We start from the raw sequence: 70981 nt of genomic DNA on the forward strand, positions 1-70981 counted from the left end.
TACATATTTACCACACAAAGTAAATGTGTCTTCTTCTTCGTTAAATTTCTTTTTATAGCTCCGCGTTCTAAGACATCCTGATCTACCTTCAAAGAGTAGGGCACTGCCTCTTGAGTTATAAAACGCTTCCTTCCTGATCTGCTGTTTCCAGTATCGATATAGTTCTACACAATGCTTCTTTTCCATTGAATTTATCCAATTTCTACCTTCCGCATTTTTAACCTGTCGTTTAATGCCCTGTCCTTTTTCGTCCTCGTGTCTGGCGTACTTACTGGTTAGCTTCCTAGTTCTTTTCCGCCATTGTGAGTCAACGCTCTTTCTGTATAGGCATTTAAACACCTTAGCTGCCCACCTGTTATCATCCAATTTCCTCAGACGTTTTTCGTATAGGATTTTACTCTGAGCTTCCCGTGCTTCGAATGATGCCCAGCCCATATCTCCCTGTGTTTGTGGTTTTCCCGTGGGCACCTAGAGCTAACCTTCCCACAGCTCTCTGATTTACTTCTAGTCTCGACTGAACCTCTGCCCTTAAACACAGGACCGCATTCCCGAAAGTAAGCCCCGGCACCATTACTCCCTTCCAAATGCCTCTGAGTACCTCATACCTGTTGTAACCCCACAATGCCTTATGTTTCATTATCCCGGCATCTCTTCGCCCTTTTGCTATTAGAGACTATTCGTGCTTTTCCGTGTACATCTTCCCTTTGTTTATCCATACCCCGAGATACGTGTATTCAGCCACTCGGGGTATTTCGTGGCCTTGTATTGTAAGCTCCTGATCAGTTGTATCGTTGAAAAACATCCCACCGGACTTAGCTGCACTAAAACGGAAACATAAACTGTCTCCTTCGTCCCCACAGTAATTAACCAGAGTTTGCAAATCTTCCTGGCTATCTGCTAACAGTACAATATCGTCCGCATACATTAAACCCGGTAGTCGTTGCTCAACAACCTTTTCGCCTAATCTGTACGACAGATTATACCCTAGATTGCTTCGTTGTAACCTTCTTTCCATGCTTATCATATAAAGCATGAACAGCAGCGGTGATAGAGGACAACCTTGTCTTAATCCTTTGTGAACCTCGACAGTTGTCGTACTCTTGATTCCTTCCCATGTTATTTCAACATTATTTTCTCGATATAGTTCCGGTAGAAAATCAATTACCTCATTACCGATACCTTCAGCTTTTAATATGTTCCACAGGAGTTCTCAGTTCACATTGTCGTATGCACCACTTATGTCCAGGAAGGCTAAATACAGAGATCTATTTTCCGCCTTAGCTATTTCTATGCACTGGGTAAGCACGAACAGGCTATCATCTAAGCGCCTACCATTTCTGAACCCGTTCTGAAGTTCTCCAAGTATTCTATTACTTTCTACCCATGACTGCATTTTTAATTTCACCGCCTGCATCGCCAGCCTATATATAACTGATGTTATCGTAATTGGTCGGAAAGATTTTATGTTCTTCTTATCACCTTTCCCTTTATAAATCAAATTCATTTTACTCTGTTTCCAGCTGTGCGGAATTTGCTTATTTGTTATGACTGCCTCCAATGCTTTTATCAGCGTTTCCTTGCTTCTTGGGCCAAGTTCATTGAATAACTTGATTGGAATTTCGTCTATCCCCGCGGACGTGCATTTTGGAACATTTGCTTCCGCCTTTTTCCAGTTAAGATTGGTCAATTCTAAGCTGTTTTCTATTATGCTATTCTGTGTTGCTCCCTCACTTGGGGCGATTACCCTATCGTCTTTCCTAAATGACTCTGCTATAACTGAACCAATGTAGTTCACAGCGTCATCTCCCTCTAAACAATTTCCTTCGGCATCGTGAATCTGTTCCTCTTTTCTGTGATTAGCTTTACCCAGCCAGCTTATATGGTTCCAGAATTTTCTTGACCCCCCTTTAGTTGCATCGCGAACTTCAGCCAGCCAGCGATCAGAGGACTGCTTTATTTTAGCCTGGACGAGGACCTGCACTTGTTGTTTCTTTTGTGTATAATATTGTTACTTAGGAAGACGCAGACGACAAGCTATGTACAAATATATTTACAAGGAAAATACGCTGCGCTTAGCCAAGAGGCAACAGCCCGCGCTAGCTTCTAAATCGTCGTCGTCGTCTTCACACTGCTGGCCTTTCGTGATCGCACATATTGTGCCGTAGCACTACCCCCGGCTGCAAAAGCGCCGTCCCGGAGCGACTAAAGATCGGACTCGGAAGCAGTGTAGTAGGCCTTGAGCCTCCTGACGTGTACGACATCACTAGATGCCACAGGAGAGGACGAGCTTGAGCCCACAGGAGCAATTTCGTAAGTCACAGGCGTCACCTGGCGCAGCACGCGGTAGGGCCCTGTGTAGCGCGAAAGAAGCTTCTCGGAAAGTCCGACGTGACGAGAGGGCGACCACAGGAGCACGAGCGCACCAGGTGAAAACTGTACGTCACGATGGCGGGCGTTGTACTGACACTGCTGAGTGGTCTGTGAGGCCGTAAGTCGAGCACGGGCAAGCTGGCGTGCATGGTCGGCGAGGGCGATGGCGTCGCGCGCATACTCGCTTGTTGAGACCGCAGCAGGAGGAAGTGCCGTGTCTAGGGGCTAGGTAGGTTCGCGACCGTACAGTAGATAAAAGGGAGAAAATCCGGCGGTGTCGTGCCGGGAAGAATTGTACGCAAAAATTACGTAAGGGAGGGCAATGTCCCAGTCGTGGTGGTCCTTGGAAACGTACTTGGCCAGCATATCGGTAAGAGTACGGTTTAACCGCTCTGTCAGGCCATTGGTTTGAGGATGGTATGAAGTAGTCAGTTTGAGTTGAATGGAGCAGGAATGCACAATGTCAGCGATACCTTTCGAGAGGAAGTTTCGACCACGGTCAGTAAGCAGCTGTCGCGGGGCGCCATGAAGCAAGATAATGTCACGCAAGAGAAAGTCCGCGACGTCAGTGGCGCAGCTGGTAGGGAGAGCCCGAGTGATAGCGTATCGGGTGGCGTAATCAGTCGCGACGGCTACCCATTTGTTCCCAGAGGATGACGTGGGAAAGGGACCGAGCAGGTCTAATCCAACACGAAAGAACGGTTCCACAGGGACGGTGATCGGCTGGAGATGACCGGCAGGTAGCACCTGAGGTGTCTTCCGACGCTGGCAGGGATCACAGGCAGCAACATAGCGTCGAACGGAGCGAGCGAGACCAGACAATAGACGCGGCGGCGGACGCGGTCGTACGTGCGGGTTACCCCAAGATGTCCTGCAGTGGGTGCGTCATGCATCTCAAAGAGCACAGTCTGTCGTAGATGTTTTGGCACGACAAGAAGAAGATCAGCGCCATCAGGGAGGAAGCTCCTTCGGTACAGAATGCCGCCCTGGAGGACATATCGGCGAACGGATGCGTCGGCAGGTGTAGAGCGCAGACGCTCGATGAGTACTCGCAGCGATAGGTCTCGGTACTGCTCATCGGCGATGTTAGCGAAGGCAGACACAGAGAAAATGCCGTCGGCGGTACTACTGTCGGCGTCGTCAGGCTCGTCTACCGGGTAGCGAGACAGGCAGTCAGCGTCCTTGTGTAGTCGGCCAGATTTGTAGGTGACAGAGAACGAATATTCTTGGAGGCGTAAGGCCCAGTGACCAAGTCTTCCTGAAGGGTCTTTCAATGAGCATAACCAACAAAGCACGTGATGGTCTGTGATAACGGAAAAGGATCGGCCATATAAGTATGGGCGGAATTTCGCAACCGCCAAAACTAGGGCCAGACACTCACGCTCAGTGATGGAATAGTTGCGCTCCGCGGGTGAGAGGAGCCTGCTGGCGTAAGCGATAACACGGTCGTGGCCACGCTGGCGTTGCGCCAGTACTGCTCCAATTCCGTGACCGCTGGCATCAGTACGGACTTCGGTAGGCGCAGAAGGATCGAAATGGGCCAGAACGGGAGGCGTTGTGAGAATGTCGATTAGATGAAAGAATGCAGAGGCCTCGATATCGCCCCACTGGAAAGGAGCGTCTTTTTTCAAAAGGTCGGTTAGTGGTCGTGCTATGGCGGCGAAATTCCTCACGAAACGGCGGAAGTACGAACAAAGGCCGATGAAGCTGCGCACATCCTTGACACACTTCGGAACAGGGAAGTGCGTAACAGCATGGATCTTGCCTGGGTCCGGTTGCACTCCGTTCGCGTCAACGAGATGTCCAAGGACGGTAATCTGGCGACGGCCGAATTGGCACTTCGATGCGTTGAGTTGCAGACCGGCTCGCCGAAAAACGTCCAGGACTGCTGAGAGGCGCTCGAGGTGCGTAGCGAACGTTGGGGAGAATACGATAACGTCGTCCAAGTAGCACAAGCACGTGGACCATTTGAAACCGTGAAGAAGGGAGTCCATCATGCGTTCAAAAGTGGCAGGAGCGTTACATAGGCCGAACGGCATCACCTTGAATTGATAAAGACCGTCGGGTGTTACAAAGGCAGTCTTCTCGCGGTCGAGATCGTCCACGGCAATCTGCCAATAGCCGGAGCGAAGGTCAATAGAGGAGAAATAGCGAGCACCGTGGAGGCAGTCAAGGGCGTCATCAATCCGAGGTAGGGGATACACGTCCTTTCTGGTAACCCTGTTAAGGTGCCGATAATCCACGCAAAAGCGCCATGAGCCATCCTTCTTTTTTACCAGCACAACCGGTGACGCCCAAGGACTACATGACGGTTCAATAATGTTCTTGGCAAGCATTTTGCGAACTTCTGCGTGAATAACTTGACGCTCAGCTGGTGACACTCGATACGAGCGGCGATGAATAGGAGGGGCATCGCCGGTATTAATGCGATGTTTGACAGCTGTAGTTTGGGCTAAAGGACGATCGTTAAAGTCAAAAATATCGTAGTAGGAAAACAGAACGCGGTAGAGTTCACGAGCGTGCTCGGAGGGCAAGTCGGGGGCAATCATTTTCCGTAAGTCAGCGATGGTACAAGTTGTCAACCGCGATAGGAGAGGAGTATCGGATGAAGTGTCGTCTACTGCAATGGATGCTACTGAGTGATCCTCGAATGAACAAAGCTGGGCCAAAGACATTCCACGTGGCAGCACTTGTGTCGTCAAGCCAAAGTTGACCACTGGCAGGCAGACGCAATTCGCCGTAATAGATAAAACTGTATGGGGTACTGTGATCCCGTGTGTAAGGAGGACGTCTGGCATAGGAGCCGCGATGTAGTGACCGTCGGGGACTGGTGGGGATGACACTAGGTCAACGTAGGTCAGTGCCGAAGGTGGCAAGCGAACGAAGTCGGCGGAACTGAGGCGACTGGGGTGTGGTTCAGCAGGATCCAGAACAGGCAGGTCAAGGCGGAGAGTACTGGCGGAACAATCGATGAGAGCAGAATGTGCGGAGAGGAAGTCTAAGCCGAGGATAATGTCGTGGGGACAGTGGGCGATGACTGTGAATAGCACGATTGTTGAGCGATCGGCGAAGGAGACGCGGGCGGTACACGTACCAATGACGGGGGCTGTTCCGCCATCGGCGACATGGACAACAGGCGTCGTGGCGGGCGTGATAATTTTCCTGAGCCGGTTACGAAGGTCAGCGCTCATTAAGGACAAATGCGCCCCAGTGTCTATGAGAGCAGACACAGAAACACCGTCGACTTGCACGGCAAGAAGGTTCAGATGAGTGGGCAAAGTCAGTGGAGGATTTGGCGGCGTAGGGGGCAATGCAGCGTCACCTCGAGGCGCTGCATCTAGTTTTCCGGCTGGGAGCGGCGTCCGAAGGGAGTCGACGAATAGGAGCGACGGGGCTGGGGAGAGCGAGATTGTCGTCGTTGGGGCGAAGGCGAACGAGAATAGGGGCGGTTCGTTGCAGGAGAATCAGTGGCGGCATTATCGGAGCGTGCGGCATAGGGACGAGAAGGGCCACCTGAGGGGCGAGAGTAGGCAGTATAAGTAGACCGGATCGGGGAACTCCAGCGACTACGACAGTGCCGAGAAATGTGCCCGATGCGATGGCAGTGGAAACAAATAGGCTTGTCGTCAGCAGTGCGCCATTCAGATGGGTTGCGGAAACGTGGTGGGTAAGAAGATGCGGGACGGGGCGAAATCGAAGAAGCCGGGCGGGTATCAGGGCGATGGGCCGAGCAGACGGTGTGAAGACCCATGTTTTCAAACTCCTGGCGGACAACTGCCTGGATCAGTGAGACCGTGACTGCAGATGTGGTGGTGGGACTGGAGTCGAAGGCAGCCGGATAGGCGGCCTCGATCTCACGCCGGACGATCCTGGTAACATCGGCAGTGTTGTTGGGACGAGGAGCGTCGGCACGGGAAGATGTCGCTGGGGTGTTGGGCAGACGGGCAAACTGCTGGTCAATACGTCGGCTTTTGGCGAGTTCCAGGCGGCGGCACTCTTTTATAATAGCATCCACCGTGGCTACGTTGTTGCAAACGAGCAAGTAGAAGGCGTCATCGGCAATGCCTTTGAGGATGTGGGAAACCTTGTCTGACTCAGTCATGTGGGTGTCAACTTTGCGGCACAGAGCCAAGACGTCCTGAATGTACGTGACGTAGGGCTCCGTTGACGTCTGCACACGACCGGAAAGCGCCTTCTGCGCGGCAAGTTGGTGACCGTAGGGGTTGCCGAACAAGTCTCGAAGCTTTTGCTTAAGCGAATCCCAACTTGTCAGCTCATCTTCGTGCGTCCGATACCAAACTCGAGGTGTGCCACCGAGGTAAAAGACGACGTTGGCGAGCATGATAGTTGGGTCCCACCGGTTATTGCGGCTGACGTGTTCGTAAAGGCTGATCCAGTCCTCGACGTCTTCCCCATCTTTTGCCGAGAATACGCCAGGATCACGGGGAGCGGAGAGGGTGATGTAGGTCGTCGAAGTGGCAGCAGGTGTCGGAGCCGGTGGAGTCGGGTTGGCGTCGCCGGGAGCCATGAAGGTAGGCTCAACGTACCGTCCACTGCGGAGCTCCGTGACGAGGTACAGGGAACGTCCACCTCCACCAAATATGTTACGTAGGAAGACGCAGACGACAAGCTATGTACAAATATATTTACAAGGAAAATACGCTGCGTTTGGCCAAGAGGCAACAGCCTGCGCTAGCTTCTAAATCGTCGTCGTCGTCTTCACACTGCTGGCCTTTCGTGATCGCACATATTGTGCCGTAGCAATATTCCCATTTTTGGCATATTTCCTCTTCAGATAACTGCGCCCTCTTTGCTTCTCTGTGTTCCCGAGATGCTCACCGTCGTTGTTCGATGGCCTCTCTAATTTCCTTATTCCACCAACTTCGTGGCTTCCCCTTTACTCTCCAGCGGTTTACTCCTTTTACCTCTTTTATTTTTGTACTAATGAGTAGTTCTAACTGATTATAATCCCACCTTTCCATGGGATGTTTCTTTATTGCTTCCTCTATGCCAGCCGCTATTTGCGCTATTTGCGCGTCATTTAATTTTGCGTACTCTTTTTGGCTTCCCTGCATTTCTCTTTTGAGTAGGGCTCCCAACTGTAGACTAATGCGCTTATGATCGCTTCCGAGGCTGTACTTCCCCTCTTCGTCTATTTCCATTATTGCTAGCTTGCTATACAATCCCTGTGACATTAAACAGTAGTCAATGGTCGTTTGCCTGTTACGGAACTCCCACGTGATTTGTCCCTCACACTTAGCTTCTCTATTTACTATAACTAGGTTGCGTCGTTCACAGAGGTCTAGCATCAACTTCCCATTACAATCTGTGTATCCATCCAGATCCTCGATGTGGCCATTCATGTCACCCAGCAGACAAATATCGGCACCTTCTCCAAACTGCTTTATATCGTCATCGAGACACTTCACTAGATCTTTGTTCTCTTGCCTGTATTTGTCCCCTGTCCCTATATAAACTACTCCTAGCCATGCCTTTTTACTGGCAATTGTACCTGATACCCAGACATGTTCTTTGCAACTTAACTTTATTCTTTGCCAATTTGTTCCTTGGTGTATGAGCATACCTACTCCTCCTCCCTTCCTCTCCGTTGTTCTATTGCTCCCTTCCCAGACGTAGCCTTCAATAAGCGGTGGGTCTTCTAGATCCCTGAGGTGTGTTTCGCATAGCGCGTATAAACCTACTTCTTGGTCCTTTAACTGCTGTTCTATTTCTAACCACCTCGCTCTCTTTCTACCGCCTTGCATGTTTATGTACCTGATCCTGGTGCTAAATTTATTTGTAGTTTTCTTCCTGGACCTCCTAGTGGCCATTTTATTTGCGTCAGCCTCTATTGCTGCACTTTCTAAACTGTTTCTACCTACCCCTACGCCCTGAGGCGCAGTGGACCCCCTAAAAAAGCTACTGCCCGACCTGCCAGGCGCCAGCCGATCTCGGCTCCTAGCCTTCCATTAAAGTGGATGCCATCTCGTGTAAAGGCTCCGCCAAAGCCTGCTCCATGCACTTCTCTGTTTATGTCTGCCACTTCAAATCCTTTCTCCTGGCTTAGCTTTCTTATTTCACAATTTACAGCCACAACGTCCTTGGCAATTGCTCCGTTCCTTCCTTGCACCTCCGGCACCGTGCACACCACGATCTGGACTTGCTGTGCTATCGCCCTTAAATCGTCAACTCCCTCCGCTAATCTTTCCACTACTTTTGCAGCTTCACCATTCAACACCTCATTTAGCCCCGCCGCTACCACTACCAAATTGCGCTCTGCAACATTCTCAGAAAGCTCGCTTTTTGTTTCTCTCAGTACTGCGTCCATTGTCCTGCCTGGGAACGTCCCGACTGCTACCCGCTTATCACCCTTTGCACGCTCCATTATAGCTCTTTTGCACCTCCTCATATTTGAATCACCACCGATAAGTACTAGGGCACTCTTTCCTTCCCTCCTAACTTCCAGGTTGTGCTTATCATTGACTATGAGCTCATTCCTTGGGGTTAGCTTGTTCCCCTCCTCTCCTCGCGCTCGCTGGCGTCCCTGTGGCTGCAGCGTCGCCTCCCGCGGGGCGTGTTGCGCTGCTTCGCTTTAACTACGCCGATTCACCGGCGGCGAGCTGACTACCGCTTGCTCTGCCACCCTGCCCCCGACTTCGCATGTAGGGTCTACCCTACTTTCTGTGCTTTTGCCACCGGCTTGGTGTCCCGACCCATCATTCTCCGCTGCGCGCGTCTCAAGCGCATCGAGACGCCTATGCAGTTCTGCTCTCCTTTCCTTCTCTTCTCCAAGCTCGACCACGGTTCTTACTAATTGCGCGGCCTGCACCGCTTCCACCTTGACCAACTCGGCGACTTTCTCCTGCAAAGCTAACCGCCTCTCCCGCTCCTCCCTCAGGTCTGCTTTCAGCTCCTCGAAATTGGCTGTCCAATTTCCTTCCAGTTTTTGGACTGCTTCCCTGACCCCTTCGCACAGCCTGCACGCAAAGCTAGACTCCTCCGCGTCTGCTAAGCTCTGGAAACTGGTCTCGTCGAGGGAGCACCAGCGCAGGCACTCGTCGCAGTGCACTTGCTCCGCGTCCCCCGCGGCCTTCCCTTTCTTTGGTTTCATCGCTAGGCCTACGTCCTTAGGCTCAACAAGTACGTCCGCCAAATCACTTCGAAGAGCTAGCTGAGATAGTTAAATATGCCTATCAAATAGGTCCCGCCTAGCACCTAGGCCTAACGAGGGAAACCGCCAGACCTAGACAAAGCCGGTACGTTTACCACGCTTACCACGAATTGAAAATTTGCGCTCCTGCTCCATGCAAAATAAAACACTTCAAAAACAACAGCTAATAAGAAGAAAAAAGAGCACTTAGCTACGAACGAAGTCGCTGAAGCCTCGACACAGGAGCGTTCGCACGCCCAATTACTATTTAAATGCAAAAAAACAGCAAATAAAAACAGAAGCAAGCTCAAAGCATGCACAAAAACTTATCATTTCATCGTCGCCACGGAGCCCCGAAAAGCACGTCCATCCGCCACAAAATCCAAATCCAAACTATTAACTTCTATTAAAGTTGAACAGTGGCGCATCGCGGAAGTAACAGAAAAGCTCACAATGCAGTCTGAATTGCCAGTTGTATTGTTATGTACAACGGATGAAAAAAAGAAACAACACTATGAAGATGCCGAAACCCGGGATCGAACCAGGGACCTTTAGATCTTCAGTCTAACGCTCTCCCAGCTGAGCTATTTCGGCGGAACGAGTACAAAAATGATGAGACGCGCCGCGATGGCTGGGTTCCCGCAAACGGCCGTCTAACGTGTCCGCAGTAAGGAAACTTCTTTTAAAAAGATTCCCTCCACCATTTGCTGTACACTACACACGCTTCTATTAAAGTTGAACAGTGGCGCATCGCGGAACTAACAGAAAAGCTCACAATGCAGACTGAATTGCCAGTTGTGTTGTTATGTACAACGGATGAAAAAAAGAAACCACACTATGAAGATGCCGAAACCCGGGATCGAACCAGGGACCTTTAGATCTTCAGTCTAACGCTCTCCCAGCTGAGCTATTTCGGCGGAACGAGTACAGAAATGATGAGACGCTCCGCGATGGCTGGGTTCCCGCAAACGGCCGTCTAACGTATCCGCAGTAAGGAAACTTCTTTTAAAAAGATTCCCTCCACCATTTGCTGTACACTACACACGCTTCGATTAAAGTTGAACAGTGGCTTTTTTTTTCTTTATTACCGGTTTGGAACTTCCAAACACAGAACTCATAAATACAATTTTACAAGTACAATAAAAGACGCGTGAGCCTTTTCATGGCTGGAGTGTGAAGCTAAAATGGCTTCAGAGAAGCCAGCTTATCAAGCACAGGTATCCAATCCGGTGGGTTCCTCTGGATTTTGAGAATATCTCGTATGTACACACAGTTTTCACTGAAGTTTTGCATGGCCGATCTTGCGTCGACATCCGCATTTCTGACCGCCATCCTCGTTTTCCACACACTATGCAAACACAGTAACATGAACATGTCGCATGGCATTTCATCTGGATCTTCACATGGCAAGAATCGGATACCAAAGGGTGTTACTGGCAAATCTTTCTGAAATGTCCGTTTAAGGATGTCCCACAAGAAAACAGCATCGTGACAGTCCAAAAAGATGTGTTCTATCGTTTCCTCCTTTCGACATATCAGGCAGTGTAATCCCCATGGGACAAAGATGCCTTTGCTTTGAAGCCATGGTTTTACAGCGAGCGTGCCCGTGTGCAGTTGGAAAAAGAATGATTAAGATGACGCTCTTACTGGCATTTTTCGAACTCGTTTTAATACGTCTATTTCTGGTCCTAGTTGATAGATGGAGCGGTACAACGGTATTGGTAAAAACACATCAATTAGATCTTTGTACAATTGTTTACGTGCCACTGCGCTCAAATATTCTAAGGAAAACCGTGGCTTCAGTACTTGATATGCAGACACTATTTCGCGCCAAAAACTGCTCAGTGTTCCACGCGTATCTACATTTGATGAGACAATATAATCCGGGATATGATTACACAGCCTCATGTGTATAACAGTACGCAAGAAAACATCGCTTTGGTCTCTCAGAAAGAAAAACCTTGAAACTATTTGTTTCAAAAATAAATGACACAGACCAAGCCCTCCGTGTCGCACCGAAAGGAACAAGTTTAACCTGCTGGTGCGTTCCAAGGTAGAATTCCATATATAGGTGGCAAACACTCTGTGTAATTTTTGGACACAAGTTCTGCCCATACTGAACACTTGATGTACATAAAACACTTTTGCAACAAAAAACACATTACAGACTGTAGCGCGGCAAAACATAGAAAAGTTAGGCCCTCCCCATTTTTCAGACTGATCCTTGAGCCTTTCTGTCTCTCCTGCCCAGTATTCTGCAGTATTTCCATAATGTTGGAGAGGAACCCCCAAGTATCTAGCAGGAATAGTTGTCCATCTCATGTTTGCATACGCCTCCGGCGTTTGCCCCCAATTTCCATGCCAAATGCCCAGAGATTTATCCCAGCTAATAGCACTTCCTGTAGCACTACAGAATGATGTCGCTTCTTTAACAGCTTCTTTAATACTGTCTTTGTCTTTGCAGAATATGGCTATATCATCGGCATATGCCAGTATGTTTACTTCAGTAGCATAAAAGGAGTAACTATGCACCATTCTATTTATGCGAATTTTTAAACATAAGGGTTCCAAATAAAGTGCAAAAAGAAGAGACGAACACGCACACCCTTGTTTTATACCTGACAGTACTGGAATGTTTTCACTTACGGTGTTGTTAATTATAAGGTTTACTGCACACTCTTCATACACCATCTTTATGCCCTCCTTGATAACGCTACCTACATTACAATGTTCTAGTAATAACTGTAGTATGTCATGATTAACTCTATCAAATGCTTTCTGAAGATCCAGTTGTATCATGGCTATGTTATCTTGAGTCATGTCACAGCATTCTAGGATAGTTCTAGCGGTGTGTATATTTGTGTAGATTGTCCTTCCTTTGATGCCACATGTCTGGTGAGGTAATACGAGGTGTGTGATAACGCTCTGCATCCTCTTGGCTAGCACCTTCGTAAATATTTTGTAGTCTACATTCGTAAGACTAACATCCGATAGGTCGATAGGCCTCAACATCCAACAATTTCCTGGGATCATCCGATTTTGGAATGAGTACTACATGACATTTTCTAAAAGATAAAGGTGCTCTTTTTTGTACATAGCACTCATTTATCACGCGATGTAACACTTGTGCCAGTTCTTCCTTGAAGCATTTGTAAATGGCAGCCCCTAGTCCATCAGGCCCAGGTGCTTTGCCAGTGTTTAGTTCATCAATGGCCTGTTTTACTTCATTCAGACTAATTGGCCGTTCAAGCGTTTGTCTTACTTCATCGCCTAGCCTTGGCATGAGGGACAAAAATTCGTTTCGAAAGGCTTCGGTATCTTTTATTTTTGGGCTTAGCAGTTTTCGATAGCATTCAACAAACGCTTTCTCTATCAGTTCCTTGTCGCGCGTCACATCGTTTTTATATCTTATTTCTTTTATCTCTTTTTTTACTGCTTGCCTTTTTTCTTCCCCGAGTGCCCGCTTAGTAGGCGTTTCCCCTAGCCATAGTCTTTCAGCCCGTGCTCTGACGATCGCTCCACGATATTTCTTTTCATCTATCACTTCGAGCTTACTTTTAAGGTCACGTAGTTCCTTGCTAAAGTGTCCAGGGTTAGCACTCTCAACCGCAATCATATAATCTAGCGTGCTCCTAAGTTCTTTCTCTTGCTGTTTTTCAATGCTGCGCCGCACACAAGCTCGTTCAATCGCCGCAATCTTTACTTCATTTTTAAATTGCTCCCAAAGCGCTATGGAATTGGAAGATTCAACCGAACATAGTTCATCTATCCTTTCCTTTACTTTTTTAACAAAAATTTCATCATCCAACAGTGTATCGTTTAATTTCCACAAGTTCCAACTAAACTTTGACACTTTTGTATTGGTTCCTAGTGTCGCTATCACCAAGCAGTGATCACTAAATGTGACGTTCTTTACTTTGTATGCAGTAATGTGTGGTATCACAACTGCCGGAACATATATGCGATCTAGTCTAGCATGACTTACACCGTGGTAGTGCGTATACTGTACGTGCTCGCCGCCGTCAAAAATACAACCTACGTCGTCCAGCTCAAGCTCGTTTACAAGTGCGTTTAATAGTGTCGCACTTCTATCGCGGTAAGTCAATCTGTTGACTCTGTCTTGCGGCCTGCACACACAATTAAAGTCTCCAAATAAAATTATGTTCCTTTCGTACGTCATGCATGTTCTCAGGTTTTCTATGTATTCTACACGTTCGTTAATGTTATTCGGAGCATACACACATATTGCACGCCAAAGGAGTCCACAAATGCCAAAGTCGATGAATAGTAGCCTGCCATCATCACTGGATTTTACAGACTGCGCTACAATATCGGTGCATTTTCGAACGAGTATCATGCAACTCGCTGAAGTGCCTCTAGCATGAGACGCACATACATTATACCTATCCCTGAAAGGATCGACCATTCTGTGGGTTTGCTCTTCGCTTTCTACTTTCGTTTCCTGCACTGCCATTATGTCAATGTCATTTTCCAACAAGAGGCGGCTTAACTGGCACTGCCTCCTGCGGGATGCCAAACCCCTCACATTCAACGTAGCTACACAAAGGGGAAATGTCAGATTAACAGCCATTTTTTTGATTAGCAAACAGACGGAACGGTACTCACATCTGGACAGACAGTGATAGCAAAAACCAGCACAGGTCACATTCTACTTGTCCGCTATGTAACGTCTTATACTGAGGACAGGCTGGCTGAACACACTTCGTGCCCCTAAGTCGGGGTCAATGTTGAAGCCGTCCGCCTATCAGGCGGTATCTTCGGCTTCGGTTTGAGGCCCATTCGTCTCGTTATAGCGGTCTTCGGCGACGGCTCGCCGCTGCTCGATGGTTCGGGTGAGGCTTGAGATCCGTCAGTGGCCTCGCGAGGCCTCTTTGCAGCTGCTTTAGCGGCTGCTGTCATTTCAACATCCTCAATGCCTTCGGTCTCGTCTTTCGCGGTAGTCACTGATGCGCTTACTAAAATCGCGTCCTTTCTCTCATTGACGTTTTGGTCGTTAGTCGGCTTCCCAACCAGCACGCTCTTTGCCTCGCCAGATTGGCTGTCGCCGGGCCCAGTGGAGTTTTCCTGAAGTGGAGACGCGTCAGAGGGTGTGCTGTCTGCCGCCGGTTCTTCGGTCGTTGCTCGGGATGCTGCATCGGCATCAGCATGGTCCATTATGTGTTCAGCCATCTCGTCGCATTTAACTGGACTTGTTACCGCTGCATAGGATCGCACGCAGTCTTGTTCTTCGTGGCCGAATCGTCGGCAGAGTGCACAGCGTGGTATGCGACACTCGCGCCTGATATGTCCAGTTCCATTGCACCGGAGGCATAACGGGGGCCTTCCTGGTACATGCACGAGCGCTAAGTTTTCCGCGACGCGCACCTGATGAGGCAAGCCTTCAACTGTAATTCCAGGCTTTGGTAAGAGTGTCACCAAACGGGTGGTGGACCCTTTATCATTACATCCCTGTACTCGCCACTTTTCGCGGGCGATATCTGTAACCTTTCCGTAAGGGGCTAACGCTGCTCGAACCTCGTCGTCGTGAACGAAATGCAACAGCCAATAAAGCTTCAGTCTGATGTCTTGGCTGCAGGGATCATAAACGACACAGGGCTGGTCTTTCACGATGAATGTTTCTGCCGCAAGCATCGTTTTCTTGCAATCTTCATCACGGAGCGTCACCGCCCATACATGGTTCATTTGGAAGGCGCCAAGGGCCACCACTTCCGGCAGCAGTGCAAGACGCGCGAGCGCATCTCGAAAGTGCTCGACCCGATACGGCCTGGTTTTAACATCCGCGTGCAAAATACTGTATACAAAACTGATGTACCTGAAGGCAGATGAGGCAAAACAACTTGATAATCCGGGTAAGGCTTATCCGTACACCTGGTGCCACGGCCAAGGGCCGCTGTAACCGCCCCTACGGAGCAAGGCATCCCGCGTCCGTTCACTGCGGTGGCCAGAAATGGAATCCAAGTTGAACAGTGGCGCATCGCGGAAGTAACAGAAAAGCTCACAATGCAGTCTGAATTGCCAGTTGTATTATTATGTACAACGGATGAAAAAAAGAAACCACACTATGAAGATGCCGAAACCCGGGATCGAACCAGGGACCTTTAGATCTTCAGTCTAACGCTGTCCCAGCTGAGCTATTTCGGCTTTTTTTTTTCTTTATTGCCTGCTTAGACATTAACACACAAAAAAAATTCATATACACAGTGCACCCACATCAAATCAGGTGGGATGGTCGCTAAAATTTCTTGAGGCACACCAGCTCATCAAGGATGCTAACCCAGTCTGGGGTTTCGCCTTGTGCACGATACACTTCTCGTAATAGTGACATACTTTCAATGAAGTTCTCTCGCGCAGAGCACACATTCACATCAGCATGACGTACAGCCATTCTGGTTTTCCACAAACTGTGGAGGCCCAGCAACATGAACATGTCGAACGGTGGCCCGTCATCACTTTCAACTGGAAGGAACCGAATTCCATAGGGGTTTATGGGGAGTTCTTTTTTAAGAGTGCGCTGCAAGATGTCCCAGTGAAAGACAGCGTCCCAACACTCAATGAAGGCGTGTTCAATTGTTTCAGGCTTTTTACACAGCAGGCAATTGGTAGTCCAGGGTACGAATATTCCTCTCTGTTCTAGCCATACTTTAACGGGGAGGGTGTTCGTGTGTAGGTGGAAAAAGAAAGTTTTCGCAGCAGGTCTCACAGGCATCCTTTTGACTCGTTTCAGCACATCTTTTCCTGGGCCTCCACAGTGAACACTCCTATACAGTGGAATAGGTAACATGCTGTCAACTAAATCTGCGTATAGTTTCTTTTTTCTCACTGAACACAAATACTCCAGCGAAAAACGTGCGCAGAGTATTCTAAAAGATGCAACGACTTCACGATAGTAACCAGTCGCTCTTCTAGTGATAGCACTAGATGTGGACACAACAAATTCAGGCAGTTCTGTTGCCATTTTCGCCTGAATGACTGTACGGAGAAAAACATTTCTTTCATCTCGCAGGAAGAAGAACCGCGATACGATCTGTCTAATAAACAAGTGTGAGAGCCCAAGGCCCCCATTTCGAACTGTGCGAAAAAGATTTGTTCGACTGGATCGCTCCCAAGTGGAGTTCCAGATGAAGATAGCAAACACTCGATGCATTTTTTGAACGTTTACACGGGACGTGAACATTACTTGCAGTATGAACCAAACTTTGGCAATCAAAAAAACATTGCAAGCTGAAGCACGTGCAAACACTGACAATCCCCGGCCCTGCCATCCTTTTATCTTTTCTTTCATTGATTCTATTTGTCCGGTCCACAACTGTGTCGAGTCCCGATAGCACTCAAGGGGCACTCCTAGATGCAGTGAAGGCACTGTAGTCCACTGCATACCGGCGAATTTTGTGGGTGTCGCGTCCCAGCTTCCATGCCATATCCCAACACTTTTTTCGAAGTTTATCTGGGCACCAGTGTACCTACAAAAGGATCTTGCAAGGCGGACAGCCTCGACCACGCTTTCCCTGTCTTCACAAAAGACGGCGACGTCATCTGCATAAGCTAGCATTTTAACTTCTGCGGCGTGCAGCCTAAAACCACGAATGTTTTCATCCCGTATGACTGCCATACAAAAGGGTTCGAGGTACAGGGCAAAAAGCAAAGGAGACAAGGGACAGCCTTGCCGTACAGACGAGCGGAGTGGCACCCGCGAACTAAGACACTTATTAACTATAAGCTGCGTGTAACAGTCTTCATAAGCCATTTTAACGCCATCTACAATGACGCTCCCAACATTACAGTACTGCAGTATAGCGAAAAGCACCTCATGTGACACCCGGTCGAACGCCTTCGCAAGGTCTAGCTGCAACATGGCCACCCGACCCCCAATGGCATCACAACATTCGAGCACATTCCTTGCAACGTGGGTGTTCGTGAAAATGGTGCGGCCTTTAATGCCACACGTCTGGTGTGGCCCTACAAGCTGCTGAATCACGCTTTGAAATCGTCGAGCCAGTACTTTCATAAATATTTTGTAATCTGTGTTGGTCAGACTTATCGGTCTGTATGAACCTACTGAAAGGAGCTTTTCCCGGTCATCGGTTTTCGGAATTAATACTATGTGTGAAGTCCGGAATGAGGGTGGTACTTTTTTAAATTCATACGCCTCTGAGAGTAGTCGGTGCAATATACACGCAAACTCCTGACTGAATGCCTTGTAAAAAGCGGCGCCTAGGCCGTCCGGCCCTGGGGATTTGCCTGATGGCAGTTCTTCCATCGCCCTTTCGATCTCGGATACAGCTATTGGTCTCTCAAGACTTTCTCTAACGTCGTCATCCAACCTTGGCATCTCGCTCATGAATTCACTCTCGAAGACCAGTCCAGAACGCGTCACATTGCCGAACAATTCGCGATAGTGCTCCACAAAAGCTTTCTCAATCGACGAAGCGTCTGACGTCACCTCGTTTTGAAGACGTATCTGTTGGATCTCATTTCTTGACGCGTGACGCTTTTCATCGCTCATTGCCCGTTTGTTTGGTATCTCACCCATCCATAGGCGTTCGCTTCTAGCGCGTATAACTGCTGCTTTGTATCGCTCTTCGTCGATAACTTCAAGCTCGCGTCTTACTTTCTTTACGTTTTCAGCTAATAGATCGTGACCCGCATTTTCTGCGCTTGACAGATATTCTAGCTGTCTTTGCAGCTCTCTTTGTTTCTGTAATTTATCGTGCTGAAGGCTGCTTCCTCTTTCTATTGCAATGAACTTAACTTGAATCTTAAATTCCTCCCATGTGGCAGTAAAATATTCATCCTCATTTGTCATCAACTCTGTTATCTTTTCCTTAACTCTTCGCACAAATGGTTCATCATCAAGCAGCTTTTCGTTGAATTTCCACATGTTCCAGTTGAATCGTGTTCTTTTAACTTTTTCCCCAATCGAGAAGCTTACCAAGCTATGGTCCGTGAACGATTGCGGTGCGACGTTATAACTATTACAAAGGGTGATCAAGACGTCAGAAACATACACTCTGTCCAGCCTTGCTCGGCTATTTCGCTGAATGTGCGTGTACTGCGGAATGATACCATCAGTGAGGACTAGGCCCACATCTTCTAAGTTGTGGTTTTCAATTAGTCTGCTCAAAAGGAGAGCACTTTTATCCCGAACCCTTTCCCTTTTTAGTCGGTCTTCCGGAGAACACACACAGTTAAAGTCACCAAGAAATATGACGACGCGATCACATTTTAGATATTGCTCGATAGATTCAAAAAACAAAAATCGATCATTCACATTGTTTGGCGCATAAACGCATACCAGCCGCCACAAATCGTGAGAAAAAGAAAAATCTACAATAAGCAAGCGGCCAGTTTCAGAAACAGTTACACTTTCTTCAATGATACCAGCACTCTTCCGTATTAACAACGCACATCCGCCTGATGTGCCATTCGCATGGCACACGCACACATTGTAATGCGCCGTGAAAGGCGTCACCATGCGATCGGTCTGCTCTTGGGTTTCGACTTTAGTTTCTTGTAAGGCAACTACATCGAGTTCTTTCTCCATACACAAGCGGCTAAGTTGATATTGCCTCCTTCGCGCTCCAAGGCCACGAACATTTAACGTGGCAACTCTCAGTGCTCTCTCTAGTTTCGCCGCCATTTATCTGCAAAAGCAAGCCGATCGCACGGTGCCGCTAAAGAACAAGCGATCCGGACACACTGTAGAAAAAAAAATTGCATGGATAACTTTTGCACTGAAAACCGCTCGATCCACACGCGTACCTTTAGAGCGTACGCGAAGCCCGATTCCAAAAAGGACGCCATGTCTTCACGACGTTAGTCCGGGCGCCCCAGTAGGGGCCGGGTCCTACTTAGGCGGTTTTGCCGCCGGCCGTCTGTCCGGCGGGATGTTTGGCTTCGGGCGCACGGGCGCACGACGACCCGCCTGCGCTTTTGGCGGCGGCTCGTCTTTGGCCCCGTTGTCAAGGTTGCCGTCCAGGTTGCCGTCCAGGCTGCCGGTCGAGTCCCTCGCTCTTTTCATAGCCGCATTGCTTGCACTCGATTCTTCGACGTCCATCAGGGGAGTTGCCGGTCCGTGCTCCGTGGCGGCCTCCTCGGCAGTGGCGGATTTTGCGGCCGATTCTTCTTTGGCTCCTTCGTCGCATGCCCTTTGCACTGCATCTTTCGGGCCCGTAGGCAGCACATTTACCACCTTCGTGGATTTAGCCGCCGGCACAGAAGGTGTTGCAACTGTGTCCGCCGGTGGTACTAGCACGCGGGAAGCCTCATCAACGTCAGCCTCGTCCATTAACAGCTCAGCCACGTCCTCTCGAAGCGCAGGTCCTGCGACGGATGCGTAAGTCTTAACACATTCCGTATCCTGGTGGCCGTAGCGACGGCATACTGCACATCTCGGGACGCGGCAGTCACGTCGGACATGTCCGGTGTTTCGGCACTTCAGGCAAAGGGGTGCTCTGCCCGGTACCACAACTAGGGTCTGCTCACCAGCTACACGAAGTTGATGGGGCAGGTCTTCTATGGTCATACCCGTCTTCAGAACCAGGGACACCGCCCGTGTCGACGATGCTTTATCTTGAACTCCTTGAACACGCCACTTTTCATGGAAAACGTCCGTGACCTTTCCGAACGGTAACAGAGCTGTCCGTATATCCTCGTCCGACACGTTATGAAGCATCCAATGCAGCTTCAGCCGCACGGCATGATTGGCTGGATCAACGACAATGCACCGATGTTCATTCACCTTGAGGTTCTTGGCGCTTGAAAGCCTTTTCACGCCTTCGTCGCTCTTGAAAGTAACCGCCCAAACGTGGCTCATCTGATACGCCCCTAGGGCGATGACATCAGCAAGTAGGCCTAAGCTAGCCAACGCATCTCGGAAATGTTCCACACGATACGGCCTGGCACGCACATCCGCATGCAGAAAAACTGTATTTAAAACTATCCGACCTGTCGGCAATTGAGGCAGCAAAACTTGGTATTCCGGGTCTTCTGAGGCAAAAATCCTGGTACCGCGGCCCTGCTGGGCCGCTGAAGCCGCTCCTACGGAGCTCATGATCGGCACGTCCGCTCGCTAGCGCGGCAGAAAGCCGAATCAACTGAGCTATTTCGGCGGAACGAGTACAAAAATGATGAGACGCTCCGCGATGGCTGGGTTCCCACGGACGGCCGCCTAACGTATCCGCAGTAAGGAAACTTCGTTTAAAAAGATTCCCTCCACCATTTGCTGTACAACACACACGCTTCTATTAAAGTTGAACAGTGGCGCATCGCGGAAGTAACAGAAAAGCTCACAATGCAGACTGAATTGCCAGTTGTGTTGTTATGTACAACGGATGAAAAAAAGAAACCACACTATGAAGATGCCGAAACCCGGGATCGAACCAGGGACCTTTAGATCTTCAGTCTAACGCTCTCCCAGCTGAGCTATTTCGGCGGAACGAGTACAGAAATGATGAGACGCGCCGCGATGGCTGGGTTCCCGCAAACGGCCGTCTAACGTATCCGCAGTAAGGAAACTTCTTTTAAAAAGATTCCCTCCACTATTTGCTGTACACTACACACGCTTCCATTAAAGTTGAACAGTGGCGCATCGCGGAAGTAACAGAAAAGCTCACAATGCAGACTGAATTGCCAGTTGTATTGTTATGTACAACGGATGAAAAAAAGAAACCACACTATGAAGATGCCGAAACCCGGGATCGAACCAGGGACCTTTAGATCTTCAGTCTAACGCTCTCCCAACTGAGCTATTTCGGCGGAACGAGTACAGAAATGATGAGACGCTCCGCGATAACTGGGTTCCCGCAAACGGCCGTCTAACGTATCCGCAGTAAGGAAACTTCTTTTAAAAAGATTCCCTCCACTATTTGCTGAACACTACACACGCTTCCATTAAAGTTGAACAGTGGCGCATCGCGGAAGTAACAGAAAAGCTCACAATGCAGACTGAATTGCCAGTTGTGTTGTTATGTACAACGGATGAAAAAAAGAAACCACACTATGAAGATGCCGAAACCCGGGATCGAACCAGGGACCTTTAGATCTTCAGTCTAACGCTCTCCCAACTGAGCTATTTCGGCGGAACGAGTACAGAAATGATGAGACGCTCCGCGATAACTGGGTTCCCACGAACGGCCGCCTAACGTATCCGCAGTAAGGAAACTTTTTTTTCTTTATTTCCGAAGTTCACACGAGAAACAATAAAGTCACAAACAATAAAACACTTCAGCTACACTTGAGCTGAGGCGATCAATGTTAAAATTTCTTCAATCTCACTAAATCATCAAGAAGTGTTACCCACTGAGGTGGGTCTTGCTGCGCCCGGATACATTCCCGAAGGTAAGCAGCGCTTTCAATAAAGTTTTCACGTGCACTGCGCTTATTAATGTCTGGATGCCTTACTTGCCTTCGTGTTTTCCACAAGCTGTGGGGGCCAAGAAGCATGAACAAATCATAGGGTACATCTTTGTGATTAACCGGTAAAAACCTGATACCATAAGGGTCTAGTGGTAGCTCTTTCTTGATAGTTCTTTGTAGGACGTCCCAGTGGAATATCGCGTCCCAGCCGTCCAGAACAAACATGTTCGACTGTCTCTGGCTTGTTACATAACAGACAGTTCGTTGTCCAAGAGACAAACAATCCCTTTTCTTGAAGCCACGTTTTGACAGCTAGTCTATTAGAATGTAAGTTGAAAAAGAATGTTTTCACGCCTGGCCTAACTGTCGCCTTCTACACTCACTTTAAAATATTCTGCCCTGGGCTTCCACTGTAAGGCGCACGGTACAATGGCACCGGCAGCATCATGTCCACAAGATCTTTATACAGCTTTTTCTTGGGCACACTGTACAAGTAGACTGGGGAAAAAGGCACTTCTAACAACTTACAAGAAAGCACAACCTCGCGCGAAAATCCGGTTACAGCAAAGCACATGTTTTCACCAGAGTACACTATGCTTCTTGGGAGTAGCCTTTGCAATCGGACCTTTATAGCCGTTCTTAAGAAGGTGTCATTTTCATCACGAAAGAAAATAAAGCGTGATACCAGTTGACACAAAAACAAGTGGGCCAGTCCAAGGCCTCCTCTCTTAACTGAAAGAAACAGGTTTGTTCTTCACGTTTTTTTCCCAGGTGGAAGCCCAAAAAAAGACGGCAAATACACGATCCAACTTTTGAATCGAGGTCCACGAAGCACACAGCACATTCATGAGGTACCATATTTTAGAAATGAGAAAGACATTGCAGACAAAGGCACGTGAGAAAATTGACAGATTCCTTCCTTGCCACGCTCCCGCTTTCTCTCTCGCCCTTGACGTCTCTTCGTTCCAGAGTGGGCTGGGATCGCGATAACATTCCAGGGGCACACCAAGGTATCGCGTTGGCATGGGAGACCATTGCAGCCGTGCGAAAAATTCCGGTGTAATATCCCATTCACGGTGCCAAAAACCAGAGTTTTTTTCCCAGTTTACTTGAAATCCAGTCTGGTTACAAAACCTTTCCACATTGTTCATAACTTCACAAATGCTATTTCTGTTCGTGCAAAATACCGCTATGTCGTCCGCATACGCAAGAAGTTTCACCTGAGCAGATTGCAACTTGAAACCCGTGACGTAATAGATGTTGAGAATGGTCAGACATAAAGGCTCTAGATACGCTGCAAATAGCAGGGGAGAGAGCTGACAACCCTGCCACACCGAAGAACACAGTGTGAGGCCGACAGTAAGGTCACCATTACCTATAATACGCGTCATACAATTTCCACACGCCATTCTTACTCCTTCTACTATTATACTACCCAGGTTAGCATGCTCTATAGAATGGAGAAAAGAATGTCATATGAGACGCGGTGGAACGCTTTTGCCAAGTCCAGCTGTATCATAGCCACGTGAATTCAAAGTGCGTCAACACAGTCCAATACGGTTCTGGCCACATGTATATTTGTTGCAATGCTGCGACCTATGATGCCACAGGTTTGGTGCGGCCCTACTAATTTGTCGATTACGCTCTGAAGTCGTCTGGCTAGTACCTTCATGTACACCTTGTAGTCGACATTAGTGAGGCTGATAGGTCTATAGGAACCCACTAACTCGTTTCTCCGGTTCATCAGACTTGGGAATAAGTACAATGTGTGAAATACCAAAAGACAATGGTACCTTTTTACGTTCATAGGCTTCTGTTATCACTTGTAACAAGAACTGAGAAACATCTTGTTTAAATGTTTTATAGAAGGCAGCGTTCAGCCCATCTGGCCCCTGGGCTTTTCCAGAAGGCATATCATCTACCGCTTTTTCGATCTCTTCCAAAGTAATGGGCAATTCAAGACGTTCCCCTACATCATCATCGAGTGTTGGCATCAGTCGTAAAAAATTCCCTTCAAACCCTTCCGCATGTTCGCGCCTACTGCTAAAAAGTTCAGCAATGTGTTCCGTAAAAGCGCGCTGAATATAACTAGGGCCGCTTGTAATGTGCCCCTGGTATCTTATTTGCCTGATTTCCTTTTGGCAAGCGTACCTTTTCTCGACTGATACCACCCGCTTTGTAGGCGCTTCGCCTGCCCACAGGTTTTCGCTCCTTGAGCGTATTATTGCTGCTGTGTACCTGTCAGTGTCAATACTTTCAATCTGACACTTCAGGTCTTTTATTTCTTTACTGAAATTTCCTGGCTGATTGCTTTCCATGCTAACCAAGCACTCAAGTTGTTCACGAGGTTCGTTTTCTTTGTCTTTTTGTTTATACCCAATTGCGCTACTCTTTTCCATTGCTTGTGCTTCACGTGTTCTTTGAAATTTTCCCATTCAACTGCAAAGTAGTTCCTTTGCGCAGCTAGCACACCGTCAAGATCGGTTTTAATTTCCTTGACAAATTCTTCATCATCTAAAATTTTCTCATTTCATTTCTAAAGATATCAACTAAAGCGTGATTTCCTTCCTTTCGTTCCAGAAGTCGTACTGACAAGGCAGTGATCACTAAACGACACAGGTATTACATCATAGGCAGTGCATAGTGGTAAGAGATCAGCAGAAACATACGGCATATCTAATCTTGTGTGACTGTCACGTCGAAAGTGCGTGTATTCAGGCCGTGTTCCAACCGAAAAGACACTTCCAATGTCCTCCAATAAATAATCGTGAACAAATTCAGTCAACAATTCAGCTCTCTTGTCCCTGAGTGGTCTACACTTCACTCGGTCAATAGCAGCACAGACATAGTTAAAGGGCCCCTGAAACGGTTCGGACAAATTTTGTAAGAGCGTAGGGGACAGCTTAAGTAGAACATTGGCACCATAATTTAAGCCAATCGTTACGTATTAAGGGAGCTACAAGCGATTAAAAGTTACCCTCCTCCCTAGCCACACTTTTCCTCCTCAACTCCTTCGCCGAGCCATCGTGGCTAAGCTCCGCCTTCACTGGTGCTGCGTCACGATGCGACGTCACATTGTCCACTTCCGGCTGCGTTGGAGCCCGCCCCCGCCCGCGCGAAACCTCGCCGCTAGCCGCTTGGGCGTCGATCACCAGCGACAGCTACCGAAGTCGCGTGCGTTGCAATCGTTCTTTTGATAGTCATTCGCGTCATGGACCCGGACCTTGAGGAACGGTTGCGCCGGATGAGCGAGGAGATGGGTTTCGACCCATATAGCGACACACCTTTTCGCAATCTGCTGCTCCACGCTGACGACGGTAGCAGCGATTCGCCACCACCAGACTTGCCGAGTTCCCCTGACGGCCCCGACGTCGACAACGATCACCGGTAAGCGTAAATACGGAAACTGACTTTCGCTATTCGATACGTGTCTGTCGTCTCGGAGCTGTCTAGCTTGTAACAGGAAAAACAAAAACATTCAGGTTGTAATGTGCACTCTTTTTGCTATTCAAAAGGCGCAGCACGACCGACTGAGACGGACAAAAAGAAACACAAAACGTTTTTTTGCTATTTCTGCACTCACGTTCGATCGTGCATTAACCGATTTCGTTGGGACGCTCTCTAGTTTATTTCGCTATGAATGTGTGGTATATATAACGACCGCCTCCGATGATTCGTTATGATGCAGGTGCGATTGCCAGCTTTGCGAGCACATGCCAACGGCCCTTGAGCAAGTGTGTTGCCGTGACGTGCCACAAGTGGTCGCAGAAAGTCCGGAGGCATGCATCACGCAACATGGAAGAGTTCAGGAGCGTGTCCTTAGCCCCGCGGTACTAGAAGCATTCTATTGGGAGCTGCAGGAGAACGGCGTTGCGGTCGACGGAGAAGTGCACAGGTAAAGTTTCGGTCACAGTACATGTGGAACTTGCCAGCGGACTCCGACTGCAACGTTGACCGCACCACTTTATACTCTTTCCTAGGAAGTATCGCTTTTTAGCGTACCGCCTCTTTACACGGTGGATTTGGAAGAGACTGGGGAGACGCAACAGGGTCGTGCTACCTGCATGCGTCGTATCCGCCATCCGGAGACAGTTCCCGTCGGCCGAATACGTCGGCTTCAGATGTCCACCTCTGTAGGCATGTTCAAGTATGACCGAGCTTATCAGATAATTGGTAGAAACTTAATTAATAGCAGATTGTTTATGCCATCATTCGTGCATTCATAAACGTGGTTTCTTTCACATCACGTTACCTTATTTGAGTAAGGATTCCTTTCGGTAGCATATATATATATATATATATATATATATATATATATATATATATACACACACATTGCCATCAGAACCTGCTTGACGAACACTTATGTCGAAAGTAGTTCAGTTTCCATCAAATCTTTCTTGTCATCGCTACAGGGTCCTGTGCATGTGCCAAACCTCTCCCTCATATTTACATGTAGCTACACAATTTTCTTTCAAGCCAACTCAGAAATTGATACCACATGCAAACATCCACTACCGAAATGGCAACAAATATCGTGTGTACACAGTTGGCAAGTGATGTGATTGCGGTCAAGAGGCCTGCACTAGTTCAATTATTTATTTATTTATTTATTTATTTATTTTTGTGCTTGGATTTGCCCATACAGGTTATTCGGAGTTCCAACAAGTGGTGGGCCTTCCTGGCTTGGTCAAGTTTTTGATGCTGCCCCAAGGAAAGGTGGCTGCCTGACCGCATTATACAGCCAAGTAGTTTTCTTTGCTTGCGTGCTTGGAACAGAGTGGGGCACATTTGACCAGACAGGTATTAGTGCATTGCGGGAGGGAACACATTTTATTGTGCTTGTATACCCTGCAGGAGAAATACATGAAAATAATAAGGCCTCTGTCCTGGGTAAGATGCAGGAGTGGCTTGAACAAAGGACCATGTGTCTATTGGCAAAATTCAGGCGAGCGGCCGAGTTGTTGGCCTAGGCTACCTAGATGACACGCATGGGCCGTCTGAAGGCCTGGATAGCCTCTGAGAGATGTGGTGCAGTGTTACCTCCGAAGTAGATGTGGGACAGGAAGGGCAGGATGCAGGGGATGCCCGAGCGTGACCTGTCCACGTGGCCTGAACAGCCGAAGTCAATGCAACGGCCGTGTGTATGCTCATGAGTTCGTCATGTGGTTGTGAAGGACTGACGTGACACAATAAAATTGACGAAAAAATGCAATTTATTTGGCGGGACAATATGTAGTCTCGGGTCACATGGTGCTCGCTGGGAAGTCTTGCTGGCCTAAATGTGGAACATGGCTGGTGGATATTCTGTTCCCACAAACAACAACAAAACAACCGCAGAGCAAGAAGTTCAGTTCAGATAACCTTGCCACAGTTTGCAGCCTCCCTCCTCAAATTTCTCTTTATATGTTAGCCTGTTGCAAGGTCTCCTGATATGCGTGCCACAATGCGCAGTGGAGCTTGAATCTTCTGGAATTTCCATGGCACTCAGAAAGTCAGTTTCGACACCCGCAACGCTCGGTTCATCGCCTGCCGATGACTCATTCTCCACATGAGCAACCGTGCCGTATTCCTTGGCCGTCATCTCCACTGAAGTTCTGCAGTCGGGATGTCTCTGCTATCATAAATATATGTTGGCGGTTGAGACTGACACGCTTCCCACTCTCCATTTCTAGTACATAAGAATGCGTAACCACCTGCTCAAAAACAGGACATTCCTGGGCCATGCCCAATCCTCCAAAAACTGCACTGTGGCTCCTTCGTTCAGCACTGGCAGTTCATGATGTAGCTAAGGGCTTTGGGTGCGCCTCGTGACTATAGATTCTGGTGGTGCTCCAAAGTCCGATACGTATCCTCTCGGCCACTTTCGCATGAGAAGTACTGACGAGCTAGCCCATCTTCCAGGGGAGAGACTCAACACGAGAAGTGGTTGTTCTTGATTTTTTTTTTGACGGTATGCAATTGAGATCCGCGGTCTCGCTTCAGTTTTTTTAATATCCATGCACTCAAAATAATTGGACTTATGAGTATGATCGCATCAACAATGTGTGTCGTTTTCTTATGGGGAACGGTCGGAATTGGTTTAATGTGAGGATACCCAGCCTTGCATTGAAGCCATAGGTTAAATGAAAAACACTGTTTCATTCAGGAATTTGACCAGATTTCTCCTGAATTTTGGGGCAAAGCTATAGGCTATTTTTTCGAGTATGGAGAAGGAACAGCCGTTGACTACTACCTTGGAAAATGACTGCTTGCGACTTGCCAACCCGAACCTATCTGAACCATCCATAGTCGTGCTAATATTTCATGGGATGACAAAGGCTCCTCAGCGCAAAGTTTTTCCTAACAAGCATCTCCGTCCCAAGTGCCTAATCTGCAACTGCTTCCGCCATGCTGGGTTCACTGCGCAAGCAGCCGAATCTTCAGACTCTGATAACGAAGGCAGCGATGCAGACGGGTCACCATCTGATAAGTTGCAGCCATGTGGGCAGCCCTGCAGGAAAGTGGAGATGTGCCCGCCGATGTACATCCAAGCTGACTCATGCATGGTGGTGCGTGAAGAACTGACAGACAAAGAGATGCTAAAAGCATCTGGGAAGACTGTTTTGTCGGACGAAAATGAAACTGCCATGCGACGTCAGCTCAGACCACTGACTACATCGAAGGTCATGGATGCGTTCGATACAATCAGGCACCCGCCGTGGTTGCTCAGTGGCTATGGTGTTGGGCTGCTGAGCACGAGGTCGCGGGATCGAATCCCGGCCACGGCGGCCGCATTTCGATGGGGGCGAAATGCGAAAACACCCGTGTGCTTAGATTTAGGTGCACGTTAAAGAACCCCAGGTGGTCAAAATTTCCGGAGTCCTCCACTACGGCGTGCCTCATAATCAGAAAGTGGTTTTGGCACGTAAAACCCCAAATATTATTATTGATACAATCAGGCACTGCATCGGGTCCCAGGACAACAGGGCAATGGCTCTGCTGGCGGCATGTAAGTCTCGTTACGCCATCGCCTGGCAAGTGCAAACAACCTAAGCCAACTGGTTTTTTAAACTAAAGCTTGGTTTTTGCGTCAGCGAGTCACGTGTCACCTATGTATTTTGTAATGTCACGACAATGAATTCCCACGAGAAACTTTTTCGTGCTCCCCGCCAATTTCGTTGTAGCAGGATTCATCCGTATGACCAATGGATTCACCGAGTGCAATGGGGCTTTGGTTTTGGCTATGACACCTTCCGCCTCCATTCGCTGCAACTCGGCACACATGGGCTTCATGAATGATTGAGGCTCCCTCCTTGGGCGCACAGCCATTGGTTCAGTGCCTTCTTTTAAATTTATCGAGCATGCGTACTCGAAGTGCCCAGTGAACAGCTTCGAGAATTCGTCAGTGATCCGTTGCTTGGGGTTCTTGCAGGGTCGGACATTGTGAACACACTGCACCAATCCAAATGTTTTGCATGTAGCCAACCTTAGCAGCTCCTGTTTCCCTTTCTACATTACGGAAAAACTGGCATTGTGCACGAAGTCCGCTTGAAGCACCTACGTAACAGTACCCAAGTGCTGTGTGACACTTCTATATCTCTTGAGCAGGGTGTTTGACATAGACATACCATCGATTTCAATCTGGTATAGCGAGAATGGTGAGACATTCGCCTGAACTGATGTGTCCACTTTGACATGAATTTTTTTCGTCATCCTCTGCGGTCGGGAACCAGTCATGTGAGCTGTAGATGCCCGCTGTGTACACTGCCATATATTCGAAGTATTTTGGCATCCTTGTTTGGATGCTCTACCCCTTGCACACTTCGGCACAAACTACAGCAAGCACCTAAGTGGCTTCATATTGGCAGATTCCACAAGTCTTTCCCCACACCAAGCACCATTTTAGTGGGTGCCTTCTGTCACAGAACCCACAGTAATGCAGAGGTTTGGCTTTCTTTTTACTGTCTCGTCCCTTGTCGACATGGTCCCAAACACAAGTCTGGCTCAATGCGATCTCAACCACCTTGCAGAAGTAAATGTTCCACCTTAACATCAACGCCTTTTCATGCAACAAGCATGCTTTCCGCTTGCTGTCCGTGGTGCCACCGACAAGCTGGTCGTGCAACATGGAATCCTTCAGTTCACCAAAATTAGACGATTGTCCTTTGAGCTACACCTTGCATGAAGATTGTTCGAACAGTTACCCTCATGCTGCATCCAGGTGTGCGGAAGACGCTCGTTTCAAACGTTTTGTTACGTTGTGGTTCGCAGTACACATTGAACTGGTGAATGTGCATCATAGCCCTCCTGTTCAGCCAGTGTGAAATGAAAAGTATTGAAGACATCTATGGCTTCTTGACCTCCTTAGAGAAGTAATATGGCAGTATGCTTCCCCTTGGATTGTCCTGAGGCAAAAAAGGTGGCTTTAGACTCTACCCGTTTCTTAACGAAATATCTCACAACAATAGAGCAAAGCTGTGTATCCCTATTGCTACTACCATCAACAGTGATCGAAAATACTTGCTGTTTTAGGGCATCCAGCCATTTCCCAAACAATTTATGTCGTCTATGTTCGCCCACTTGCGCAGCGTTTCGCTTCTTCGCACTTGGGGAACATCTTCCGGGAATGAAGTCCGGCATGATCGCTCACACTCAGCGGGATGTTGTGCAGTGGGATGTTGTGTTCAACTAAAAACGCCGTGAAGAGGCATTCTGCACGAATCACACCGAGGTAGATGTCGCTGCATACAAAACTTGCTAGACTTGGCTGGCTGTATCCCTGATGCTTTTCCAAAGCAATGTGGACCTTGATGTCAGAATTGCCGCCATGCGAGATGTTCACATCACAGGCACACATGGGGCAGAATCCGAACTTGTCCCCTTTCTTCGAAGGCACGAAGCACAGAATTTCTGCTGTGTACGGTTTTAAAAAAACTTGAAAGTACTGTCGGGGCTTGGCCCGCCGTTGCATTGCGAAGCCACGACAGGTCGGAGTCGCACTGCGTCCGACGCGGCAGCTAGTCGCACATAAGGCGAGGCCAACATTACAGTGACTGAAGCTGACTGAAGTCCAAACCTGTGCGCCCGCGCGAACAAAGGCAACAGCATGGCAACAGGTTCGCAGAGGCGCTAGAGGTGCTATCGAGCTTTGGATATGTACTTGTGACCCCTCTAGTAGATGACAGAAGTCACTACAACCTTGCAACAGCTGATAACGATACCACGCATACGTATTGCCCACTCATGGCGACGCAAGGTACCAGGGTTTAGTTTTAGTACATTGTCACGTTTTTTAGCCGACGCAGTGGTCCGTAATTCTCCCTTGACATGCCAAGTCTTTCATGCTGCCCCAAGGAAAGGTGGCTTCCTGACTTCCTTTAGCCGAGTGGTTCTCTTCATGTGTGTGCTCTGAACAGATCAGTGCATACTTGACCATGCAGACATTGGTTTCGATGAAATAAATCATTGCAACTGCATTACAGATGTGTGTGTACACTTGATTAATGCTGTCATGTGGTCTCGAAAGCTCTCTTGACAGGCGAAGTTTTTATGGCTGCCTGAGAGCATTAGGATTAGCCCAGTTCACACAAACAGTGGTTGGTGGCTGTCTAGGTGCCATTTCTTCGTGTTGATGCCGTGGGGAAGCGGGTGCGCCTTTGTTTGATGAGCTCCTGCTTTGATGGTCTTTCAAAACAATGCGACATATGGCATGGTGGAGACTGTTCACAGCTCAGAAAGCTCTCCTTGTATAACGAATGTTCGCAGCGCTCCAGGACATCTTGCATAAGGTCATCAATGTAGCCTGCATATTGAAGAAATGCAGTATCGGTATGCAGTTGTTCAGAGAAACCAAGTTGTGTGCCATTGTTTCCAACCACCTTTTCAATCTTTTGTGCTATTTCTTTTACTACTCTGCGACCATACATTAGAATTCTGTTTCTGACACTAAGTAGAATTTAACTTTCTCAAATGCAAGAGCTCATTTGAATTAGTCCAGCAGTTGTCTAATGAGAAAAGTTCGGAGAAGCAAGAGTTGACGCAAAGGTAAACCTTCCTATAAACGCATGCATGTGTGGCACTCGTCCAAGCACAAACATCTTCTAATAGCCACAAAACTTGGTTGTCCATAGGATTAGCACCATGCGCATCTAGCTAGACAAAATGATACACAAAGATTGGCTTTCCCTATAATCCTGCAAATTCCTGAGTAATTAAACAAAAAGCTGTACAGTACACACGTAGAGGTTAACTGTCATATTCTGCGTTCCTGCGAGTACAATTTTGCCAGATTTGGCACATCTTCAGAATTTCATTGGGTTTACTGCTATGATAATTAGAAATGGCACTGTAGGGCATAATACCCCACGTTTTATTGAAAAATTGGTTGACAACACTAGAGACTTACAAAACAGTGAAAATGCTGAAAATATCCTATAATTGCCCTACGGTTGGCAACAATTTTGCACATGCGTGTTGGTATGTTACCATCTGTCCAGAAATATTACGTACCATAGCTTGGATCCTTTTTCACTGTGGTCACAGTGAAGTGGCCTCGCCTTGGAGGATTTAATTTTCCAACGCTGCTCTCCATCCCGAGTGAGTGCTTGGTGCCGTGCAGCATTCTCATTGAAGTGGAGCACAGCAAGCCTCGTCCTAATAAATGAGAAGTTTGAATTATGGCCTCGTCTTATTTTTTAGATGTCGAAAAAAAATTACCTCTCTTGCATTCCGTCCGCTGAGAAGGTATTGGACTTTGGAGCAAACCGATTGAGCACGCTGTGGAAGGACTCCAACGAGAATGTTTGCACCTCGGGTGAGAGCCGGCGGATGTCTTTCACTAATCTCGTGTTGTCCACAATGCTCTTGAGACGAATAAATGCAGGCGATGCTGAAACAGATGTAAGAAATTAAACATATTTTCAGCTTTTCATCTGAAGATGTGATGTCTACACTGTGAGAAATGCTCTGTAGGGCACTAATTAATTTACAATAGTGCTTACTTGGCTTCAACCATTCCCTATCGGCAAAGGAGTCGTGGAGGCATTTTTTGTAGGGTCCATCGTAGCCATCGTGTTTGTTGCAGACATGGTTAAGGAGGCTTCTCCACATGCTAACAAGCTCTTCATCGCCTTGGCCCATGGCAGCCACCCAGTAGAGGTGGTTTAGGATACCCTGGATCCATGGTCTGAGAACTTGATGCTTGCAACTGGCAGCCAGGAGCTTTTTTTTTTCAGACCTAGAATATGTGACAAAGGCTTGTGATTAGATGGTTTATTTACTGACACTTGTCGAAACGCAAGGGTTGTTGCGCAAGTAAGATGGTTGTTACTAATCAAGTAGCAGTGTCAGGTGCTGTATTGTCTGGTCTGGACCATAAAATACAATCTTTATGCAAATTTATTTTCTTTTTGGGAAGCTAACAGACATTCCTGTATGTCACCTGTCCTATGAGTATACACATATTTTCAAAGATTGGTTGTGATAGACAGTGTTCCACCTTCTGAGATGCAATTTTGCAACAGACAGGCATAATTTGCGCGATAAATCGCAAGGAACAGGTAGGGAATAAAAAAGGTTGAGTATTTTTAATTACTCACTTCACATCACTTTTTGCAATTGAGGAATTGAAGCAGAGCAATAGTGAAGTCATGGTTGCTAAATGGATATCTTTAGACCACACTCCCTTTCAAGATAAGCAGCCTCAAGGTGTGCCAAGAAATACATTAGTGTTCCAGCTAGCAGTTCCTTCAAAGCATGTGTCATACAGTTCGGGATTACTTTAGCCACAACACCAATGCATATTTCAGAGTATTATGTCTACAATGTCACGGAAATGGCATCGCTCTTAGGATGCAAGTTAGGCAGACATCTAGGCATTGCGATCAAACATGCAAAAAATGTTTGCCTCGTCACGTAATCCTTCTGAATTTGCCGAATGGCAGCACATGCAATTCTTGTGGGTGCAATTACTTTAAAAATTGGCCTAAAATTTGTATGTGTGCTTACCTTTAGCAACACGCCAAACATCAAACCAGTGCTTTATGTCTGGCCTTTCCACACGGCAGTATCGGGTGACACCAGGATGCCGGTCTGTGAAAAGATCGAGGCTTAGTAAGCAAGGAGGTTAGATAAAACTTCTAGAGTAGCAGTCCCTCACGTGAGTGAGTGAAGCTGCAGCGGTCATGTTGCTAGAGGCAAAAGAGTGCGCATCCCCAGCATAGGTGGCTGTGAAATATGTGCAGGAGTCAGTTTCACCTACAGTACCGCAATAAAATAAGAGAAGAAACACCTTTCATATGTAAACCACATGGCAATTAGGTGTTGTGAAAAAACAAAGTTTCTGCATCCAGCTCTTGCTGCAGGCTTCGATAGAAGCAACCAGCAAGGTGCTTCTCCGTGTTGAATTACGAATAGTCTTTAATGCGATGCGACTGCTCAATAGTCACCCATGAGTACCTGCTGTTTGGCAAGGGACATTCTCGGCCACCTTTTGCAAAGACCTAATACACTTTTCACCTGCAACTACTGACTATAGAACTTCTGAAAACAAGTCATTTTGGCACTAACATTCTTTATAGCGCCAAACTGTGATCAGTCATGTTTTAGAGCGCAGCTCTTTGGCGTCCGTTCCTGGGTTTCGCGTCGTCGTCGGCGTTGTCGGCCTCGTAACCAGCTCCGCCCCCCTTCGCTGGAGTGGGAGACGAAGGACGCGAGCCGCGAATGGCGGAGACCAATGAGAGCGGCCCCTTCAGTGACGTGCGCGCGCGATGCTGGTGTCATGCGGACCCTCCTTACGGCTCGATGCGCACTCGTGTCTGGTCTCAGCCGATCCGCTCGTTTCGTACTATCGTCTGCTCGCGCCAAAGCTCTCGCCCGCGCCTGTTTGGTTCTGTTGGGTCGGTCTCGTTCGCGCTTGTTTTGGTTGTTATTGTGTGAGATTGTTTCTTAATCTGATTGTATGCGCTATGCGAATTGTATAGTACTTTCTGGAAGCCATGCGGCACCAGCGATCACACTGGAACCTTTGACGAGTCATGTATAAACGCCGGCTCGCTTGATCCGCAGATCAGATTTTCGACCATTACCGACTCTGCTACATGTCTCTCTCAAATTCTTTGCTTCAAAATATCGCGAAATGGAAACACGTATAGAGCTGCGCTCAAATTTCGCATTAGGGAGTATCGTAATCGTCGGATAATTTTTTTTAACCACTGGATGGCATGTAAACAAGAAAAGGTGCGAGGCAGTTGTGATAAAAATCATTTGACACCCACAACAGCAGGTTCCTTGCAGTAGTCACCCGCCCATGTCACTAAAAAATGGTGCCATGCACACGGTTTCCTATTTCAGTACCAGCAAATGTACTCTTAGCTCATTGCATGTCGCTATTCACAGCTAGCGCCACCAACCCTTGCGATAAGCCTCATCTCTTTCACAGAGAGTGTGGTGGAGTGTTGTAAAAATTAATGTTTTTTTATCATTCCTAGCAGTGCTACAAATAATTTGACCCTGCAAGAAAGATATTGAGACTTAGGGGGCAGGGGAGGTTGCTATTTTGGAACTTCACAATATACATAGCTGGGCATCTGTTTTCAAGTTGATTACAACAATCTTATCAAGATGCTCTAGTACACACAGCAGCACTGCTTACTGTTTCATATTGCATAACAAAAAATAAAGAACACAAAGTCTGTACGGAACGTGTTGTCAGAGAACGTATCCTGATGCCCAGCTTCTCGACACCCACCAAGCACTTGGCAAGTCCTTTTTTTTCCATGCAAACACTGTTAGGCACTTCGGGTGACTGCATAAATAAAGCAGATAGTTTCATAAGAATTCACACAATATGCTTACTAATAGCAGTTCTATTGGTTTACCTCTCCAACTTGAACTTGTTCTGTGTGCAAAATGCAGCCATTCTGCATAGAAAGCATACTGTATGTCATATACTTAGCACTGTAGCCTGGAGCGTCACATCGCCCGTCACCTGCCAGGTCGACTTGCAAGCCAGCAAGCTCATTGGCCACTTCAGCTTGCTTACGGTGGAAAAGCTGGAAAACCAAGTGCATAACACACAATTTTTTGCACTGTTCCACAATATAAAGGTAGTACATTTCATAACTAGAAGCGTCAAATGCATCGCAACAAAACTGCTACAGTTTTTCTACCCCAACAACTTCCTAATCTACTCTGGCTCCATTCAGTTGTGGCCATGTGCGAGTCACTACGAGCTAGAAAATGCAGTATGGTAAAAATGTTCGCTGTCAATCAAATGAAACACACCAATGGTTTCGAAAATTCAACACCATTTACCAGAGTTAGATGTCAGAATAAATTAGATGGGCCAGCTGGTTACAAAAATTATGCAGCATGATGTTTTGGTTCAACTTTAGATGGCCAGTTGAGATACGCAGGGATAACGCCACTGTTCGTCCTCAGTATCCTGTGTTGGGTCATCTAAATTTGCACAGCGAGATCACGTTCTATAATATCAGACTTGCTAGTCATGCAACAGCTGTTCATTGTGCATTACCTTGCTGGAGCATTATTCTACAAGCATGCATAAATCATGCTCCGGTTCGTTGTGAATGTGGTCAAGTAAGTGAACCTCATTTATGGCAGGCAGCAAGTAGGCCCTCTGGTAGTTGTAGAAGGTCCGTTCCGTGATGGTCTGCACGCCAATAGAATTTAGGCACCGCATTGTCGCAGCCACTGCACAGCCAGAAAATAGAACTCCTGCTGCTAGAAGAATGTTTCCAGCTCCAGCTCCACTCCCACGCACAATTGGCTGGCTCCTCCACTGGAGCAAGTGTTCGTTGTCACACCTGCCCTCCACTATGAGCAAAGTGCCCACAACCCTGGAACTGATGTCGCCTACAGCGTGGCCACAGACTTTGCAGGTGGTGAGCAATTATCTTAGGCAGCCCTCAAAGACAATGAACTTCCGTTCAGTATGCAAGGGTTCTTCTACCTGTGTGGTGACTTCTGAACACTCGTGGTGAGCACTGCAAGCGAAAGGCATCGCAAAACATTTCAATACTTGTGCGTTCATGCCTATTTGGTATTGTACAACACACGGTGGTACCAGTTATTTGGCTGTCATTTTGCTCATTGTAAGATATGCAATCTAAAACCTGTCACTATTATCCTTCCTATTTATAAAATAGAGCATAGTTGCAGGCTTCTCGAGAGAATTCTGCTGCATTTCTACATCTATAGTAATTTTCACACCTATAGCACTAAGTTGTACTCACTCTAGCCCATTGTATCAGAGCTTGAGTGTCGTGCCTCTTTGAGAGCTATGAAGGGTAGACCTATGAAGACTTGGGTATGTTGGTAGTTCATGTTGGGTGTGTTGGTTCTTCTCGCACCTGCAAGAAATACTTGCTCATGAAGCTATCTGAAGGCTCTCATAAAATTATAATTCTGATGTTTGCTTTTCATTTAACATTTTTGCTTGCTTGCGTTACTTCTTGAGTTAGTATGTTTGTAATGTTCCTGACCTTCACCGATATGCTCTCGCACTAGCCCGCTTGTTTTGCTATTGTTTCTTGAATAACTAGATTTGTTCACTGAATATGTAGAACCTTTCTTATAGTTTGTTCTTACATGTATTTCATGCAGTTAGCATTCAGGGGACACTTCATGCACTGTTATGCAAAATTGTGAGAGGTTAATTTATTTCGTCATGAGTCTGCTGTAGTTTAATGCACATCATACCTGCAGAAGCTCTCGCTGAATGATGGCAGATAGCTAGTGTCTACATTAGCTGCTGGCTTGTCTTCATCACCTGCACAAGAGTCATCCACTTCCATTGGCAGAGGTGTTGAACCACGGAGAGGCCTGAAATTGGCCGGGATCAATGGTAGTGAGGCAACTTGTATTGCAGTGTCTCTTTGGGATTCAGGGGATGCAGCTTCACGGTCATTCTGCACTGCAGTTCGTGTGGTGGAGGGACCCTCGGTCTGTGTGGCTACGGAAACCATAACTTTTGCGGTCATGTGCACCTGCGTGGCTGGATTAAAACCAGTTGGGTAAGCAAAACATGGTTGAGTGATAACGTGCCTAATTTCTTATCTATAATGAACTATATTTGTTGTTATTCTGCTACCATGCAAATTCTGTCAATAAAGTATAACTCCGCACCTGTGCATAGAATGTGCATTGTTTCTGACTTGTTTGGTCAGCTTACCAACAGAGCGGCATTCTGGTGTTGTCTGATTTTCCACTGTTCTTGTGGCCTTCCTTGTGGCTGTCTGGCACACACATCTCTGCACGTGCTCCTAATATGTGGTGGATAACAATAAACACGTACATGGAAACTCAGTATCTTCTTACATGCACATTGCAAACATCACACTGCATTTCATGCATCATACAGTGTGGTGCACCAAATACATCACAATTCATTTCATCACCACACTGGCGTTTTTTTTCTTCTTTTTTTGCTATTAAAATATGCCCATGCAAGGCGAGTTGCCTTCGAATTGCGAGTAATTCAGTTTAAGTACGCTAGAAATGCCCGTGGTGCTTATTTATTTATTTATTTACAATACTGCCAGTCTCTACTGAGACCATAGCAGGAGGGCACTACACATATGTACATGTACACTGATAATGTTAAGTATTAATACATGTATAAAGTCAGTTTTGCACCTTAAAACATAAACAATTTTCACTACAAAAATGTATACACCAAACACAAGTACATGCAAACTTTCAAAAAAAAAGGTAAGAAATGGCAATTGAGGTATTCTATGCTGCATACCCGACTACATACACAGGGCACAAGTACATGGTAGTTTGCACAATCAATAATAGCACTAGCAATTTTAACCTGCTAAACAATTTTTTCAATTTTTAATTCAAATTGAGACAGTGACTCTGTGTTAGTGGTGAGAGGTGATAACATATTCCATTCACGGATCGCAACAGGAAAAAAGGAATATTTAAACACATTATTATTACATTTATATTCTACTAAGGTGTTTGTGTGTCTGTGCCTGGTAGGTCGTGTTTGTGAATAAGATATGTAACTTGAAATGTCAATTTTGAAAGAATTATGCAGAAGTTGATAAAGAAATTTCAAACGTGCCTGTTTCGCTCGTGCTTCGAGCGTAAGGAGCCCAGAAATTGCTAGAAGATTAGAGGGAGAGTCTTCACGTCTAAATTTGTTGTGGATAAATCGAATGGCCTTCTTTTGTATTGTTTCTATTTTCTTTATGTTAGTTTGGGTGTGAGGGAACCATACAGTGTTTCCGTATTCGAGGATCGGCCTAACGAATGCTTTGTATGCTAGGAGTTTTGTTGACAAGGGTGCGAGTCGAAGTGATCTGCGTAGGAAAAATAACTTTTGCATAGCAGATGAGGTAATGTGGTGAATATGCTCGTCCCACCTTAGGTCTGACGTTATTGTTAAGCCTAGATATTTATATTTTTGTACTTTAGTCAAAACTGTACCATTTATGGTGTAGCGAAAGTCTGAAGATTCTTTTTTCCTCGTTATGGTCATACATGCCGATTTTTTTACATTGATTATCATCTGCCAGTCTGAGCACCATTCCGCAATACTACTAAGTGATTTGTTAAGGGAGTAGTGATCTTGGTCATTTTTAATTTCTCTATAAATGATACAGTCATCCGCGAATAACTTTATTTTACAGTCTATGTTAGTGGTTATATCATTAATATACACGAGAAATAACAAGGGCCCAAGCACGGAGCCCTGTGGTACTCCTGACGTAACTGATACTATATCTGATGTTGTATGTTCGAAAATAACAAACTGACTCCTATTAAACAAGAACCCACGAACCCAAGCAACAATTTCTGTGGGTCCGATAATGCTTTTTAGTTTATTTATTAGTTTGGTGTGACAAACACAATCAAACGCTTTAGAAAAATCAAGTAGAATTAGGTCCGTTTGGCCGTGATTGTCAATACCCAACGCGAGATCGTGTATGACTTCTGTTAATTGAGTTATGGTCGATAAACCCCTGCGAAAACCATGCTGGTTAGGGGACAGGATGCCTTCGTTTTCAAAAAAAATTTTTAAGTGTTTTAGAATTATATGTTCGAGTAGTTTGCATGCCGTGCTCGTTAACGATATTGGTCTGAAGTTTGATTCAACGGATTTATCTCCCGACTTGTAGATCGGAATAATTTTAGCTATTTTCCAATCTTTGGGTAGTTTTGATGTCGACAGGGATTTACGGAAAATAAGCCCGAGGTATCTGCTACACCACTGTGCGTATCTTTTAAGAAATTGGTTGGGTATATTGTCCGGACCACATGCTTTTTTAGTGTCTAGGGCAAGAAGAAGGTTAAGAACACCAGCGTCTGTGATAACGAGTGGGTCGATAGTGGAAACAGTCCGTGGAACTAAGTCCGGCATGACGCCATTATCGTTTGTGAAGACCGAACGAAAGAATTGGTTATATCTGTTGGCTTTATCCGCTTTTTCACTTGATGAGAGCTGAGTTGTGAGTGTGTTTTTTTGGCGAAAGTGGTTCCAGAATCTATGTGGATTGTTCTTTATAAAGCTGGGGAGTACGGTGTTGAAGTAATGGTGCTTCGCTTCTTTGGATTTCTGTTTGAAATTTTTTGCTGCAAGCACTAGCCTAGGGGTCTTAGATGGAGTATTGCCTGTTGCCTTGCTAGCTTTGCGTAACCTTTTGAGTTGGCGTTTTGCATGTATTACTTCCCGAGTAATCCATGGGTTATTTTTCAAGGGTTTTTTCGATTTAACAGGGATAAAATGGGTTACACAGTGGGACACTATGTCTTTAAAACGTATCCAGACAACATTTATATCAGACAAAGGATCTGAGGCCAATGCCGACAACTCTTGGAATTCGTGAGATAAATAGGTTTGTATGTGGGCGTCATCTGCTTTGTCGAAATTGATTATAGTTTGTGCTGTGGTTTGCACTGATATTTTGTAATCTAGTGGTAAGATACAGATCGGAATATTGTGATCGGATATGCCTTCTATTACTTCTAACTCCACTTCTTCTAAGAGAAAGTTACTACTAAGTAAGATCAGGTCAAGTATACTCCGAGACTCGTTTTTCACCCTTGTGGGGTATTCCACAATTTGGCGTAAGTTGAAATTTAACATCATATCGAGAAGGGCTTCTGAAGCCTTTGTTGTGTACTGCATGGTAGACCAGTTAAGGTCGGCAAGGTTAAAATCACCCATAAGAATAACACGACAATTTCGAGCATGTTGCTGCAAATATTCTTGTATGGCAATTATGCATTCGTGTCCACATACGGGGCTTCGATATAGGCAACCAACAACTATACTTGTGCCTTTAGTGTTAATCTTACAAAAGATTGCCTCGGCATCAGCTACCTCTGGAAGAATGACCAGTGGGATGTAAGTGACTGTGGGATATGAAGTTAGCTTCTGTACAATTATATTCTGGAGTACCCAAAATAAATTTTCACATCTGTGGCGAGAGCCGCAGCAGTTGAACTGCCCTGTCCTAGGCCGTCCTGTTGCACAGTGAGCAGCTGCACATGAGTAGCGCCCGCATGTGGTACATTTACATGCATTTATTCACTTGTTTCAGTACTATATGTTGTACAAGTTGAGAGTACTTACCTGGCTGGCGGAGGTTTTTCAAGACATTGACACTCTCCGCCACGCTTTCCCGAGGTGGTGTATGACGCTGCAAGAAATGAAATCAGCGACTTGTTTTCACAGCGCACCACATGAAGGATACCAATGCATTGCACTGCTTTCTTTTCATTCGTATCGGCACATTCGCAACACAGTTCCGTTTTCTTCGCGTGCTTTTGCACTTGCTAAAAAATGCGTGAAGGCCCGTAACATGCACTGTCACAGCTACATTACACGCTTGACCACCCTCTGAAACATGAACTTTACGATTATTTATAAAACGCCGAGCTCTTGCCGCTCGACATGCTACAACCTAGCAGACTGGTCGCTGTATACCTGGAGGCCGCGAGCTCTATTATTAGCTAGGGTAGATCTATTTGCGCTCATTCTATGGGAAACATGCCATTTGCTATACACTGCGGACTTCTCCAAAATTTTCCGCTGGTCCGAAGGTGTAGATAGCAGTGCGGTAGTGTCCAAAGAGCATAGTTCCGATATCGTGCCCGACAAGCAGCAAACGACCTATATTGCTCGTAACTTACCTTTGCAACGCGAAGGAACAAAGACGGTAGGGCCTCGTCTCTGAGACGAAATCTGTGCGTGCCGACTCCCAATCGCTGCATGAGCACGGTATTGTAGTTATAATCCTCCGGCGTAAAGTGGCGGCCGCAAACGCGCAAATCCTGGCGCCGATCGGTTACCGATAGTCCGATGCGCTGCAGCCACTCTGCTCGTATGCTGCCTTACAGAGGGACACGATTTCGCAACTTCACATCTTTCCAGTCGCTACGTCTGCAGCCCACAACGCAACAAGGGTGATTCATCGTGCTCACGAAAAGACTGACCGACACTGACGGCGGAGCTCTCGTCAAAGACTGCGCACGTTGTAACACAAGCAGACGACACTTGCTGTGTGCCGGAAGTGCTCAAGTGTACTAAAAAACTATTCTTGTGTATTCTCTTTAAGTTATTTTCTTTTTACAAAAACAAAGTAACTAACATTCCAACTATTACGAGCATCATTTGTTCACCATAAAGTTGGAAAAATTATCGACCACGCACCCTGGTCAGCCAATCAGATAGCTCGCCCACGTGACGTCATATGGGTTATTTGCATCATATGGGTAGGGGCGGCTTAAAATTCCGCCGAGCAGTGTGCTACGATCGGCAGCGATGTCTATTTTTAAAACCTTATAATACATTACACGCTTTACGCAGAGCACTTAGATGCATCAATTAATGATCAGAAGGACCTACTCTAACGACTCAGTACGTTTGTAGAAAATCGCCAAAATCGTTTCAGGGTCCCTTTAAAGTCTCCCAATAGAAGCAACAACTTGCCGCAATTCAAGTACGGCTCAATGGAATTTAAAAAAAAAACATTTACGCTCATTTTCAACATTCGGGGCATAAACACACAAAACACGCCAGTGTAAGTTCGAGAAAGAAAATCAACAACCAAGAAGCGGCCACTTTCACATGCAAACACAGACTCCACGCTTATGCCTAATGTGTTGCGAATGAAGAGATGGCGTCCCCTTTCTTATGGATTAGGATTATGTTAGCGTTCTTCCAAGATTCCGGTACGCTCGAGGTCATGAGGCATTGCGTATACAGGGTGGCCAGTTTCTCTAGAACAATCTGCCCACCATCCTTCAACAAATCTGCTGTTACCTGATCCTCCCCAGCTGCCTTCCCTCTTTGCATATCTCCTAAGGCTTTCTTTACTTCTTCCGGCGTTACTTTTGGGATTTCGAATTCCTCTAGACAATTTTCTCTTCCATTATCGTCGTGGGTGCCAATGGTACTGTATACTCAGATTTAGGTGCACGTTAAAGAACCCCAGGTGGTCCAAATTTCCGGAGTCCTCCACTACGGCGTGCCTCATAATCAGAAAGTGATTTTGGCACGTAAAACCCCATAATTTAATTTTTAATTATTGCACAGCTACTAGGTCAAGGTCACCATCAAGAAGCAGGCGATTAAGCTGACATTGCCGCCTTCGTGCTCCCAGCCCTCTAACATTCAAAGTTGCTACTCGCAATGGGGCTCTGAGCTCAACCACCATAAGTCTACGTAATAAAAGGGAGCCTGACCCGCATGGTGCCTACCTCTGTCGACCATGTGACTCTCCCGCCTGATGTTCCACAATGATGTTCTGTTTGACTGTCTGGCCACCCAAAGGGTTCTCTGGTGGTTGTCTCGAAGTGGTCTTAGGCACTTCCTCGTCGCAACCTCCACTTTGCATGCGCACAAACACGAAAAGTCAGCCAAAAACACTGTGTCGGTCGACACACAACCGACGCTGACATACCACAGAACACAGAAAAAAATTACGGAGGCGGTTTACCCTCCTGCCGTGACTCGGCCAAAAGGTTTCGCCGCGGCATCAACGACCAACGTCGACTTCCTGTCGTTTTTGGAGGCGGCTCCCCACTGCTACTACCACCGGGCTGCAGGTTCTCACCGGCGCTCTCTTCGCGGGACCGTTTTCCAGCGGTTAGGGCAGCCGCTTAATCGTCGGCGTCTATGGCGTCGACAATGCGAGGCTCCACGCGGTCCGGCGTTTTCAGCGAAACTTTCGTGTCGGCAACTGCACTGTGACCGCTGTCGCTTTCGGGGCCACGCTGCGCTAGCTGAGATGCCACCACTGCAGGAGATGTCAACGTTGTCTTCTGCTTAACCAGAGGCGTAAACGAAGGCCCATCTTTCGTCTCCGTTTTCCCAGTTGTCCTCGCTGCCTCTTCTGCGTCCGCTCCATCCATCAAATGCTCCGAGGCATCTTCACTGGTTCCAGGGCCGGCGATGCTCGCATAAGTACGGGGGCACTCGCCGTCTTCGTGAACGAAACGCCGACAAGCTCCGCATCGCGGCACCTTACACTCCCGACGAATGTGTCCCGTACCTCGGCAGCGAAGACATAACGGAGGCCTTCCAGGCACAACGACGAGCGCCAACTCACCCCCAACGTTAGGCTGGTGCGGCAAGTCGTCCAGTTTAACACCAGCTTTCAATTTACGTGACGATTCTGCTCGTTGAGCCTTTCTCTGACACACCGTGCACTCGCCAGCGCTCCCGGGCCACCTCGGAAACATTCCCGTACGGTGCAAGCGCGACACGCACGTCCTCGTCCACCACGGTGTGAAGCAGCCAATGGAGCTTGAGACGTACGTCCTGGTTCGCCGGGTCAATAACCAAACAGCGGCGTTTTTTGACGCGCAGCTCACCGACGCCTGCAATCTTCTTAACGGCATCCGCATCCTTCAGCGTGATGGTCTAGACATGGCTCATCCGATACGCCCCCAGGGCGATAACATCCGAGAGCAGCGATTGCCTAGCCAACGCGTCTCGAAAATCTTCCACCCGGTACGGGCGGACCCTGATATCCGCCGGCAAAAAAACAGTACTTAAAACTAAACGCCCGGTCGGGAGCTTTGGCAGAACAACCTGGTAGTTGGTTTCCTGTTCAATCGCTCTGTTACCGCGGCCAGAACTGGCCGTTGAAGCCGCTCCAACGGAGCCCGTCATCATACGTCCGTCACGCTTGGTGGCGGGAAGCAGAATTCATCCTAGCCACTAGACCATGCCGGATTTTTTAAAGCTTTTATTCAGACAAGGCATGTACATACATAAAACCCACCTTGGGCTGCTTGACCAGTGTGGTTGATTAAAAATGTTGCATCCGTACCAACTCATCAAGTACCAAAAACCAATCTGGTGGCTCGGTTAAAGTACAATATACCTCGCGCATGTAGGTTCGTCATCATCATCATCAGCCTCGTTACGCCCACTGCAGGGCAAAGGCCTCTCCAATACTTCTCCAACTACCCCGGTCATGTACTAATTGTGGCCATGTTGTCCCTGCAAACGTCTTAATGTCATCCGCCCACCTAACTTTCTGCCGCCCCCTGCTACGCTTCCCTTCCCTTGGAATCCAGTCCGTAACCCTTAGTGACCATCGGTTATCCTCCCTCCTCATTACATGTCCGGCCCATGCCCATTTCATTTTCTTGATTTCAACTAAGATATCGTTTACCCGCGTTTGTTGCCTCACCCAATCTGCTCCTTTCTTATCCCTTAACGTTACACCCATCATTCTTCTTTCCATAGCTCGTTGCGTCGTCCTCAATTTCAGCAGAACGCTTTTCGTAAGCCTCCAGGTTTCTGCCCCATATGTGAGTACTGGTAACACACAGCTGTTATACACTTTCCTTTTGAGGGATAGTGGCAGCCTGCTGTTCATGATTTGAGAATGCCTGCCAAACGCACCCCAGCCCATTCTTAGTCTTCTGGTTATTTCAGTCTCATGATCCGGATCCGTGGTCACTACCTGCCCTAAGTAGATGTATTCCCTTACCACTTCCAGTGCGTCGCTACCTATCGTAAACTGCTGTTCTCTTCCGAGACTGTTAAACAATACTTTAGTTTTCTGCAGATTAATTTTCAGACCCACCCTTCTGCTTTGCCTCTCCAGGTCAGTGAGCATGCATTGCAATTGCTCTCCTGAGTTACTAAGCAAGGCAATATCATCAGCGAATCGCAAGTTGCTAAGGTATTCTCCATCAAATTTTATCCACAATTCTTCCCACTCCAGGCCTCTGAATACCTCCTGTAAACATGCTGTGAATAGCATTGGAGATATCGTATCTCCCTGTCTGACGCCTTTCTTTATAGGGATTTTGTTGCTTTCTTTGTGGAGGACTACGGTGGCTGTGGAGCCCCTATAGATATCTTCCAGTATTTTTACATATGGCTCATCTACACCCTGATTCCGTAATGCCTCCATGACTGCTGAGGTTTCGACTGAATCAAACGCTTTCTCGTAATTATAGAAAGCTATATATAAGGGTTGGTTATATTCTGCACATTTCTCTTTCACTTGATTGATAGTGTGAACATGGTCTATTGTTCAGTAGCCTTTACGGAATCCTGCCTGGTCCTTTGGTTGACAGAAGCCAAGGTGTTCCTGATTCTATTTGCGATTACCTTAGTAAATACTTTGTAGGCAACGGACAGTAAGCTGATCGGTGTATAATTTTTCAAGTCTTTGGCGTCCCCTTTCTTATGGATTAGGATTATGTTAGCGTTCTTCCAAGATTCCGGTACACTCGCGGTTATGAGGCATTGCGTACACAGGGTGGCCAGTTTCTCCAGAACAATCTGACCACCATCCTTCAACAAATCTGCTGTTACTTGATCCTCCCCAGCTGCCTTCCCCCTTTGCATAGCTCCTAAGGCTTTCTTTACTTCTTCTGGCATTACCTGTGGGATTTCGAATTCCTCTAGGCTATTCTCTCTTCCACTATCGTCGTGGGTGCCACTGGTACTGTATAAATCTCTATAGAACTCCTCAGCCATTTGAACAATCTCATCCATATTAGTAACGATATTGCCGGCTTTGTCTCTTAACGCACACATCTGATTCTTGCCTATTCCTAGTTTCGTCTTCACTGTTTTTAGGCTTCCTCCGTTCCTGAGAGCCTGTTCAATTCTATCCATATTATAGTTCCTGATGTCCGCTGTCTTACGCTTGTTGATTAACTTAGAAAGTTCTGCCAGTTCTATTCTAGCTGTAGGGTTAGAGGCTTTCATACATTGGCGTTTCTTGATCAGATCTTTCGTCTCCTGCGATAGCTTACTGGTTTCCTGTCTAACGGCGTTACCACCGACTTCTATTGCGCACTCCTTAATGATGCCCATGAGATTGTCGTTCATTGCTTTAACACTAAGGTCCTCTTCCTGAGTTAAAGCCGAATACCTGTTCTGTAGCTTGATCCGGAATTCCTCTAGTTTCCCTCTTACCGCTAACTCATTGATTGGCTTCTTGTGTACCAGTTTCTTCCGTTCCCTCCTCAAGTCTAGGCTAATTCGAGTTCTTACCATCCTATGGTCACTGCAGCTTACCTTGCCGAGCACGTCTACATCTTGTATGATGCCAGGGTTCGCGCAGAGTATGAAGTCGATTTCATTTCTAGTCTCACCATTCGGGCTCCTCCATGTCCACTTTCGGCTAACCCGCTTGCGGAAAAAGGTATTCATTATCCGCATATTATTCTGTTCTGCAAACTCTACTAATAATTCTCATCTGCTATTCAAAGAGCATATGCCATATTCCCCCACTGACTTGTCTCCAGCCTGCTTCTTGCCTACCCTGGCATTATTGAAGTCGCCCATCAGTATAGTGTATTTTGTTTTGACTTTACCCATCGCCGATTCCACCTCTTCATAAAAGCTTTCGACTTCCTGGTCATCATGACCGCATGTAGGGACATAGACTTGTACCACCTTCAATTTGTACCTCTTATTAAGTTTCACAACAAGACCTGCCACCCTCTCGTTAATGCTATAGAATTCCTGTATGTTACCAGCTATTTCCTTATTAATCAGGAATCCGACTCCTAGTTCTCGTCTCTCCGCTAAGCCCCGGTAACACAGTACATGCCCGCTTTTTAACACTGTATATGCTTCTTTTGTCCTCCTAACCTCACTGAGCCCTATTATATCCCATTTACTACCCTCTAATTCCTCCAACAACACTGCTAGACTCGCCTCACTAGATAGCGTTCTAACGTTAAACGTTGCCAGGTTCAGATTATGTAGGTTATGCTCTCTATAATGTTTTCTCTGGCTGACTTTCCTTTGGGGTCTGCGTGCCTGACTCCCATTCTTGTGACCCAAGGCTGTGTAGCCCCAATATCATGATCATGTCATAACGGAAGCTGTTTTCATTCTGTACTGAGATATATCGAATTCCGTGTGGTGTTATCGGTAACTCTTTCTTCAGGGTTCATTGCAAAATATCCCCAAAAAAGACTGGATCCAAACAATCAATAAAAGTGTGTTCGATTGTTTCTGGCTTTTTGCACAAGAGGCAGTTTCTTGTCCATGGTACAAATACTCCCTTTTCACCGAGCCATGTTTTTACAGGGAGTGTGTTTGTGTGTAATTTGAAAAATAATTTTCTAACAGTCATTCTTCTAACTCTCTTTAATACATCTTGCCCTGGGCCTCCTATGTTTAACGATCTGTATAATGGGACTGACATCATTACATCGAATAAATCTTTATATAGTTTCTTTCTTGGTACAAGGCTGAGGTACTCGAATGAGAAGCGTGTTTTAAGCATCATAAATGACGTGACTAATTCTCTCAAGTAACCTTTTACACCACAGTCGATTGCAGTCGCACTAGACACAACAAATTCAGGCAATACATTCTTAAAGCGCATTTGCATCATCGCTCTCAAAAACGGGTCTCTTTGGTCCCGCAGGAACATAAAACGCGACACAATTTGTCGGTTGAACAGATAAGAAAGGCCGAGGCCTCCGTCTTTCACTGGGCGAAATAGATTAGTACAGCTGATTCTCTCCCAATTGGAGCCCCAAACAAAGACCACACATATTCGGTGCATTTATTCGGTACGAAATCAATGGACATAATGTGCGGTATTGAGGTTACGGTGATAGTGTCCTTGAGCACCAAGGAAACCCCCCGGTTTGTTGTCACCCACTGTTCCATGCCAGTGCATCTCCATACTTCTCTCTCCACCGACTTCACCTGACCATAGGCCTGGAACGCCTCTTCAACGCGTCGTGGTTCAAGGTGAGGTGGAAGCCATAGTAATTTAAGCTTGATGTTTTTAGTCTCCGGATCTATCACCATGCACTTCAGCCCTTTGACACGTAGCTCACCACAGGCGACGAGAGCCTGTTTTGCCGCAGTACTAGCGCAAGTAACCATCCATACATGGCTCATTTGATACTGTCCGACACCTACAATATCTGAAGTATTCACTACCTCAAGCAGAGCGTCTCGGAAGTCGGGAGCACGATATGGTCTGCCACTCAAGTCCGCATGAAGGAAAATAGAATACAAAACATCGTTACCGGTTGGTAGACGTGGGAGGCAACTTTGTAGCTTGCATCTTCTTTAAAAAACGGGGTGGACGATCCTCGGCCTGGGGCCGATACGCTGTTTCCAACAGAGAGCATTTTGGAGCGCAGCCGTTCCACACGGCTTCTTGATTCCCGGGTTCGATTCCGACATCGGGAATCGAACCCGGGCCTCCTGGGTGAGAGCCAGGTATCCTAGCCCCTAGACCACGCCGGAGGACAGGCAACGGCATAGAACCCTTCAACTTATTCTAAAGAAAGTGCGAAATAAAACATTATAGACGACGACCACAAAAAGGCAACAAAAACACTTCCGACACCGGGAATCGAACCCGGGCCTCCTGGCTGAGAGCCAGGTATCCTAGCCACAAAAAAAACAAAAAAAAACTAGACCATGCCGGAGGACATGCAACGGCAAAGAACGCTTCAAATTACTCAAAATAAACTGCGAAATAAAACAATATATTATAGACGACGACTTCAAAAACCATTTCCGACACCGGGAATCGAACCCGGGGCTCCTGGGTGAGAGCCAGGTATCCTAGCCACTAGACCATGCCGGAGGACAGGCAACGGTATAGAACCCTTCAACTTATTCTAAAGAAAGTGCGAAATAAAACATTATAGACGACGACCACAAAAAGCAAACAAAAACACTTCCGACACCGGGAATGTTCGAACCGACAGCCGATACGGAAAATGATGGCGGCAACGGCGGCGACGACGATGTTGAGTGTGCCAAAAGCGAGAGCAATGTGTACACCTTCTCGCGCGCTCGAAATCTTAGCTGTTACATATGCCTTTTTTTTTCATGTAGCTGCACGTTCCAATGACGGGAGAAAAAATGCGCTAAAGTGTCACTGGGAACTTGCTGCTGGAAGAATGCCGAAGCACTAACTTCTCATTAGATTGTGAAAACGGGTGCAATTCCGCGATGTCAAGCACCTTGCCGCTGCTTGTCTGAAGTCCCGTGGTTTTCTGAGCGTTGATACACGATCGCGAACATAAGTGCCGCGTTTCAAAGCGCGCACATGCAGTGCTGCGAGGTACAGTCATGGAAGTTGCTTATCATACACATCCAGATCGAGATGGTCAGGGGGATTATATGTGCAATATTCAGAATATGGTTCGACGACTTTGCGATTGTGGCTCGATCAAGAATCGGTATGCGCACTCCATGCTAGTGTTGACATAAAGATATTAGGCAGTTTTAGCACCGCCGTGTGGTAAACATGATAACTGCAACCGTACGTCGAATGTCACTAGGCAAGCCTATACTCCAATTTATACCTCAGGTGCAACGCTGTGGAAGCTACGCACGAAATCCGGTTACCAAAATTTATTACTGCGCGCGTTTCCGTCTATGGTTCGCAGCGTGCCAGCGGCATTTGCTCGCGCGAGCATTCACGTGAAGCTGCCGCGACGGGCTGCAATTAAAGAATGCCGAAAAGAAAATTGATTTAAAAGAACGTGTTAGCAGCCGTATAAGTACACGGATTGTTTTTATGGGTAAATTCTTTTTTTTTTCATTCAGAACTGAGCTTATATATGAAAAGTTTTCTCAAAAATCGGGTCAAGAAACACCGAACTTTTTCTAAGTGCGAACGCAGCCACTGCAAGAAGTATCTCAAGCCTCCACAGCGTTGCACCTGATGTATGAAACGGAGTATAGCAACGCTAGCAACAACGCGTTTCCGCATTTGTCGTAAGGCTATCCGGCTATTGCGGAAATGGTCCGAGCACAGCACAGTTGATTTCGTCGGCACGAACTCATCTCTCCTGACCGCACTGCGCTGCAAGCTTCTTGTGCTTCGGGAACCTGTGAAACACCACATCGTCTCGCCCGCGTGTGTTCGCGCAGCCGATTGCAGCACAGAACGAGGGCATGTTGGGCGCCCTTGGCTGTAGGCACTCACACAGCACAGAAGGAAAGAACAGTTTACGAAAATCGCAAAACAAACGTGAGCGGCGGCGGCGGCAAATCTCTCGTAGCGTCGTTCAGCAAAGCGCAGGACGGAAAGAGGCATGCCAGCGCATGCCAGCACGCCGGTCCGGCAGCTCGGTCCCCGCCAGTGACGTCACTCTCGCCGGTTCTCTCCTCTGGTAACCTCCTCACCCGGCGCTCCGGGAAGCGATGGGGGCGTATCCGCGGGGGTGATTTAGAAAGCGATTTCCGCCCCTTATATTAACAAAACGAAGAAAAAAATTTCGGAACCGTAAATTATTAGGTCTGTTCTTCCCAATCCCAGCAATTCATGGAAATTAAAAACCGCTTCAGCTTCCCTTTAAGGATGCCACGACTGTCGTTGAAAAGTTCTGCGATTCAACTGGAGCCCATATAAACTGGGATAAGAGTTACGGCTTCTGGCATGGTAGTTGGAAAGACACGCCGGAGGCCCTTTATCGATTTAAGTGGTCGTCGTTACCAACACAGTACTTGGGTGTGCCTCTCGGAAGTTACCGTGAACCTGAATCGTACTGGCTCGATCAAGCTTCGAAAGCAAAGGAAAAGGCTGACGGGTGGAGAGGAAAGCAATTGTCAATGTTTTCTAGAGCCACTGTCTGCAACCTCTTTTTAGTATCTAACATATGGTACGTTATGAATGTGTTGTGTGCTGCGACGGTAAGCGTACAAAAAATTCACCTAGTTTTCGCTACATTTATTTGGGCGTCTACCTGGGAGAGGATGAGTCGAACGAACTTGTTCCTCCCTGTCAAGAAAGGTGGGCTTGGTCTAGCTCATTTGTTTCTGCGACAAGTCGTGTCACGTTTTGTGTTTTTACGGGATCAAAACGATCCGTTTCTCCGAACGGTGATACAGGTACGGCTGTGTAGACAAATTCCAGGATTCATTGTTTCGACTGTTCACAACATGCCAGGAGCTGTGACTGGTTACCTGCGTGAAGTGGTATGGTCATATAGGATGTTGAATGTACGTTTCTCACAGCAATACCTGTCAACCGTTACAAAGAAAATACTATACAGAGATATCGTGGACACGATGTTCCCTGCACCTTTGTACCGTCTTCCACACCGTGGAGGCCCAGGACAAGATGTCCTAAAGAGAGTGAAAAACATGCCAATACGGCCGTCAGCTAAATCTTTCTTCTTCAAGTTACACACAAACACACTTCCCGTTAAGACCTGGCTTCATGAAAAGGGTATATTCATCCCCTGGACCACCGACTGCTTATTATGCAAAAAACCGGAAACAATAGAACATGCATTCCTAGACTGCTGGGACGCCATCTTTCACTGGGATGTTCTGCAGAGAACATTGAAAAAACACTTACCCCTAGACCCATATGGAATACGCTTCTTACCGATTGATAACACCGAGGATGTCCCGTATGACCTTATTATGGTCCTGAGCCTCCACGCAATGTGGAAAACTAGACTGCAATTCCAAAACGGAGACATTGTTGTACGACCGACTCAGGAAAATTTCATTGAGAGTGTCGTGTGTGTGAGAGAATGTTTCAACGCGCTGCCTGATCCACCGCAATGGATCTCTGTATTTGATGAATTAGCGATGTTGAAAAGATTTTAGTACCGTGTTGACCAAAGTGTGGCTCACACGTTTTATCCCTTGTAAACCATGATTTAGAACGTCGAAGTCGGCAATAAAGAAAAAAAAAAGCCGAAATAGCTCAGTTGGGAGAGCGTTAGACTGAAGATCTAAAGGTCCCTGGTTCGATCCCGGGTTTCGGCATCTTCATAGTGTGGTTTCTTTTTTTCATCCGTTGTACATAACAATACAACTGGCAATTCAGACTGGATTGTGAGCTTTTCTGTTACTTCCGCGATGCGCCACGGTTCAACTTTAATAGAGGCGTGTGTGGTGTGCAGCAAATGGTGGAGGGAATCTTTTTAAAAGAAGTTTCCTTACTGCGGATACCTTAGGCGGCCGTTCGTGGGAACCCAGCCATCGCGGAGCGCCTCATCGTATCTGCAGTCGTTTCGCCGAAATAGCTCAGAGCAGTCCACTTCCGGCCACCGTAGTGTACGGTAGTGTAATGTCGAGCTCCCTTGGAGCGGCGAATGCGGCCCAGTAGGGCCGCGGTAACAAGACAGATGCACAGGATTCTACGGAATATGACGTTATTTTGCCACAACTGCCATCAGGTTCGTCTGTTTTAAATACTGTTTTTCTTCACGGCAGCGTTAAAGCCAGGCCGCTTCGAGCTGAGGACTTCCGAGATACATTGGATCGTCTCGAACTGCTCCCTGAGGTTGTTGCCTTGGGGGCGTTTCAGATGAACCACGAGTGGGCGGTGACCTTCAAGACTGCGGAAGGAATGAAGAAGTTGCTCGCCGTAAGTGATGTGACTGTGAAGAATCACCGCTGCCTCGTGATAGATCCGAGCACCCATACTGTCCGCCTAAGGCTCTATTGGCTGCTTTACCACATACAAGATAAAGACGTGTGCGCTGCTCTTGCACCGTACGCAAAAGTCACGGACGTTTGCAGAGAGCAATGGCGTGTACCAGGACTCGGCAATAAGGGCTCCTCGACACGGACGGTTTATCTGCAGCTCAAGGGTGGCGTGACTTTGGATGACCTGCCACACCAGCTACGAGTGTCTGGCATTACGGCCCTTGTGGTGGTACCGGGGATATCGCCCCTTTGCCTGCGGTGTCAGCGAACAGGGCACATTCGCCGAGACTGCCGCGTCCCACGGTGTAAGCTCTGTTGGCGGTTCGGACATGACGATAGCCAGCGCGCTAAAACCTACGCAAGCGTAGCAAGCCAAAGGAGCCGGGAGGACCCCACCGAGCACATCATGGACGAGGCGGACGCGGCGGAGGCTGCGGGAATCAAGGACAGACAACGTGGCACCTGAACGACAGGTTACCGCTACGCCGACGTGCTCCGTCAAAGACGTCTCTGACACCACTCAAGCCTCGCCGGGTAGCGACCAAGAAGAAATGGACGTCGCGAGCAGCTCGTCTGCGAAACGCCCACACATGCAAGTTTCCGAAGGTGATGAAGGGGGCAGCGGGAAAGCACAGGAGCCGCCCAGGAAAGAAAGTTCGTACCGCCGTCCTTCTTTCAAACCAAAGCCTCACATTCCGCCGGATTCCATTCCGACGGTACCGAAGGCGCCCCCGTAATAACGAGGGCGTCGCCCAGCAATGCCTGTATGCGAGGTGAGGGACGGGCTGCAGAGTACAATTGTAAAGTTCGGTCGCTTTTGCCCAGGAAAGAATTGTGCGCGTTCCGAGAAATGGCAGGATGTATGGGTTCGCTTGAACTAGTATGCTGGTTTTTCTTCTTCTAAAAAAAAAGGAAATGGCTTCAAAATCTGTAATAGCGCTACGCATTGGTACGCTCAATGTGCGAGGACTGGGCGCGAAAAGGCGGCAGTACCAGGTCAGCCGGTTACTGCAAGAAAATGATTTAGACATAGTCGCTCTACAGGAAACAAAAATTGAAAGTGAAGAGCGCACCGACCGAATAGTTCAAACATTTAGAGCGCAATACAGTGCGTGCATTTCCCATGCTGTCGGCAGTTCCGGTGGGTGTGTTTTGTTGTTGCGGAAATCTTTAGAAATTGTTCCGCAATCTGTATTTGTTTGTGATGAAGGTCGAATGATTGTGTGTGACTTTTCGCTCTGGGATTCGGAGTGGCGGGTAATTTGCATATACGCCCCAAATAATGAAAGAGAACGCCGTGAATTTTTTGGCAAACTTGATGTCTATTTGAAATCTGAGCGCTATATTATCTTGCTGGGAGATTTCAATTGTGTTTGTTTTTCTGACGACCGGAATAACAACTTGCTTGTACGCGATCAAAGTGCAGGTTTCTTGCTCGCAGCAACCCGAGAGCGTTAATTAGATGTTGGTGCGGTGTTTTGCAGTGGAAAGCAGACTGTGTTTACGCATTTCCAACGGGGCAGTCACGCGAGAGTAGATCGAGCTTATATATCAGCGAGACTGGTTCCGTTGTGTAGAAGCTATGACGTGAGGCACGTATCCTTCAGCGACCACAGTCTTGTAATGTTCTCGCTCGGCAAGAGAAAAGAAAACCGCCCTTTTAATTGGTGCTTATCCCCTTCAGTCATGAATCACGATCGACTGTCGATAAATGTGAGAAATTTACACAATTTTATGCCGAGGTGCTGGAGACTCCATAGGAAGTAAGTGATGGTGGGAGAATGGCTCTGTACATTCTACATACTGACCCATCATAATTACACAGTAATTAGATATTCCTTTATTGTACGGTCAGTCATGCTACAACTCTTCATTAAGAATGCTGAATCACCCGCTTAAATGACATCCACAGGTTAATTATGGGGTGCAAGCATTACAACGAGGAAAAAGAAACGATCTCGCAATAAATACCAGAACGCCACACTGGTAACGTCCCGTAAAACACGGCAGTGCTTTCACCAAAGCGGTCGTCTGAAGTGGTACATCTCCCTCAGAAGTGAAATGCTTGTACTTTAGGAAAGCAGAATGTTCAATTTACTCAAAGGTTAATGTTCGTTGTCTAGATTTCTTGCAACCACTACAAAGAAAGGGCAAAAATAAGTCACGTCCACAAATGTGTACGCCGTGACCGAAGGGGTTATGGAAATTCAACGTCAAACTTCTGGACGAGGCAACCTTTCTCGCGTTTATAAAAGAACGTATACGAGAGATGCTTGCTTGTGAATCCGCGGGGTTTATAGCGATGTGGGAAGAGTTTAAATAGGAATTTAAAATAACAGCCATTGAAAGAGCCTCTGGGTTACGCTACAATGAAAAAAGAAAAGAAAATGAATTACGAAATAAGCTTAACGTATTGTTGTCGATAAAATGCCCACAGCCAGAAGAGTTGTCAACAGAGATAAGGAATATAAAAAATGAGCTTGAAATCCATGATGTCAAGAGATATAGGGGGTCAGTAATACGTGCGCGCTCAGAGCATCTGTGGCTCGGGGAAACGCCCACAAGACGCGCTTTGGGCGAAGAGAAAGGATACGCATCTCAAAATGAAATAAAAGAAATTGAATACGGCAACGTGCGTAGTAGCGATAGTAATACAATACAGCGTGCCTTTTTCGAACACTACAGAGAGTTCCTAAGCTGCAAAGGAGCGGTAGAAGCTGGCTTTGATAGCGAATACTTGCCTTTAATACCGAGGCTAGATGATGACGTCAAGACAGTCCTCGAGGAACCGATTACGTTAAATGAGATCGAAACCGCAATTGATGAACTCAAACCTGGAAAGGCGCCCGGACCTGATGGCCTAGGCGCAGCTTTCTACAAGGCATTTAAGCATGAACTAGCAGTCATTTTACACCGTGTTCTAGCCCAGGCTTATAAAGTAAAATACATGCCACCTTCTTTCCGAAAAACCCATACAGTGCTGATCCCGGAATGTGATGACCCTGTAAAGCTGCTCTCAGTATGGTCGTATCGCCCCATAACTTTATGCAATGTAGATTATAAGATATTTATTTATTTATTTATTTACAGCATACTGCAGGCCGTGTGGCCCAAGCAGGAGAGGCATGGTAACAAATAAAAGTACATGTATAAAAGGCAGAATTGCAAAAATATGAAATTCAAGAAATGAAACAATATAACACGAAACAGCAATGTTAGCTAGGAAATACTAATAATGAGTTTGAATTGATTCAGGTGAGTTCAGATGATGGAAAGGGATGAGGTTCCATTCTTCTATGGTTCGAGGAAAGAATGAAAATTCAAAGAGGTTTGTCCTCGCAACATAAGGGGAGATAGCGAGGGGGTGGGAATGACGGGTTTTCTTGGATGCGGAAAGTGTTATGTATGGACTAGGATCTAAAGAAAATTTACGGTTTATCAAGGAGTAGAGGAACTGCAGGCGTATTATTTTTCGCCTCGTTTGAAAGGTGTGAAAGCCATTTGTCCACAGTAATTCAGAAACAGACTCTTCTCGGCCGTATTTGGAAAAAATAAAACGTATGGCTCTTTTCTGTATCCTTTCAAGGGCGTAAATGTTGATTTTGGTAAACGGGTCCCAAATAACGCACGAGTATTCCAATTTGGGTCGAATAAATGTGGTATAGGCTAAGGATTTTACTTCATGGGATGCATGTTTAAGCTTATGGCGAAGTAGACATAGCTTTCTGAAAGCAGCGGAGGCGGTAGTAGCAATATGGTTGTTCCAATTTAGGCTGTTAGTAATTGTAATTCCACGATACTTGTACTCGCTCACTTTGCCCAAGGGATCTTGGCCAATAGAATAAGAAAATTTTAGGGGTAGTTTTTTGTTTGTTATACGTAGAAGCACAGATTTATCTGAGTTAAGTTTTATTCCCCACTTGTTGCTCCACTCAAGATGTTGTTTAAGGCTAAATGAAGAGATAGTTGATCATGTACTGTATTAATATCGTTCAAAATGATACAGTCGTCTGCGAACAGACGAATATTGACAGGGGCCTCTATTGCGCCAACTATGTCGTTACAATAAATAAGAAATAGTGGGCCAAGGACGCTGCCTTGAGGCACGCCAGAGGTTACCGAAAGAGAATCGGACTGCTGCCCATCAATCACTACGTACTGTTTGTGACGCGTCAAGTAAGCTGAAACCCAGGACAGGATAAAGGCTGGAAGACCAAGGAATTTTAATTTACAAATTAATTTGTCGTGAGGAACTACATCAAATGCTTTTTGAAAATCCAAAAATATCACATCCACTTGGCCAGCCTTGTCAAGGACAGAAGCAAACGAGTGAATGACTGTGCTTAATTGGGTGACTGTCGAGAGCCCCTCCCTGAAGCCATGTTGGAAAGGAGATAAAATGTTACGCTTGTTTAAGAAATCATTAATGTAGTCAGCAACAATGTGTTCAATTAATTTGCAAGAGGACGATCATATGGAAATCGGACGGTAATTTAGGACTGAGCTTGGGTCACCTTTTTTTAATATAGGGACAACACGTGCTGCTTTCCAATCGAGCGGAAGTACCGCGGAATGTAGGGAGGCCTGAAAGATTACTACAAGGAATTTACTTAAATGTTCCGCATAACGCCGAAGGAAGGTGTTGGGAATGCCGTCTGGACCAACAGATGATTTTACTTTTAACTGGAGGAGCATGTTAAGTACACCTTCATGAGAAATGTTAACGTCAGAAGAGCAGGATGGTGAAGTTTGGAAAGAGGGTTCGGTTGGTGGTGAGAAGACACCGTGGAAGTGGTCATTTAAAAGGTTAGCAACAGGGATCAGTTATTGGAATGTTATCATGGATAATGTTCATTATGGATTTATTCCGTTCCTTAATAAAGTTCCAGAACTTCTGTGGATCGTCCTGAATAAAATTTGGTAAAGTGTTGCTGAAATAAAATGTTTTTGCTTCTGCAATGGCCTCTGAAAGGGCGACACGAACACTGGTTAAATTGTCAGTAGCTGGGCCTTTTTTTCTTAGGCGTTTAGCTTTACGTTTTAATTGAATAGTGCGTCTATTTGTCCAAGGTGTATGTTTAGCAGGCTTTTTAAGTTTGTTAGGTATAAATTGATCAATGCAGAATAAACACATTGCTTTAAACTTTTCCCAAAGCTGCAGAACGTCATTCTTGCGAAATTCAGAAAGACAAGAGTCCAGATAATCTGTTATCCGCACATCATCAGCCTGCGCAAAATTTTTCACAATTGTAAGCGCATGCGTGCCATGCGCGCGGGTAACATTCAAGGGGAATGATACAACAATAAGAGCATGGTCAGACAACCGAGGTTCAATAGATACAGAATAATCGGAAAAGGAGCGTTCAAGGAAGACAAGGTCAAGGAGTGAACCAGGACCATTACCAAATCTGGTAAGTTCACGAACTACTTGTACAAGGTTGTGGTCGAGCATCATATCAAAAAGCACATTTGCGTCGGTAACACAACCGGCACTTGACCTAATACGATCCCAGTCAATGCCCGGCAAGTTAAAATCCCCAACCACTAAAAGCTTATTTCTATTGAACTGTGCCATCTGTTCACTTATCGTAAATAAATAATCGGGGGAAGAGTCAGGTGGTCTGTGCACCGCACATAAAATAAAAACATGACCATAAATATTCAGTTGTACGAACAGACTTTCGGTGTTGCTTGACTCTGATAACAGAATGGCCTCCACGGACGACTTTACAATAACAGCTACCCCACCACCCTTAGGAGTCCTGTCTCTACGAAATATTTTGTAGGCAGGCGGTATTACGTCCTTGTCACTGATTTCGCTATGAAGCCAGGTTTCCGTTATAACTGCAACGTGTGGCGAGTGCGACAAAAGAATTGATTCCAGTTGAATTGTCTTATTCACGATGCTACTGACAGTGTTAGCAATTCATGAAGGTGTTAGCAAGAAGGTTGCAATCAGTGATGACATCAATAGTAGGCCCACACCAAACTTGTGGCATAAGAGGCCGGTCGATACTTAATAACATACATGTGGCAAGAAGTATTCTGGAGTGTTGCGATGCCTGGGAAGGAAGAGTTGCTATGACGCAACTAGACATGGAGAAGGCCTTCGACCGTGTTGTGCACAGTGTGCTCTTTTCTATTCTTGAGCACCTGAATGTTGGAAACATTATATTAGAAGGCTTAAAACTGTCTTACGAAGGGTGTAGCACTAACTTATTAGTGAATAAACAACTCTCTAGTAATATTAATTTATGTAGAAACATAAAACAAGGATGCCCAGCTTCGTCACTTCGCAATTTACTTGGAGCCTTTTTGCTTAAAAGTTATTCACAATGAGAAAATACGCGGTTTCCGTTTAATGGGCAGTGAAGTCAAAGTTCTCTCGTATGCGGATGATGTAGCCGTCTTTTGTGGGGATAAAGAAAGTGTCCGTGAAACTGTTAAACAAGCTCGAACGTATTGCAATATGTCTGGAAGCGCTGTTAACTGGGAAAAGTGCGCCGGTTTTTGGCATGGCAGCTGGGATGAGAAGCCCAATGTCTTTGAAAATTTACAGTGGACAGTCTCTCCTACAAAATATCTAGGAGCACCATTAAACTGGTATGATGAGCCTACAGAATACTGGAGAAGAAGAAGCTGAGAGAATGCGCCAGAAAACTACGAAATGGGGCGGAAAAAATTTATCCATGTTTACCAGGTCAACTATTTGCAGTACGTTCCTTGTTGCGCGGATTTGGTATGTGTTGCAGGTGCTCGCTATGTCACGAACTAGTGCGCAGAAATTGCATAGAATTCTTGCATCGTTTGTATGGAATTCAACATGGAAACGCACAAGTCGTCTCAACTTATTTCACTCACTGAAAGCAGGAGGGCTTGGCTTAGCTCATCTTTTTCTGAGGCAGATTGTCTCAAGGTTTATTTTCTTGCGGGACCAGCATGACCCATTTTTGCGAGCAGTGCTTCAAGTGAGACTGCAGGATGCTCTCCCTGAGTTTACTGTGTCATCGTGTGGCGTTACTGGAAGCGGCTTGTGCGGGTATCTACGCGAAGTTGTAAGTGCCTTCAAGATTCTTCGAGTACGTTTCTCGTTTGATTATCTCATTGTAGTATCAAAGAAACAATTGTACAAAGATCTCCGTGATGTGATGCTTCCAGTACCTTTATATCGAGCCATTTTTTCTGTCGGTCCGGGTAAGGATGTTTTAAAGAGTTAAAAAAATGCCGGTTCGGTCGTCTGTGAAAACTTTCTTTTTTCAACTCCATTGTGGCACGCTCCCAGTTAAACCCTGGCGGCAGGAAAAGGGCTTTATTCTTCTCTGGTCAGTTAACTGCATTTTATGCCGCAAGCCAGAAACAGTAACACATATATTCCTAGACTGTTTCGATTGAATTTTTCATTGGGACGTCTTCCAGAGAACGCTGAAAAAAAGATTTGCCCCTCACACCATATGGAATTAACTTTCTTGCGGTTAACAATGACGGGGGTGTGCCCTATGACATGTTTTAAATTATGGGGCTTTACGTGCCAAAACCACTTTCTGATTATGAGGCACGCCGTAGTGGGGGACTCCGGAAATTTCGACCACCTGGGGTTCTTTAACGTGCACCTAAATCTAAGTACACGGGTGTTTTCGCATTTCGCCCCCATCGAAATGCGGCCGCCGTGGCCGGGATTCGATCCCGCGACCTCGTGCTCCCTATGACATGTTCATGGTATTAAGCATGCATAGCATGTGGAAAACAAGAATGGCTGTCAGACATGCAGATCCTATTGTAAGATTGGTAAGAGAAAACTTCATTGAAAGCATTGCCTATATCCGAGATGTGTACCAGTCCCAGGACGAACAGCCAACATGGTATCCTGTACTTAATGACCTAGTGTCATTAAAACGTTCTTAGCAATGTCGCGTCAATAAGCTACTGGCTGGTACTTTTAACATTTTTGTGTTGGTTTCTCTGTTTTGTCACATTGGAAATAAAGAAAAAAAAGCCGAAATAGCTCAGTTGGGAGAGCGTTAGACTGAAGATCTAAAGGTCCCTGGTTCGATCCCGGGTTTCGGCATGTTCATAGTGTGGTTTTTTTCATCCGTTGTGCTTAACAATGCAACTGGCAATTCAGACTGCATTGTGAGCTTTTCTGTTGGTTCCCGCGATACGCCACTGTTCAACTTTAATAGAAGCGTGCGTAGTGTACAGCAAATGATGGAGCGAATCATTTTAAAAGAAGTTTCCTTACTGCGGATGCGTTAGACGGCCGTTCGAGGGAAGCCAGCCATCGCGTAGCGCCTCATCGTATCTGTACTCGTTCCGCCGAAATAGTTGGGAGAGCGTTAGACTGAAGATCTAAAGGTCCCTGGTTCGATCCCGGGTTTCGGCATGTTCATAGTGTGTTTTTTTTTCATCCGTTGTACATAACAATGCAACTGGCAATTCAGACTGCATTGTGAGCTTTTCTGTTCCTTCCGCTATACACCACTGTTCAACCTTAATAGAAGCGTGCGTAGTGTACAGCAAATGGTTGCAACACCTTCTGTGCCGGCTGGTAAATCCACGAAGGTGGCAAATGTGCAGCCTGAAGGAGCCAAAGAAGAATCGACCGCAGAATCCGACACTGCCGAGGAAGCCGCCACGGAGCACGGACCGGACTCCCTTGATGGACGTCGAAGGATCGATTGCAAGCAATGCGGCTATGAAAAGTGCGAGGGACTCGACCGGCAACCTGGAAGGCAACCTTGACAGCGGGGCCAAAGACGAGCCGCCGCCAAAAGCGCAGGCGGGTCGTCGTGCGCCCGTGCGCCCGAAGCCAAACATCCCGCCGGACAGACGGCCGGCGGCAAAACCGCCTAAGTAGGACCCGGAGCCTACTGGGGAGCCCGGACTAACGTCGTGAAGACATGGCGTCCTTTTTGGAATCGGGCTTCGCGTACGCTCTAAAGGTACGCGTGTGGATCGAGCGGTTTTCAGTGGAAAAGTTATGCGTGCAATTTTTTCTACAATGTGTCCGGATCGCTTGTTTTTCAGCGGCACCTTCCGATCGGCTTGCTTTTGCAAATAAATGGCGGTGAAACTAGAGAGAGCATTGAGAGTTGCCACGTTAAATGTTCGAGGCCTTGGAGCGCGAAGGAGGCAGTATCAACTTAGCCGCCTGTGTATCGAGAAGGAACTCGTTGTAGTTGCCTTACAAGAAACTAAGGTCGAAACCCAAGAGCAGACCGATCGAATGGTGACGCCTTTCACGGCGCATTACAATGTGTGCGTGTACCATGCGAATGGCACATCAGGCGGATGTGCGTCGGTAATACGGAAGAGTGCTGGTATTATTGAAGAAAGCCTAAGTGTTTGTGAAACTGGTCGCTTGCTTATTGTAGATTTTTCTTTCTCTCACGATTTGTGGCGGCTCCTATGCGTTTATGCGCCAAACAATGTGAATGATCTATTTTTTCTTTTTTGAATGTATCGAGCAATATGTAAAGTGTGATCGCTTCGTCATATTTCTTGGTGATTTTAACTGTGTGTGGTCTCCGGAAGACCGACTAAAAAGGGAAAGGGTTCGCGATAAAAGTGCTCTCCTTTTGAGCAGACTAATTGAAGACCACAACTTAGAAGAAGTGGGCCGAGTCCTCACTGATGGTATGATTCCGCAGTACAAGCACATTCAGCGAAATAGCCGAGCAAGGCTGGACAGAGTGTATGTGTCTGACGACTTCATCACCCTTTGTGATAGTTATAACGTCGCACCGCAAACGTTCACGGCCCATAGCTTGGTAAACTCCTCGATTGGGGAAAAAAGTTAAAAGAACACGATTCAACTTGAACATGTGGAAATTCAACGAAAAGCTGCTTGACGATGAACCATTTGTGCGCAGAGTTAAGGAAAAGATAACAGAGTTGATGACAAATGAGGATGAATACTTTATTGCTACATGGGAGGAACTTAAGATTCAAGTTAAGTTCATTGCTATAGAAAGCGGAAGCAGCCTTCAGCATGTTAAATTACAGAAACAAAGAGAGCTGCAAAGACAGCTAGAATATCTGTCAAGCGCACAAAATTCCGATCACGATAAATTAGCTGAAAACGTAAAGAAAGTAAGACACGAGCTTGAAGTTATCGACGCCGAGCGATACAAAGCAGCAGTTATACGCGCTAGAAGTGAACGCCTATGGATGGGTGAGATATCAAACAAACAGGCAATGAGCGATGAAAAGCGTCACGCGTCAAGAAATGAGGTCCAACAGATACGTCTTCAAAGCGAGGTGACGTCAGACGCTTCGTCGATCGAGAAACCTTTTGTGGAGCACTATAGCAAATTGTTCGGCAATGTGACACGTTCTGGACTGGTCTTCAAGAGTGAATTCATCAGCGAAATGCTAAGGTTGGATGACGACGTTAGAGAAAGTCTTGAGAGACCAATAGCTGTGCCCGAGATTGAAAGGGCGATAGACGAGCTGCCGTCAGGCAAATCGCCAGGGCCGGACGGCCTAGGCGCCGCTTTTTACAAGGCATTCAGTCAGGAGTTTGCGTGTATATTACACCGACTACTCTCAGAGGCGTATGAATTTTAAAAAGTACCACCCTCATTCCGCACTTCACCCATAGTATTCATTCTGAAAACCGATGACCGGTAAAAGCTCCTTTCAGTAGGTTCATACAGACCGATAGTCTGACCAACACAGATTACAAAATATTTATGAAAGTACTGGCTCGACGATTTCAAAGCGTGATTCAGCAGCTTGTAGGGCCACACCAGACGTGTGGCATTAAAGGCCACACCATTTTCACGAACACCCACATTGCAAGGAATGTGCTCGAATATTGTGATGCCATTGGGGGTCGAGTGGCCATGTTGCAGCTAGACCTTGCGAAGACGTTCGACCGGGTGTCACATGAGGTTCTTTTCGCTATACTGCAGTACTGTAATTTTTGGAGCATCATTGTAGATGGCCTTAAAATGGCTTATGAAGGCTGTTACAAGCAGCTTATAGTTAATAAGTGTCTTAGTTCGCGGGTGCCTGTCCGCTCGTCTGTACGGCAAGGCTGTCCCTTGTCTCCTTTGCTTTTTGCCATGTACCTCGAACCCTTTTGTATGGCAGTCATACGGGATGAAAACATTCGTGGTTTTAGGCTGCACGCCGCAGAAGTTAAAATGCTAGCTTATGCGGATGACGTCGCCGTCTTTTATGAAGACAGGGAAAGCGTGGTCGAGGCTGTCCGCCTTGCAAGATCCTTTTGTAGGTACACTGGTGCCCAGATAAACTTCGAAAAAAGTGTTGGGATATGGCATGGAAGCTGGGACGCGACACCCACAAAATTCGCCGGTATGCAGTGGACTACAGTGCCTTCACTGTATCTAGGAGTGCCCTTTGAGCACTATCAGGACTCGACGCAGTTGTGGACCGGACAAATAGAATCAATGTAAGAAAAGTTAAAAGGATGGCAGGGCCTGGGATTGTCAGTGTTTGCACGTGCTTCAGCTTGCAATGTTTTTTTGATTGCCAAAGTTTGGTACATACTGCAAGTAATGTTGATGTCCTGTGTAAACGTAAATTAAATTATGAGGTTTTACGTGCTAAAACCACTTTCTGATTATGAGGCACGCCGTAGTGGAGGACTCCGGAAATTTCGACCACCTGGGGTTGTTTAACGTGCACCTAAATCTAGGTACACGGGTGTTTTCGCATTTCGCCCCCATCGAAATGCGGCCGCCGTGGCCGGGATTCGATCCCGCGACATTGTGCTCAGCAGCCTAACACCATAGCCACTGAGCAACCACGGCGGGTTGTGTAAACGTTCAAAATATCCATCGAGTGTTTGCTATCTTCATCTGGAACTCCACTTAGGAGCGATCCAGCCGAACAAATCTTTTTCGCACAGTTCGAAATGGGAGCCTTGGGCTCTCACACTTGTTCATTCGACAGATTGTATCGCGGTTCTTCTTCCTGCGAGATGAAAGAAATGTTTTCCTCCGTACAGTCATTCAGGCGAGAATGGCAACAGAACTGCCTGAATTTGTTGTGTCCATATCTAGTGTTATCAGTAGAAAAGCGACTGGTTACTATCGTGAAGTCGTTGCATCTGAAAGAAACTGCACGCAGATTTAGTTGACAGCATGCTACCTATCCTACTATATAGGAGTGTTCATTGTGGAGGTGCAGGAAAACATGTGCTGAAACGAGTCAAAAGGATGCCTGTAAGACCTGCTGCGAAAAATTTCTTTTTCCAGCTACACATGAACACCCTCCCCGTTAAAGTATGGCTAGAACAGAAAGGAATATTCGTACCTTGGGCTACCAATTGCCTGCTGTGTAAAAAGCCTGAAACAATTGAACACGCCTTCATTGAGTGTTGGGACGCTGTCTTTCACTGGGACATCTTGCAGCGCACTCTTAAAAAAGAACTCCCCATAAACCCCTATGGAATTCGGTTCCTTCAAGTTGAAAGTGATGACGGGCCACCGTTCGACCTGTTCATGTTGCTGGGCCTCCACAGTTTGTGGAAGACAAGAATGGCTGTACGTCATGCTGATGTGAATGTGTGCTCTACGCGAGAGAACTTCACTGAAAGTATGTCACTATTACGAGAAGTGTATCGTGCACAAGGCGAAACCCCAGACTGGGTTAGCATCCTTGATGAGCTGGTGTGCCTCAAGAAATTTTAGCGACCATCCCAGCTGATGTGATGTGGGTGCATTGTGTATATGAATTTGTTTTTTTTTTGTGCTAATGTCTAAGCAGGCAATAAAGAAAAAAAAAGCCGAAAAAGCTCAGTTGGGAGAGCGTTAGACTGAAGATCTAAAGGTCCTTGGTTCGATCCCGGGTTTGGGCATGTTCATAGTGTGGTTTTTTTCATCCGTTGTATATAACAATACAACTGGCAGTTCAGACTGCATTGTGAGCTTTTCAGTTGCTTCCGTGATACGCCACTGTTCAACTTTAATAGAAGCGTGTGTAGTGTACAGCAAATGGTGGAGCGAATCTTTTTAAAAGAAGTTTCCTTACTGTGGATACGTTAGACGGCCGTTCGCGGGAACCCAGCCAGCGCGTAGCGCCTCATCGTTTCTGTACTCGTTCCGCCGAAATAGCTCAGCTGGGAGAGCGTTAGACTGAAGATCTGAAGGTCCCTGGTTCGATCCCGGGTTTCGGCATCTTCATAGTGTGGTTTCTTTTTTTCATCCGTTGTACATGGCAATTCATACTGCATTGTGAACTTTTCTGTTACTTCCGCGATGCGCCACTGTTCAACTTTAATGGTATTTTTTTTCTTTATTTCCGGATTTCATCAATTATACGTCACACAAGAATTCGAAACCCTGAATTCAACATAACTGGACACATGTCGATACATACTAAAAACAGGACTTTCAGCTCGTCCCTTGTAGCTTGGTTAGTAAGGTTTAAGCTCCAATAACTTTTCGATTATGGGCAACCATTCAGGTGGCTCGCTAAGAGCCTTTAACACATCTCTAACATATGAAATATTTTCAGCAAAATATATCTTGGCTGGCCTGGGATCCACATGCTCGTGTCTGAAATCCATTCTTGTTTTCCAGACACTGTGCATTGTAACCAACATCATAACATCATATGGCACGTCCCCTGTTTGCGCAAATGGCAAGAACCGAATTCCGAATGGCGTTAGCGGAAAATCATTTTTTAGCGTCCTCTGTAGGACGTCCCACAAGAAAATTGAATCAGAGCAATCTAAGAAAATATGTTCAATTGTTTCTGGCTTGTTACATATCATACACTTCACACCTCAAGGCAGATAGATGCCTTTTTCTTTTAACCATGGTTTAACAAAGAGCGTGCCACTGTGCAGTAAGAAGAAAAATGTTTTAGTTGACGCTCTAATAGGCATTTTTTCAACACGTTTCAGTACATCCCGTTCGCTCCTAATGCATACTTTGCAGGATATAAAGGTACAGGGCATAGCACATCAACTAAATCCTTATACAATTGTTTTTTGCTTACGGATGACAAATAATCCCTAGAAAAATGCACTTCAAGAAAACGAGCAGCTTAAACAACTTCTTTCAAGAATCCTTTTGCCGCTACATGCGGTGCACAAAAAGAGGATACAATGTACTGTGGTAGTGCATCACGCAGGCGCACTTGCATGACCGTACGTAGAAAGCCATCACTTCGATCGCGCAAGAAAAAACATCGCGAATCAAGTTGCTTAAGGAACAAGTCCGAAAGGCCAAGCCCGCCTTTCTTGACAGAATGAAAGAGATTTATTATGCCGGTCCTCTCCCAAGTCGATCTCCAGAGAAAGATAGCGAAAATTCTATGGATCTTTTGCACACACGTTCGCGACATGCATAGCACCTGTAGCACATAATAAGTTTTCGTCACGAGAAACACATTGCAAACTGTTGCGCGCGCTAATATCGACAGGTCGCATCCGCCCCGCTTTGTTGTCTGTGCCCTAACGTGTTCCACTTGATCAGTCCACTGTTGGGTATTTTCCTGATAACATTCTAAAGGTACGCCAAGATACCTGGACGGAGAAGTGGTAAAGTTGATCCCCTCAAGCTGTTCTGGCCTAGAATCCCACTCCCCATGCCAAAACCCTAGACACTTTTTCCATCTAATGGCACTTCTAGTGAGTCTACAGAAAGCTCTTGCGTCACTGACTGGCTCTTGTATGCTCTCTTTATTTTCACAAAAAATCGCGATGTCGTCTGCATAGGTTAAAACTTTTATTTCATGCTATAAAAACTGATAACTCGTTATTTTTTCATTGCTCAACCCTCTTAAACAAAAGGGCTCTAAGTAAATAGCAAACAACAAGGCTGATGCGGGACATCCTTGAAGAACACTAGAACGCACGGCTATATCTTCGCTGAGTTTCCTGTTCATTACGATTTCAGCCTGGCAATGATTGTATGCCATTTTCACACCATCTCTTATTACCGCTCCTACATTTACGTAATCCAGCAATGCAAAAAGTATATTATGACACACCTTGTCAAATGCTTTTTCCAAATTTAACTGAACCTATACGGCCACTTGACGCATCACAGCACTCTAAAATTGTTCTTGCCGTATGAATATTGCTAAAGATACTTCCTCTTCTTATTCCACATGTTTGGTGTGCACCAACAATATCAGTAATTACCGTTTGAAGTCCTTTTGCAATAACCTTCATATACACTTTGTAATCAACATTTGTTAGACTTATTGGCCTATAATTTTCTACCGACTGCAACCTTTCAGGGTCTTTAGTTTTCGGTATAAGTATAATATGGCTTTTCCTAAAAGACATGGGCATTTGTTTGACCTCATATGCCTCCGTTATGGTACGGTGAAGCATTTCTGAGATTTCTGTTTTGAAAAACTTATAAACGGCAGTCCCGATGCCATCTGGTCCAGGTGTCTTGCCGTTACTGAGGTCATCAATCGCTTTCTGAACTTCTTCTATTGCTATTGGCCTTTCAAGACCAATTTTAACGTCCACATCCAGTTTGGGCATAAGTGACAGAAAATCTTTTACAAAAGCATCTTGCATTTCTGCTTCGCTGCCCAACAAGGTCCGATACCAGTCAAGGAAAGCCAGTTCGATAATCTTCTGGTCTGACGAAACCGTGCCACGATAGCGTATTTCTTTTATCTCCTTTTTGCAGCATACCTCTTTTCTTCAGCTAGCGCGCGTTTGGTGGGTGTTTCTCCCACCAAAAACGGTTCCGCACGTGCCCTTACCACAAGTGCATCAAGCAAGAAGAACAAGCGGACGCCATACTGCGAAAGGCGTACAAAACTGCGCTTCACCTGCCGCAGCGCACATCGACCGAGAAACTGCTGGCCCTGGGACTGCACAATACCTTCAGTGAACTAAGAGAAGCACTACTATGCTCTCAGGCACGTAGGTTGATGCAGACCCCCACGGGAAGGGTGCTCCTGCGAAGATATGGCGGCGGCAACATGATCTAAGAGATCGAGCGTACCGAGGCCATTCCGGAAAAGTATCGCAGTACACTGCGAGTCACACCGATACCCAAGAATATGGGCCGGAACCTGCACAAGGCGCGTAGAGAAGCAAGAGCTGAGTACATGCAGAGAACCTTGGCGAAAAAGGACAACATAAGGTATACGGACGCGGCAACGTTCGTCAAAGACGGAAGACACAACAGCAGAGCAGTGGCGTCGGTGGTTAATTCGGACCTCAAGGAGGTCACCAGCGCATCACTACAGGACTGCACGGTAGTCGAGGCCGAAGAGGCAGCTGTGGCTCTGGCAGCACTGGAGGGCTATCGATCTGGCAGGTCCCTAACAATAATAACAGACTCTCAAGCAGCATGCCGTAATTATACAAACGGCAGAATTGGGCGCAGAGCACACCACATACTCTGCTCATGCGACCCGGGAAACAAAGTTCAGCATACCATAATCTGGGTACCAGGGCACACTGGCATAACAGGGAACCAAGAGGCGGATAGGATAGCTTGAGGGCATACCAACCGGGCGTCCGACACATCCAGCCTTGAGGAACCCGAGTCAGAACCCATGGGCTACTCAGATATCCTAAATTATTATAGAGGGGTCAGACTGAAGTACCCACCCCCGGATAAGGATCTGAGCAGAGAGGATGCTGTTGCATGGTGACAACTGCAGACGGGTACTTTCCCGAATCTAAACCTTCTAAATAGAGAGAGAGAATGAAGAGGAAAGGCAGGGAGGTTAACCAGATATGAGTCTAAATTTTCCCTACACAATATGAGGCTAAGTGCCCATGGTGCAGAGAGAAACCAGATCTGTACCACATATCATGGGCCTGTCAAAATATTGAGTCCCCGACTATCTACAAAATTAAAAACCCGAGTGCGGAACAGTGGGAGAGTATGCTTTCCAGCGTAAGCTTGAACGGCCAAAAGCGCCTAGTAGAGCGAGCTCGCGGGTTGGCCATACTCAGTGGAGCCTTGGACTAGGGCACCAACCCTGTGATTGCAGACCGAAGAATCCATCAGAAGATGGAAGAGGCCGTCTGAAGCCGCGATGATCTCTTTTATAGAGCCCAATAAATGTTTTCCGATCCGATCCGATTCTTTAATTTCTTTTCTAAACAATCCGGGTATCGTGCTATCGGCATTTAAAAGATAGTCCAGTGTGGCGTGTACCTCGTTTTCTTTTTGTTTTTCTTTATATTGTAGGATGCTTGACCTCTCAATTGCGCACATTTTTACTTCGGTTTTAAAATTCTCCCAAAC

General features: G+C 46.6%; 2 protein-coding genes and 13 non-coding genes across 15 annotated transcripts; 4 read left to right on the forward strand and 11 right to left on the reverse strand.

The window, feature by feature from the left end:
- Window positions 1-10041: 10041 nt before the first annotated feature.
- TRNAF-GAA (transfer RNA phenylalanine (anticodon GAA)) lies at window positions 10042-10114 on the reverse strand. The gene has a single exon. It is a non-coding gene; the product is annotated as a tRNA-Phe (tRNA).
- A 250-nt stretch (window positions 10115-10364) lies between these two features.
- TRNAF-GAA (transfer RNA phenylalanine (anticodon GAA)) lies at window positions 10365-10437 on the reverse strand. The gene has a single exon. It is a non-coding gene; the product is annotated as a tRNA-Phe (tRNA).
- A 3814-nt stretch (window positions 10438-14251) lies between these two features.
- On the reverse strand, window positions 14252-14710 carry LOC139055718 (neuromodulin-like). The gene has a single exon (XM_070533252.1). The coding sequence runs from the start codon at window positions 14708-14710 to the stop codon at window positions 14252-14254; it is 459 nt and encodes a 152-aa protein (XP_070389353.1).
- An 899-nt stretch (window positions 14711-15609) lies between these two features.
- TRNAF-GAA (transfer RNA phenylalanine (anticodon GAA)) lies at window positions 15610-15682 on the reverse strand. The gene has a single exon. It is a non-coding gene; the product is annotated as a tRNA-Phe (tRNA).
- Window positions 15683-19267: 3585 nt separating this feature from the next.
- LOC135913093 (uncharacterized) lies at window positions 19268-20603 on the reverse strand. Its single transcript, XM_065445758.2, has one exon. The coding sequence runs from the start codon at window positions 20589-20591 to the stop codon at window positions 19386-19388; it is 1206 nt and encodes a 401-aa protein (XP_065301830.1). The 5' UTR covers window positions 20592-20603; the 3' UTR covers window positions 19268-19385.
- A 296-nt stretch (window positions 20604-20899) lies between these two features.
- Window positions 20900-20972, reverse strand: TRNAF-GAA (transfer RNA phenylalanine (anticodon GAA)). The gene has a single exon. It is a non-coding gene; the product is annotated as a tRNA-Phe (tRNA).
- A 250-nt stretch (window positions 20973-21222) lies between these two features.
- TRNAF-GAA (transfer RNA phenylalanine (anticodon GAA)) lies at window positions 21223-21295 on the reverse strand. Its single transcript has one exon. It is a non-coding gene; the product is annotated as a tRNA-Phe (tRNA).
- Window positions 21296-21545: 250 nt separating this feature from the next.
- Window positions 21546-21618, reverse strand: TRNAF-GAA (transfer RNA phenylalanine (anticodon GAA)). The gene has a single exon. It is a non-coding gene; the product is annotated as a tRNA-Phe (tRNA).
- A 27923-nt stretch (window positions 21619-49541) lies between these two features.
- Window positions 49542-49613, reverse strand: TRNAE-CUC (transfer RNA glutamic acid (anticodon CUC)). The gene has a single exon. It is a non-coding gene; the product is annotated as a tRNA-Glu (tRNA).
- A 94-nt stretch (window positions 49614-49707) lies between these two features.
- Window positions 49708-49798, reverse strand: TRNAE-CUC (transfer RNA glutamic acid (anticodon CUC)). The gene has a single exon. It is a non-coding gene; the product is annotated as a tRNA-Glu (tRNA).
- An 89-nt stretch (window positions 49799-49887) lies between these two features.
- On the reverse strand, window positions 49888-49959 carry TRNAE-CUC (transfer RNA glutamic acid (anticodon CUC)). Its single transcript has one exon. It is a non-coding gene; the product is annotated as a tRNA-Glu (tRNA).
- A 3076-nt stretch (window positions 49960-53035) lies between these two features.
- On the forward strand, window positions 53036-53108 carry TRNAF-GAA (transfer RNA phenylalanine (anticodon GAA)). Its single transcript has one exon. It is a non-coding gene; the product is annotated as a tRNA-Phe (tRNA).
- Window positions 53109-61766: 8658 nt separating this feature from the next.
- TRNAF-GAA (transfer RNA phenylalanine (anticodon GAA)) lies at window positions 61767-61839 on the forward strand. Its single transcript has one exon. It is a non-coding gene; the product is annotated as a tRNA-Phe (tRNA).
- A 4688-nt stretch (window positions 61840-66527) lies between these two features.
- On the forward strand, window positions 66528-66600 carry TRNAF-GAA (transfer RNA phenylalanine (anticodon GAA)). The gene has a single exon. It is a non-coding gene; the product is annotated as a tRNA-Phe (tRNA).
- Window positions 66601-66846: 246 nt separating this feature from the next.
- Window positions 66847-66919, forward strand: TRNAF-GAA (transfer RNA phenylalanine (anticodon GAA)). Its single transcript has one exon. It is a non-coding gene; the product is annotated as a tRNA-Phe (tRNA).
- The last annotated feature ends 4062 nt before the right edge of the window (window positions 66920-70981 follow it).

This window comes from Dermacentor albipictus, chromosome 2 (genome assembly GCF_038994185.2).
Source record: "Dermacentor albipictus isolate Rhodes 1998 colony chromosome 2, USDA_Dalb.pri_finalv2, whole genome shotgun sequence".
NCBI classification, from domain to species: Eukaryota; Metazoa; Arthropoda; class Arachnida; order Ixodida; family Ixodidae; genus Dermacentor; species Dermacentor albipictus.

Coding starts and splice junctions, on each gene's coding strand:
- LOC139055718 (XM_070533252.1), bottom strand. CDS start 14,710: ATGGCTGAACACATAATGGACCATGCTGATGCCGATGCAGCATCCCGA.
- LOC135913093 (XM_065445758.2), bottom strand. CDS start 20,591: ATGAGCTCCGTAGGAGCGGCTTCAGCGGCCCAGCAGGGCCGCGGTACC.